This window comes from Triticum aestivum, chromosome 5D, assembly GCF_018294505.1.
Source record: "Triticum aestivum cultivar Chinese Spring chromosome 5D, IWGSC CS RefSeq v2.1, whole genome shotgun sequence".
Lineage (NCBI taxonomy): Eukaryota > Viridiplantae > Streptophyta > Magnoliopsida > Poales > Poaceae > Triticum > Triticum aestivum.
In genome coordinates, this window is record NC_057808.1 from 44,207,103 (window position 1) to 44,279,191 (window position 72,089).

The 72,089-nt window shown below is 45.8% G+C and overlaps 1 protein-coding gene and 1 pseudogene across 1 annotated transcript; both read left to right on the forward strand.

Annotated features, from left to right (window-relative positions):
* The first annotated feature begins 11,032 nt into the window (after nt 1-11,032).
* LOC123120212 (uncharacterized) lies at nt 11,033-13,498 on the forward strand. The gene is made up of 5 exons (XM_044540204.1): nt 11,033-11,362; nt 11,988-12,043; nt 12,202-12,420; nt 12,955-13,021; nt 13,129-13,498. Exons 1-5 carry the CDS (start codon nt 11,033-11,035, stop codon nt 13,366-13,368), a joined length of 912 nt encoding a protein of 303 aa, XP_044396139.1. The 3' UTR covers nt 13,369-13,498.
* A 15,127-nt stretch (nt 13,499-28,625) lies between these two features.
* LOC123124238 (putative disease resistance protein RGA4) lies at nt 28,626-32,113 on the forward strand (annotated as a pseudogene).
* Nucleotides 32,114-72,089: the final 39,976 nt, after the last annotated feature.

Sequence of the window (72,089 nt, forward strand, 5' to 3'; positions counted from 1 at the left end):
TATCCGCTTTGGGTTCGAGCTTATCAGCCTGAAACTTTTTCACATAAGCATCGCAGCCCCAAACTTTTAAGAAACGACAACTTAGGTTTCTCTAAACGGTGTCGTCTCAACGGAATTGCGTGGTGCCCCTTTTAAAGTGAATGCGGTTGTCTCTAATGCCTAATCCATAAACGATAGTGGTAATTCGATAAGAGACATCATGGTATGCACCATATCCAATAGGGTGCAGTTATGATGTTCGGACACACCATCACACTGTGGTGTTCCAGGCGGTATTAATTGTGAAACACTTTCCACACTGTCTTAATTGTGTGCCAAACTCGTAACTCAGATACTCATCTCTATGATCATATCACAGACATTTTATCCTCTTGTCACGGCGATCTTCAACTTCACTCTGAAATTACTTGAACCTTTCAATAATTCAGACTTGTGTTTCATCAAGTAAATACACTCAGCATCTACTCAAATCATCTGTGAAGTAAGAACACAACGATATCCACTGCATGCCTCAGCACCCATTGGACTGCATACATCAAAATGTATTACTTCCAATAAGTTGCTCTCTTGTTCCATCTTACTGAAAACGAGGCCTTTCAGTCATCTTGCCCACGTGGTATGATTTGCATGTCTCAAGTGATTCAAAATCAAGTGAGTCCAAACGATCCATTTGCATGGAGTTTCTTCATGCATATATACCAATAGACATGGTTCGCATGTCTCAATCTTTTCAAAAACGAGTGAGTCAAAGATCCATCTACATGGAGCTTCTTCATGCGTTCTATACCAATATGACTCAAATGGCAGTGCCACAAGAATGTGGTACTATCATTACTATTTTATATCTTTTGGCACGAACATGTGTATCACTGCGATCGAGATTCATTTTAGGTGCAAGACCATTGAAGGTATTATTCAAATAAACAGAGTAACCATTATTCTCCCTAAATGAATAACCATATTGCGATAAACATAATCCAATCATGTTTATGCTCAACGCAAACACCAATCTCGATGGTAGAGGGAGCATGCGATGCTTGATCACATCAACCTTGGAAACACTTCCAACACACATCGTCATCTCACCTTTAGCTAGTCTCCATTTATTCCGCAGCTTTTATTTCGAGTTACTAACACTTAGCAACCGAACCGGTATCTAATACCCTGGTGCTGCTAGGAGTACTAGTAAAGTACACATTCATATAATGTATATCCAATATAATTCTGTCGACCTTGCCTGCCTTCTCATCTACCAAGTATCTAGGGTAGTTCCGCTTCAGTCACCGTTTCCCTCATTACAGAAGCACTTAGTCTCGGGTTTGGGTTCAACCTTGGGTTTCTTCACTAGAGCAGCAACTGATTTGCCGTTTCATGAAGTATCCCTTCTTGCCCTTGCCCTTCTAGAAACTAGTGGTTTTACTAACCATCAACAATTGATGCTCCTTCTTGATTTCTACTTTCGCGGTGTCAAACATCGCGAGTTGCTCAAGGATCATCATATCTATCCCTGATATGTTATAGTTCATCACGAAGCTCTAATAGCTTGGTGGCAGTGACTATGGAGAACCATCACTATCTCATCTGGAAGATTAACTCCCACTCGATTCAAGCGATTGTGGTACCCAGACAATCTGAGCACATGCTCAACGGTTGAGCTTTTCTCCCTCAGTTTGCAGGCTTAAGAAACTTGTCAGAGGTCTCATACCTCTTGACGTGGGCACTAGTCTGAAATCCCAATTTCAGTCTTCGGAACATCTCATATGTTCTGCGACGTTTCAAAAACCGTCTTTGGTGCCACAATTCTAAACCGTTAGCATTACGCACTGAACTATCACGTAGTTATCAAAACGTGTATGTCAGATGTTCCGCAACATCTACAGACGACGCTGAGGTTCAGCACACCGAGTGGTGCATTAAGGACATAAGCCTTCTGTGCAGCAATGAGGACAATCCTCAGTTTACGGACCCAGTCCGCATAATTGCTACTATCAACTTTCAACTAAATTTTCTCTAGGAACATATCTTAAACAGTAGAACTAAAGCGCAAGCTATGACATAATTTGCAAAGACCTTTTGACTATGTTCATGATAATGAAGTTCATCTGATTATTGAACTCCCACTCAGATAGACATCCCTCTAGTCATCTAAGTGATACATGATCCGAGTCAAACTAGGCCGTGTCCGATCATCACGTGAGACGAACTAGTCATCATCGGTGAACATCTCCATGTTGATCGCATCTACTATACGACTCATGTTCGACCTTTCGGTCTCTTGTGTTCTGAGGCCATGTCTGTACATGCTAGGCTCGTCAAGTCAACCTAAGTGTTTCGCATGTGTTCCGAGGCCATGTCTGTACATGCTAGGCTCGTCAACACCCGTTGTATTCGAACGTTAGAATCTATCACACCCGATCATCACGTGGTGCTTCGAAACAACGAACCTTCGCAACGGTGCACAGTTAGGGGGAACACGTCTCTTGAAATTTCAGTGAGGGATCATCTTACTTACTACCGTCGTTCTAAGCAAATAAGATGCAAAACATGATAAACATCACATGCAATCAAATAGTGACATGATATGGCCAATATCATTTTGCTCCTTTGATCTCCATCTTCGGGGCACCATGATCATCTTCGTCACCGGCATGACACCATGATCTCCATCATCATGATCTCCATCATTGTGTCTTTATGAAGTTGTCACGCCAACGATTACTTCTACTTCTATGGCTAACGCGCTTAGCAATAAAGTAAAGTAATTTACACGGCGTTATTCAATGACACGCAGGTCATACAAAAAAGAAAACTCCTATGGCTCCTGCCGGTTGTCATACTCATCGACATGCAAGTCGTGATCCCTATTACAAGAATATGATCAATCTCATACATCACATATATCATTCATCATATCTTCTGGCCATATCACATCACATAGCACATGCTGCAAAAACAAGTTAGACGTCCTCTAATTGTTGTTGCAAGTTTTTACGTGGCTTGTATAGGTTTCTAGCAAGAACGTTTCTTACCTACGTAAAACCACAACGTGATATGCCAATTTCTATTTACCCTTCATAAGGACCCTTTTCATCGAATCCGTTCCGACTAAAGTGGGAGAGACAGACACCCGCTAGCCACCTTATGCAACTAGTGCATGTCAGTCGGTGGAACCTGTCTCACGTAAGCGTACGTGTAAGGTCGGTCCGGGCCGCTTCATCCCACAATGCCGCCGAAACAAGATAAGACTAGTAGCGGCAAGAAGAATTGGCAACATCTACGCCCACAACTACTTTGTGTTCTACTCGTGCATAGAAACTACGCATAGACCTAGCTCATGATACCACTGTTGGGGAACGTAGCAGAAATTCAAAATTTTCTACGCATCACCAAGATCAATCTATGGAGTAATCTAGCAACGAGGGGAAGGGGAGTGCATCTACATACCCTTGTAGATCGCGATGCGGAAGCGTTGCAAGAACGCGGATGAAGGAGTCGTACTCGTAGCGATTCAGATCGCGGTTGATTCCGATCTAAGCACCGAAGAACGGTGCCTCCGCGTTCAACACACGTGCAGCCCGGTGACGTCTCCCACGCCTTGATCCAGCAAGGAGAGAGGGAGAGGTTGGGGAAGACTCCGTCCAGCAGCAGCACGACGGCGTGGTGGTGATGGAGGAGCGTGGCAATCCTGCAGGGCTTCGCCAAGCACCGCGGGAGAGGAGGAGGGAAGAGGGGAAGGGCTGCGCCAAGAGAAGAAGAACTTCGTGCGTTGGGCTGCCCCTTTGCCTCCACTATATATAGGGGAGAGGGAGGGCTGCGCCCCCACCTAGGGTTCCCTCCCTAGGGGTGGCGGCAGCCCCAATCCCCATCTGGGGTGGCGGCCAAGTGGGGGGAGAGGGAGGCGCACCAGGCATGGGCCTTTAGGGCCCATCTGCCCTAGGGTTTGCCCCCTCTTCTCTCTAGGCGCATGGGCCTTGGTGGGGAGGCGCCCCAGCCCACCTAGGGGCTGGTCCCTTCTCACACTTGGCCCATGTATGCCTCCGGGGCCCGTGGCCCCTCCCGGTGGACCCCCGGACCCCTCCGGTGGTCCCGGTACACTACCGGTGATGCCCGGAACACTTCCGGTGGCCAAAACCATACTTCCTATATATAAATCTTTACCTCCGGACCATTCCGGAACTCCTCGTGACGTCCGGGATCTCATCCGGGACTCCGAACAACATTCGGTAACCACGTACATTTATTCCCTATAACCCTAGCGTCATCGAACCTTAAGCGTGTAGACCCTACGGGTTCGGGAACCATGCAGACATGACCGAGACGTTCTCCGGTCAATAACCAACAGCGGGATCTGGATACCCATGTTGGCTCCCACATGTTCCACGTTGATCTCATCGGATGAACCACGATGTCGGGGATTCAATCAATCCCGTATTCAATTCCCTTTGTCTATCGGTATGCTACTTGCCCGAGATTCGATCGTCGGTATCCCGATACCTTGTTCAATCTCGTTACCGGCAAGTCTCTTTACTCGTTCCGTAACTCACATCATCCCGTGATCAAATCCTTGGTCACATTGTGCACATTATGATGATGTCCTGCCGAGTGGGCCAAGAGATACCTCTCCGTTTACACGGAGTGACAAATCCCAGTCTCGATTCGTGCCAACCCAACAGACACTTTCGGAGATACCTGTAGTGCACCTTTATAGCCACCCAGTTACGTTGTGACGTTTGGTACACCCAAAGCATTCCTACGGCATCTGGGAGTTGCACAATCTCATGGTCTAAGGAAATGATACTTGACATTAGAAAAGCTCTGAGCAAACGAACTACACGATCTTGTGCTAGGCTTAGGATTAGGTCTTGTCCATCACATCATTCTAATGATGTGATCCCGTTATCAACGACATCCAATGTCCATGGTCAGGAAACCGTAACCATCTATTGATCAACGAGCCAGTCAACTAGAGGCTTACTAGGGACATGGTGTTGTCTATGTATCCACACATGTATCTGAGTTTCCTATCAACACAATTCTAGCATGGATAATAAACGATTATCATGAACAAGGAAATATAATAATAACCTATTTATTATTGCCTCTAGGGCATATTTCCAACAATATTGCCATGCAACTTACCACCGTTCCGTTTATTATGGCATGCTTCATTGTCATATTGCTTTGCATGATCATGTAGTTGATATCGTATTTGTGGCAAAGCCACCGCTCATAATTTTTTATACATGTCACTCTTGATTCGTTGCATATCCCGGTACTCCGCCGGAGGCATTCACATAGAGTCATATTTTTTCCTAAGTATTGAGTTGTAATTCTTGAGTTGTAATAAAATAAAAGTGTGATGATCATCATTATTAGAGCATTGTCCCATGTGAGGAAAGGATGATGGAGACTATGATTCCCCCATAAGTCGGGATGAGACTCCGGACGAAAGAAAAAAAAGAAAAGAAAAAGGCCAAAAAAGAAAAAGAAAAAGGCCCAAATAAAAAAATGAGAGAAAAATAGAGAAGGGACAATGTTACTATCCTTTTACCACACTTGTGCTCCAAAGTAGCAGCATGATCTTCATGATAGAGAGCCTCTTATTTTGTCACTTTCATATACTAGTGGGAATTTTACATTATAGAACTTGGCTTGTATATTCCAATGATGGGCTTCCTCAAAATGCCCTAGGTCTTCGTGAGCAAGCGAGTTGGATGCACACCCACTTAGTTTCTTTTGTTGAGCTTTCATACACTTATAGCTCTAGTGCATCTGTTGCATGGCAATCCCTACTCACTCACATTAATATCTATTAATGGGCATCTCCATAGCCCGTAGATACGCCTAGTTGATGTGAGACTATCTTCTCCTTTTTGTCTTCTCCACAACCACCATTCTATTCCACATATAGTGCTATGTCCATGGCTCACGCTCATATATTGCGTAAAAATTGAAAAAGTTTGAGAACATTAAAAGTATGAAACAATTGCTTGGCTTTTCATTGGGGTTGTGCATGATTAAATACTTTATGTGATGAAGATAGAGCATAGCCAGACTATATGATTTTGTAGGGATAACTTTCTTTGGCCATGTTATTTTGAGAAGACATAATCGCTTAGTTAGTATGCTTGAAGTATTATTACTTTTATGTCAATATTAAACTTTTATCTTGAATCTTTCGGATCTGAATATTCATGCCACAATTGAGAGAATTACGTTGAAAATTATGCTAAGTAGCATTCCACATCGAAAATTCTGTTTTTATCATTTACCTACTCAAGGACGAGCAGGAATTAAGCTTGGGGATGCTTGATACGTCTCCAACATATCTATAATTTTGATTGTTCCATGCTATTACATATTCTATTTTGGATGTTCAATGGGCTTTATTATACACTTTTATATTATTTTTGGGACTAACCTATTAACCGGAGGCCCAGCCCAAATTGCTGTTTTTGCCTATTTCAGTGTTTCGAAGGAAAAGGATATCAAATGGAGTCCAGACGGAATGAAACCTTCGAGACGTGATTTTCGGAACAAACGTGATCCAGAGGACTCGGAGTGGGTCCATAGTTATTAGCTAGATGGCTTCTTCTTTCTTTTTGGATCTCAATACAAAGTTCTCCTCGATTCTCTTGGAGATCTATTCGATGTAATCTTCTTTTGCGGTGCGTTTGTCGAGATCCGATGAATTGTGGGTTTATGATCAAGACTATCTATGAACAATATTTGAATCTCCTCTGAATTCTTTTATGTATGCTTGGTTATCTTTGAAAGTCTCTTCGAACTATCAGTTTGGTTTGGCCTATAGGATTGATCTTTCTTGCAATGGGAGAAGTGCTTAGTTTTGGGTTCAATATTGCGGTGCTCGATCCCAGTGACAGTAGGGGAAACGACACGTATTGTATTGTTGCCATCGAGGATAAAAAGATGGGGTTTATATCATATTTCATGAGTTTATCCCTCTACATCATGTCATCTTGCTTAAAGCGTTACTCCGTTCTTATGAACTTAATACTCTAGATGCATGCTGGATAGCGGTCGATGTGTGGAGTAATAGTAGTAGATGCAGGCAGGAGTCGGTCTACTTGTCACGGACGTGATGCCTATATACATGATCATACCTAGATATTCTCATAACTATGCTCAATTCTATCAATTGCTCGACAATACTTATGCTATCTTGAGAGAAGCCACTAGTGAAACCTATGGCCCCCGGGTCTATTTTCCATCATATTAATCTCCCGTCAACAAGCTATTTCTATTATCGTTTATTTTGCTTTCTTTACTGTTAGTCTTTATCATAAAATACCAAAAATATTATCTTATTATATCTATCAGATCTCACTTTTGCAAGTGGCCATGAAAGGATTGACAACCCCTTTATCGCGTTGGTTGCAAGGTTCTTATTTGTTTGTGTAGGTGCGTGGGACTTGAGCGTGGTCTCCTACTGGATTGATACCTTGGTTCTCAAAAACTGAGGGAAATACTTACGCCACTTTACTGCATCACCCTTTCCTCTTCAAGGGAAAACCAACGCAGTGCTCAAGAGGTAGCACTACCGCTGTACTAAGCAAAATAAGATGCATAAAGGATAAACATCACATGCAATCAATATAAGTGATATGATATGGCCATCATTATCTTGTGCCTTTGATCTCCATCTCCAAAGCACCGTCATGATCACCATCGTCACTGGCGTGACACCTTGATCTCCATCGTAGCATCGTTGTCGTCTCGCCAACTATTGCTTCTACGACTATCGCTACCGCTTAGTGATAAAGTAAAAATAATTACAGGGCGATTGCATTGCATACAATAAAGCGACAACCATATGGCTCCTGCCAGTTGCCGATAACTCTGTTACAAAACATGATCATCTCATACAATAAAATTTAGCATCATGTCTTGACCATATCACATCACAACATGCCCTGCAAAAACAAGTTAGACGTCCTCTACTTTGTTGTTGCAGGTTTTACGTGGCTGCTACGGGCTTAGCAAGAACCGTTCTTACCTACGCATCAAAACCACAACGATTTTTTGTCAAGTTTGCTGTTTTAACCTTCAACAAGGACCGGGCATAGTCACACTCGATTCAACTAAAGTTGGAGAAACAGACACCCACTAGCCACCTATGTGCGAAGCACGTCAGTAGAACTAGTCTCGCGTAAGCGTACGCGTAATGTCGGTCTGAGCCGCTTCATCCAACAATACCGCCGAATCAAAGTATGACATGCTGGTGAGCAGTATGACTATTATCGCCCACAACTCTTTGTGTTCTGCTCGTGCATATAACATCAACGCATAGACCTGGCTCGGATGCCACTATGGGGGAACGCAGTAATTTCAAAAAAATTCCTACGCACACACAAGATCCATCTAGGTGATGCATAGCAACGAGAGGGGAGAGTGTTGTCTACGTACCCTCGTAGACCGAAAGCGGAAGCGTCATGACAACGCGGTTGATGTAGTCGTACGTCTTCACGATCCGATCTGAACATGTGCAGATCGCGGAGGTGTCGTACCTTCGGTGCTAGGATCGGTCGGATCGTGAAGACGTACGACTACATCAACCGCGTTGTCATAACGCTTCCACTTTCGGTCTACGAGGGTACGTAGACAACACTCTTCCCTCTCGTTGCTATGCATCACCTAGATAGATCTTGCATGATCGTAGGAATTATTTTGAAATTACTGCGTTCCCCAACACTATTGTCCCGACCTGCGGTGCACATCGCAAGCCGGGATTGTAAAGATCGTAGCAGTAGCTTAGTGCTCTGGAACTCGGCGGCGTGAGGAAGGTGTTGTTCTGGTGTGTTTATTTGGAGAGGAGTGCCCTCTCTTTTATAGGCACACGAGAAGGAGGCGAATAGGCAGCGATGGGAGGTGAAGCAAAAGAGGGAGACGAAATGAATAGGTAGCAGCCGAAAGGTGCAGCGTTCGTATTCAATCTCCACTACAGAAAACCTTTTCAGCTCCCACAACCCGCGTCGCAACAAGGCGTGGCATGGCGAGGTGGGCGGCGGAGGAGGAGCGCACGTGTATGTCTCTCTTGCTCTCATGCTCATACATGTGAGGAAACAACCTCCCTTATAAGGAGGTCCAACTCCTAATAGGTGAGCAGTATGGGACTAAACTTCACTCTCACCTCTTGCCTTGTATGAATAGGCTGAGTGGGCCTCTAGGATTCATTAGGAATTCTGAAACTGGTTATTGGGCTGGCCCAAAATAGGCCAAATTCCAGCAAGTGGATGATCAAGGCCAAATTCAACTCCAACCTGAAGCGGTTCTAAATAAAAGCTCATTCCAAGACCCCAAGGAGAAATCTGTATTCCAGTTGTTAGATGGTTGGTCAAATGGGCAAATCTGCCCACTGAAGAAGCCACTTGGAAAGACTCGGCATTTATCTAGAAGATCTCCCCAAATTTCCAGCCTTGAGCACAAGTCTGGTCTTTTCTGTGTATGTGTGTGGGGGGGGGAGGGGGTATTATCAGGCTCCTTCCTTCCCATGTTCTTCTTCAGTAGCTGTTCCCTTGCCGGCAACAGGCCCAAGCCCTTGGATCTACAACGTGCGGCCAAGATGATGAAGTGAAGCGGTACACTGAACTACTCAAGTCACCAGCTAGCAGTCGCCCGATCTTCATCTGTCGGTCAAGATCAAATCACTGGCTCGCGCCTTTTTACTGTATCTGCTCATGTTGCTATTGAGCTTCCTTTTACCTTCATGAACCCTTTTTCCCTTGTAAGGACCTCAGATCCATTTCGGAGAGGCATCGATGTAAACGGGTGTAAACCCTAGCTATCTGAGCGCTACTTCTCTGAATCTTGCATGTTATTTTATGGTAATACGTGTGTCATTCATATCATAAAAATCAAGGTACAAGTACATGACAAAACTGAAAAGACAGCAGTACATTTCTGAGCTTGACACCAATGCCCGTCACCTTCCTCCGGCACCACCACAACAATTACCGAAGAAAAGAATGACGAATCAACTCGCTCGATATGGCTCCATCGTTGATATGCAGCTTTACGGACCTACAAGGTGGCTCACCAAAAGTGAAGCCCTTGCTGTTGAACGAATCAGACCGGGGCAACACCCCGGACACGCCATCGAACTCCAGATCTGACACCAGACCACGACTAAGATGCCGAAGGAGGAAACCATACTTGCCATCCACGAACCACAAACCTAGTACACGTTCCGTCTTCCAGATATCGTCGATGCAAACCACAATCTGCATCCACTCCTGGACTACTTCCCGAGCTCCGCGCCGACGCCTCGCATGTTCTTGCTCTGAAGTGAGATAGAGCCTGTCAACACCTTGTAGCGCATGAACTGCCGAGGATTGCTAGGTTTTCTCCACCTGGTACTTGGTTTGATGAGGCACCTAGTGCCATTGCCTCTATGCTTGTAAATGATGCTACTTTGATTACCACTTAATAAACGGGTTTTGAATTTTCAAAAAAAAGCTGGGTGTCCTTTACTCCTCCGCATCTAACTCCCGGCCGCCCAGCGTAGGAGTCCATAATAGCCGCTAGAAGTAATATGTAGGAACCCTAATCCCCTCCAGCGCACCTCAGGCTATGTTCGGTTCCAAGAGATTATATCCACTAGTGGATCTCATATCTGCAGGGTTTTGGTGTCGCTACCCAACCCCCACGTGGAATTATTCCACTAGGGGGATTAATCCCTCTCACTAATCTCTGTTCGGTTAAACCCGGTCCAGCAAAAACACTTCAAAGTGTACATCAGCATAACAATAGTATACAATATCAGAGCAGCACAACAAGAATAATACAAGTCTTGTTCATTAGTGGAAGCAATCAGTTACAATTGCAAGAAGTAGGAATCAGAAGCATGCTCATTCGAAGCCAATAAAAAAGCCTGTGGTTTGTTAAAAAAAACCCAGAGAAATTACCTTTGTACAGAGTTGTAGATCAGTAGATGAAATTACAATCAGTAGACGGATCTTTTTGGGGCTTCTAGCGCTCAGACTACGAGCTGGATAATCGGAGCAGCAGAACCATGCCACCGCGGACGCCGGAACTGCAGCCGGAAGGCAGGGCCGTACCCGTACGACCAACGGAGGAAGCGGAGGGACCTCTGGGTCCTGGGACCGACGGACGTCGGAGGGAGAGGGCCGCCGTCCGCCGGATCTGGAAACCTTGGCGTCGTTCGCCGTCGCCGCCGTCAGTTAGGTCCGGGTCGCCGCAGAGCTTGCCGCTGCAACTAGATGCGGTGGCGCCGGTTGAACAGGGGAGAGGGAGGAGGGCGGGGGGGACGCCGCCGCAGTCTCATCCAGTAGCACTGCTGCTGCTGTCTCTACTTCTCCGGCACCGCCACGACACGAGAGAGGTCGGGCGAGAGAGCGTGTGACGTTTCGCGAGACAGAGAGACGGGGTTTGCTTCCATGATGTGTGACGCGTGGGTCTTTTCCCTGCAATTTCCACGGGGTTTGGGAGGGAACTAATCCCGGCCGGGTCTAACCGAAGGCTGTTATAAGCCAGACCGGGATCCGACCCCGGCCGGGGAGAAACCCACGGGGATTGGCGGGGTTTCGACCCGATCCCGGCGGGGGTGGAGATAACCGAACATAGCCTCAAGAAGCTCGATCTCCTCCGGCCGCGCCTCTTCGCCCCGCCCCCGAGTCCGGCCGCGCAGACGCCGGCGCGCCTCTTTGCCCCCGGCCCCCCCTCCCGAACGTTGGATCGCCTGCTGCCTGACGTCGGTGCCCCGCCGCCACTCACGCCCCCATGACGACGTAAACTCTATTCCTCTCATCGCGTACCTCAGATCTGCACGCACGTCCTTGAACAGACAAGCCATGAACTAGGGTTGTTTCTAGTTTTTATTTGTTATATGAATGCGACGATTTGAGCGATCTAAATACCTGCTGCGATTTCGGTGCTAATTGCAGTAACCGTCCTTAATCTGTTGTGCAATTGTTACCTCTGCTGATTTTAGCAATTGGTAACTGCAGTTGGCTGTAAAAAACATGTACAGTTGGATCTCTTTTAACTACCTCTGGTGTATTAGGTAATTGCATTGGTTGTGTATATAACATTGGAGCTGCACTCACTACTTTAGTAGGATAAGTGACTGCTGTCACTGTTAATTCAAACTGCAGCGAATTGTTTGTCGCCCTGTTATTCTAAAGATCTTTTGCAAAATTAATGGGCATATTCCTTCTACAGATCACCTTCGGTGGGGGTGTATTCCAAATCACTGGTGGAGTCTGGGACGGATTCCGTTAGGCAGGAGCCTGGGCCGTTTATTGCGCCATCGCTGGAGGAGCTGCTGCAGCAGCTATCCCTTGAGGAGCGGGTACGATTGCAGAGCCACCTACGCGAGCACGAGCGCAAAGTGAAGCGATGGAGTAAGTGCCCTACAGTACCTTCGGGCCCCTCAGAAAGGTATGTATGTCCTGTCCGCCTGAAATAGGCAGCCCTGCAGTAGAGGTTTCTGAAAATCGGAATCACTTAGCAATTCATGCATTAATTTTTTTGACCGAAAGTAGCATAAGCGTGATAAATATTTTTGGGGTGCAAAGTATCTAAAGTCTAGAATATGAACCAAATTACTCCACAGTTCCTACTTAAAGTTAAAAGTATGTTCAATCACTTAGTGCACCGATTGAGGAAATCCTAAGGGAAGTTATAAATATAGTATGCTCATGTGACTCCAATCGCTCTTATGATTTCTGCGTCCCCAAGCTTGCAGTTACAAAAAACAATCTGGTTCTTCTGTCGTGGCTGGAGAATTGCATTATGGAAAGATTTGTGTGAGATTACCCATCGGCTCCAGTTTTGTTGATCATGATGCGCCTTAATGAGAAGACTTGTTTGCATTTGATAGTAGGGCAGATCGTCTTTTATATATTATGCTCGTGCGTATGTCAAACAACTTAACATATCAAATAAATTACACACTAATTTCATATGATGCAGAAAGCACGACACCACCATCATGCCTCACGTCCGCCACGCTCTCCACTATTACAATGCCAGGCACCCGGTACGTGCCTTTCTTCTCATTCAACTAGTGATTTAACTGGTCCTGATCAATTTCATCGCAATTAAGTTGTGCTGCATGTTTCATGACATAAGATGTAATTTCTGCAGGGTGACGAGTTTGATGCTGTGAAGCCTCTGATGGAATCCAGAACTAGTTTCAGGAAACAGCTGTGGGCTCACGTCAACTTCTGGGCTCGCAGCCGCAAAAGCAACAAAATCAAGCGCTTCTTCGCTGAGGTGCACTACAACCCAGAACCTATCGTTGAAGTGTGCACTACAACCCAAAACCTATCGTTGAAGTGTGCACCATCATCGGTATGTATCTATGTCTGTAACCTCCTTTCTTAACTGGTTTATTAGTTTTGGGTAGTTATAGACATATTTGTGTGACTTTGGTATTAAAGTTTTGGGGAGTTGTACTCAGGGATGAGTTAGGTGGGATTTTGTTCCCAAAGAAAAAAATTATTGGGGGAAAGAGATTTACTGGGCTTCGACTAGAGAATATGAGTTAGGTGGTATTTCTAATCGGAAAAAAATAGCACCAACCTGAAAAACAACATTTTGTCGTTTTAACCCGCTCTAATCGGAGCCCAAAGGGCAACTCAACTCATGTGCTATGATGTCTAAAAAAAAAACTCATGTCCTACGAGCAAGACAAGCAAGAGCACGAGGAGAAGGACCAGCTCATGGAGGATAACATCTTCATCTTCAACTCCTTGGAGAGTTACCCTAAGACTGCTCTCGGCTCCGTAAGACCGTGAGCATTGCACAAGCGTTCCAACACACAAAATGGTTTAGCTACGTTACCACTCTGTATATATACATACATACTCCCTCCGTCCCATAATGTAAGACGGTTTTTGACACATTAATCCAGTCTTCTTAGAGTCTTGCTTAACGAAACCGGTAATCATTTTAGCCTCTATATATGCCACTAGTCTGCTAGCACACCTCTAGTAGGATACACGATGGACGGGTCAATAGGATCCATCCGCGGCACCTCGATCGTGTATGCCTCCTCGATCTCCTCGGAGTAAACCCACCTCTCCGGTCCGGTTGCCGAGTGGTTATCCAGCACGTGCACATGACCGGTACTCAAAGCAGACCACCGAGTGAAAACCAGCCAAGTCATCGAAGTCGGTCTGGCTGGCCTCCTGGGCGTCCGGCCGGATCCCTTGCGCACCCCGATCTGTAGACCAAATCATCGTCGACGTCGGAGTCGAAGAGCTTGTACCAGGGGCACACCCAGATATTCCCTATGAAGGGGCCTTCCGCGTCCAGCAGGTCCGCTATATGATCATCGGTGAGCCCACGGCCGGAGTCCGCGGAATGGAACTCCCATGTGCCCAGGGGCAGGAACGCTGGCGCGGGCGATGGCACGTTGGTCGTTCTGATGCCGCCCTCACCCCTGATCTTGGCAAGAACATCTCCCGCAACCCGTTCTTCGGGTCTCATATTCCTCGGCGCCGGCAAATGCTTCGCAGCTTGCGTGGTGCCGCGGCAATGCAGGGGAAAGTGTTTGCTCCTTGCGCCGCCTCGTACGCCCGACGGTGAGCTATCTCAACACATTTGGTCGATGCTGTGCGAGTGCACAGGTATCTGCAGCGAACGGATAAGAAAGAGAGGGTGTATGTATGAAGAAAAATACATACTAGGCGCGTACGTACGCGACAACGATAAACACAAGGGCGAGAGAGAGAGAGAGAGTCTTACTTGGTACATTCTGCTGGAGAGGAGCGCCTATATATGATCGGTAAGAATTGTGCCGCCACACTTGAGTAATGTCGACGGCCAAAATGCATCCTTCAAACGCAGCCTGAAATTGCTGACCACAGTTGACGTCTTGAAGCCATTGCCGAAGCTCCTGGATCCGTTGCTGCTCAATCTATAATAATGTTAGAGCGAAAAACTGTTAGCTACGGAGTAATTAATTACGATAGCATAGACACGGAACTAACAATATTGTCGAGCTAATTAAGCTACACTAAAGCTAAAACTGAAAAGTTTGAAACAAAATTGAAGTAAGAAAGAACTGAAGGTTTTTCTAGATGAAATTAAAGGATAACTCCTGAGAGAAACTTGTTGCACACGTGGACTAATAATCCAAGATGAACTTATAGCAATGTCATTCGGGAAAAAAACTTACACTAATGTCGATGGTACTGACAGCCAGATGACAGAAAAACACATGCAGAGAGAAAAACTTACACTAATGTCGAGTGTAGAAGGCACGCGGTTGCAGGCTAATGGCCATGGTGTTGCAGCCATGCAGGCTGAGTCCAGCTCTGGAGGTCTGGTTTCCTTGGGTGGCCAAGATGTGACCTGATACTCTGTCAAGCAGGAAGGCGAAAGCAAGGTCACGGTCGACGATAGAAATTTTTGAACACATACAAAAAAAACTTGATATTATTGCAATTCCTATAAGCATATGCTCCTCCCTCATAATAATTTTCAGTACCATCATGAATGAATTCAACAGTATAACTATCACATAAAGCATTCTTTTCATAATTCACAAGCATAGAAAATTTATTATTTTTCACATAAGCAAATTTTTTCTCATCAATAGTAGTGTAAGCAAACTCAACAAAATAACTATCATGAGAGTGAAAATTAAAATCATGATGACAAGGTTCATGGTTATCATTATTTTTTATAGCATACATGTCATTACCATAATCATCATAGATAGTGACTTTGTTATCATAGTCAATTGAAGCCTCATCCAAAATGATGGATTCATCACTAAATAAAGTCATGACCTCTCCAAATCCACTTGTATCATTATAATCATTATAAATAGGAGGCACGCAATCATTATAACAAATTTTCACACCAAATCTTGGGGACTAAAAATATCATCTTCATCAAACATAGCATCCCCAAGCTTATGGCTTTGCATATCATTAGCATCATGGATATTCAAAGAATTCATACTAACAACATTGCAATTATGCTCATCATTTATACCAAACATTCTATTGAATTCTTCTTCTATCAATTGAGCACAACTTTCCTTTTCATCATTTTCACGAAAGACATTATAAAGATGAACAATATGATGCAACCGCAATTCCTTTTTTTTGTAGTTTTCTTTCTATAAACCAAACTAGTGATAAAACAAGAAACTAAAAGATTCAATTGCAAGATCTAAAGATATACCTTCATGCACTCACCTTTCCGGCAACGGCGCCAGAAAAAAGCTTGATGTCTACTATGCAACTTTATTCTTGTAGACACATGTTGGGCCTCCAAGCGCAGAGTTTTGTAGGACAGTAGCAATTTTCCCTTAAGTGGATGACCTAAGGTTTATCAATCCGTGAGAGGTGTAGGATGAAGATGGTCTCTCTCAAACGACCCTACAACCAAATACAAGAAATCTCTTATGTCCCCAACACACCCAATACAATGGCAAATTGTATAGGTGCACTAATTCGGCGAAGAGATGGTGATAAAAGTGTAACATGGATGGTAGAAATATATTTTTATAATCTGCATAAATAAAAACAGTAAGGTAGCAAATAGTAAACGGACACAAAAACAGTATTGCAATCCTTCAAAATGAGGCATAGGGTCCATACTTTCACTAGTGCAGCCTCTCAACAATGCTAATATACACTACTGGAATCAGGATCTTTGCCGTCAGCCAGCTGACGACAAAGATAGTCTTTGCCATCAGCTTAAAGAAAACAGACGGCAAAGAACGAGCTGGCGGCAAAGGTCATGTTTGCCGTCGGCCATCTCTTTGTCGTCCGCTAGTTGACGGCATAGAAGCTTTGCCGTCAGCTAGCAGACGGCAAAGAGTGTGGGTGGCCCACTAGCGAGAACCACCTAACGCACACTTTCTTTGTCGTCCGCTAGCTGACGGCAAATCTTCGTTGCCGTCCGCTAGCGGACGGCAAAGAAAGTGGCCAAACTAACGTCCGTTAGTTAGGCTCTTTGCCGTCTGCTAGCAGACGGCACAGAACCATGCCCTAACTAAAATGCCAACGACGCCCGCCCGCGTCCCATATCTCTGTCCCCTCTCTCTCTCTCTCTCCGCCCGCGCCCGAGCCGCCGCCGTCCCGTGCCACCCCCGTCACCGCGCCGGCGACCCTCTCCTCCGCCCCGCGCCATCCCCGTTGCCGTGTCGCGTCGCGCCGCCCCCTGCCCGAGCCGCCGCTGCCCCACGCCACCCCCGTCGCCGCGGCGCCCCCTCCTCCACCCCGGCGGCCCCAGTGCCCCTCTCCTCCACCATCGCGGCCGGCCTGCCTCTCCGGTGTCCCCTCCTCCACCCGGCCGCCCCGGCGCTCCGGCGCCCCCTCCTCCACCCGGCCGGCCCCGCGCCCTCTCCTCCACCCTCGTGCCCCCCCCCCCCCCGCCGCTCCGGCGCCCCCGGCTCAGGTGAGACCTCTTGATTTTATTCTGTTTTCTAAGTTTTGTTTAGGTTTAGTTTAGGTTTGGTTTAGTTTAGGTTTACTTTAGTTTACTTTAGGTTTAGTTGAAGTGATTGGTAGGCCTAGTGATTGTGCTAGTACCACTCCGGAAGTAAATTTTCGTGTTCGCCCGGATCCAGTCAGCATGATTGTGGCGGCAGCCAATAGGCAGGTTCAGGCAGGGCCAGCGTGGAAGCAGTGCCAAAAGGGCCACCACTTTGCACTTGTAACCAGCAAATGATAGCCCCAGCATTTGAAAAACTTTGCTATTAGCAAAGTGACATGATGCATTTCAGTCTGACAATGAATTGTTCTTCTGTCTTCCTTCTTTCAGTGCTGGTAAACAAAAAGAGATTGTTTGGTGCTGCTTAAAGAACATCACGTCATTTTTGGGAGTACAGTATGTGATTACTTGATTAGGTTAATGAAGCATATGATGCATAGATCACTAGGGCCTTTGTTTTCTGGGCCAACAATGTTCTTTGACCTAGATTATGTAGTACTGATGTTGTCTGTCCTCCAGGACAACGATCTTCTTCCTCCGAGGAGGTCAAACAAGGTTAACCGTGTCAGTTTACGGAATCTATCCTGTGGGCATTTATGGCCCGGCTTGCCATGAGCTGTTCTCCTATGTTAGCCCTCAAGTTAAAATAGGACCTATTCTCCTATGTTAGCTGCATCTCCTGTGATCATAGTTGAGCAAATATAAGAAATCCCTAGTTTTTCCCTATTTTTATATTACTATCAACATTTTCAGTTTTCTTTCATGTCTAAAGAAATCCCTAGTTTTTAAGGGTGCCAATTTCCATTGCCAACTAACCTACCAAATGAATTAAGTGTTGTTGATGTTGTTGAGCACAAGTGCATTGCTTTTTTTCTCAATTTTCTTTCATGTCTAAAAACTTGGCTCTGTTCCAACTATGTCCATTTATCAAATTAATATGATACAGTTGATAGATATGGTTCTAGCTAGCTGTGTTTATAGATATGGTTCTAGATACTAATTGGTCTCTTCTGCTGCTTATCAGATATGGGGGGAGGCCGCCACCGCAGGCTGCGCTCTGCCACACCGGAGTACGACTTGGAAGGTTTCGAGTTCTTCACGATCATACTCGAGAATTCCTCCAAGAGACAGGTATATAAAAGGAGAGATCTCCCCTTCACCCATCTCTTTATCATAACTCTGTTGTTTGCTACATCACTTCTTGACCCACGCTACAGAGGCTGGCTGACACTTTTATGAAGATGTTGGACGGCCATCGGCCAAAGAATGTGAAGCTGCGACAGGCCGGCAGCAGGCTTCGCAGGCTGTGGGACATGGAGGTGGTGTTCAGGTACGACCACATGTACCTGTATCGTGGCTGGGAGCAGTTCATCCGTGCCTACGACCTGCGGCACGGGTACTTCCTTGTCCTCAGGTACGACGGCAACGCCACGCTCACCGTGAAGGTGTTCAACACGATTATGTGCCGCATTCGCTACCAGGACGACGACGATGCCAGTACGCTCTGCCTCCTCTTCCTCTCCATTTGGCTTTGTCTCACATTGATTGTTAAAAAAACTTTGTTGCATTTGGTCAGGCAATGGGAGCAGCAGCAGCGACTCTGGCTACAGCAAAAGTAGCAGCGAGTCCGGCTACAGCAAAAGCAGCAGCGAGGATGATCCGGAATGGAGTGGGGAAGAACAGGAGCAGAGCGGGGATGAGGAGGTGCAGCCTATTCTGTCTGACGATGACCTCGCGATGGTGGTGGCTGACGATGGCCAAGCGATGGTGGTGGCTGACGATGGCCAAGCGATGGTGGTGGCTGACAATGGGCAAGAGATGGTGGTGGATGATGATGACATAGCGATGCTGCTGCCTGAAGATGGCCTCGCGATGGTGGTGGTGCCTGAAAATGACCTCGCGATGGTGGTGGCGCCGGCGATCCCACAGCCGGGTGACATGACCATGCCAATTGTGGTAGAAGACTACATCCCACTGCTTCGCCGCTCTAAGCGCATCAGGATGATGAAGGAGAAGGAGAAGAAGGAGGAGTGAAGTATGTCAGGTATGTCAGATCTCCAAAATGATCTATACTTAGCTTTATTTCCTCCGAAATGACCTAAGTTAGCTCTATGCTAAGTTATCTCTAATATGCTTAGTTACCTAGGTTTGCTCAATAATGGCATACACTTAGCTTACTTATGTAAAAAATGTCATAATTAGCTTACTTAGGTTTGAAATGGCATAACAATCTTGGTAACCTCATATATGTCATATAGTTAGCTTATTTTCCTCGAAAATGACATAATAAGCCTAATTAGCTCCAAAATGATCAATTTTACCTAAGTTAGCTCCAAAAGGATCTAAGTTAGCTCTAAAATGCTAAATTAGCTCTAATATGCTTAGTTACCTGGGTTAGCTCAAGAAAGACCTATACTTGGCTTACTTGTGTCAAAAAGGCATAATATGCTTTGTTAACTAAAAAATGGCATAATTAGCTAGGTTAGCTCCAAAATGACCAATTTTACCTAGGTTAGCTCCAATATGATCCATTTTACCTAGGTTAGCTCCAAAATGACCTATTTACCTAGCTTAGCTCTAAAATGACCTACACACTTAGCTTTTTTTACCTAGCTTAGTTAGAAGAAGAAGAAGATAAAGAAGAGGAGAGGAGAAAAAGAAAGAGAAGATAAATTCTTCTTCTTTTTCTTCTTCCTTTTCTTCTTTTTCTTCTAGCTAGTCTTCTTCTTCTTCTTCTTCTTCTTCTAACTTTCATCTTTCCCAATTTGCAGATTTGCTTTAGATGAGGAAGCTTGCATTGATGGAGTGTACTCTTCTCCTTATGCTTCCTTTTTGTTTATGGAAACTTGTTGGAAACTTCTTTTGGATATGTATGTATATATGGATATGTTGTTGGAAACTTGTTTTGGATATGTATGTATATATGGATATGTTGTTGGAAACTTCTTGTTGGAAATCATTGTATGTTGGATATGTTGTTGGAAACTTGTATGTTTCTTATGTTGTTGGAAACTTATTGTTGGTATGCTTATTGAAATTATTTTGAAATGTGTGTGTGTGTGTGTGTCTATATATATATATATATATTTGTGAAATTATGTCAAATTGATTGAATTTAAGAAAAAACATGGGCTATACAGGCACTTTGCTGTCTGCTGGCAGACGGCAAAGAGCTTTGCCATCAGCCAGCAGACGGCAAAGCTGGCACGTGGCAGCTACTTGTGCAAGCTGGGGGGCACTTGGCTGGCCTATATGGTTTCTTTGTCGTCTGGCTGACGGCAAAGAACTTTGCATTGCCGTCTGTCAGTAGACGGCAAAGCGCTCCGTTAACCCCTTAACAGCCCTAAGCTGCTACGTGTGTCGTCCAGGTCCTTTGCCGTCTGCTACCTGACGACAAAGACCATTTTATCTTTGCCGTCCGCCAGCTGACGGCAAAGAACCCTTTGCCGTAGCCTATTCAGCCGGACCTGTTGCCGTTAGCTGGCTGACTGCAAAGGCCTTTGCCGTACGCCAGACATGCCTTTGCCGTCAGCCACGGCAGACGGGAAAGTGCCTGATTCCTGTAGTGATAATTGGATCATATAACCACCCCTCAAAGTGCGATGAAGAATCACTCCAAAGTTCTTATCTAGTGGAGAACATAAGAATAAATTGTTTGCAAGGTACGAAACCACCTCAAAGATATTCTTTCCGTTCGATCTATTCAAGAGTTCGTACTAGAATAACACAAAGCTATTCTTTCCGTTTGATCTATCCTAGAGTTCGTACTAAAATAACACCAAAGAAAATTCATATTCATAATACTCAATCCAACACAAAGAACTTCAAAGAGTGCCCCAAGATTTCTACCGAAGAAACAAAGACAAGAACGTGCATCAACCCCTATGATAGATTACCCCAATGTCACCTCAGGAATCCGCGAGTTGAGTGCCAAAACATATATCAAGTGAATCAATACGATACCCCATTGTCACCACGAGTATTCAATTGCAAGGCATATATCAAGTGTTCTCAAATCCGTAAAAGTATTCAATCCGATAACAACGAAATCTCAAAGGGAAAAACTCAATTCATCACAACAAGATAGAGAGGGAAAAACACCATATGATCTGACTATATTAACAAAGCCCACGATACATCAAGATCGTGACATCTCAAGAACACGAGAGAGAGAGAGAGAGATTAAACACATAGCTACTGGTACAAACCCTCAGCCCCAAGGATGGACTACTCCCTCCTCATCGTGGTGGCCGCCGGGATGATGAAGATGGCCACCGGAGATGATTCCCCCCTCCGGCAGGGTGCCAGAACGGGGTCTAGATTGGTTTTCGGTGGCTACAGAGCCTTGCGGCGGCGGAACTTCTGATCTAGGTTAACCCTCGATGGTTTCACTATTTATAGGATTTTTTGGCGTTGGTTTCACGCTAAGATGGGCTTCGAGGTGAGCACAACCCGCCGGGGCAAGCCAGGCCCACCAAGCGTGCCCTGGTGGGTTGTGCCCTCCTCGTGGCTCTTCTGGCCCTCCCACAAAGCTTCGGGGGTCTCTTTTGTTCCAAAAAAATCGTCAAAAAGTTTCAGCTCATTTGGAGAACTTTCATTTCTGCACAAAAAACAACACCACGGTAGTTCTGCTGAAAACAACGTCAGTCCGGGTTAGTTCCATACAAATCATACCAAAACCATATAAAATTGTTGTAAACATGGCATGAATACTTCATAAATTATAGATACGTTGGACACGTATCAGCGACCGTGTTAATGGCCCACTCCCGTGCATCCTTACCATGTAATATTGTGCCATTTGCTAATGCAGGATCTATGAAATACACACTCTTCCTTTTTCTTCTCTATGCGTTTAATCCCCTGAGAGGAATAAAATGCAGTTAGCTGTTTATCATTTACAGCCTTGTTTGGAGAAGTTGATCAAAAGCTGTTAAGTACTTACAAAATCAGACATCTAACAAGAGTGGCATCGAGCTCGTTGAAGTTGAAGAAGAGATGGTAAGTCCTCGAAACTCACACTGATGGAACCATAAGAAGTATTTTTTTTGTAATATATATTATAATATTTTACAAAAATAAAGCAAAAAACAAAGAAACATAAAAAAATAGAAAATCAGGTTGTGATGGCGTGGGCTAGCCCATGTTCCCGTCCTCTTTAGCGAGGATTCCCTCGCTCTCACAGAATGCGAGATATAGGGTCCCCCTAACAACAACGAACGCTATTTATCGAATTAAGCCATTGCGCGGGGATGTCTTGCTGAAGGTTTCTCCTTCCCGCGCGTGGTATTGGGCCAGTCCAGTCGGGCGAGGGTAGCAAGTAAAAAAACCTAAGAAAGGGAGAAGGAAGGCCCGATCCCTAGTCTCCAGGGATAGCGCGTGCATTACTAGCCACCACACCCAATTCCCATACATAGTTCGTTGCGGGAGCGCGTCCTACTCGTTCAACATTTTTTAATACTTATTAAACATTTGTTTTTCAACATTTTAATACTTTTTAACATTTTCAAATACTTGTTCAACACTTTTTCAAATTCTTGTTCAACATTTTTTAATACTTGTTCAAAAAATTCAAATAATTATTCAATATTTTTTGTTAATGTTCAAAAAAGTATATTCTAATATATATATATATATATATATATATATATATATATAGAATAGTTTAAAGTATAAACAAAAGTAAACAAAAAAAGGAAAATAGAAAACAGCGGTCAGAAAGGAAAAAACAGAAAAAGGAGGCTCGAGCTTCCCGCGCTGCTGGGCCGCGGCCCATGTCAAGCTCCCCCGACACGAGAGGCTCGCTCCCGTCTCGCTGAACGCGAGGAATAGGGGCGCCCCAATTTCTCGTCTTACGTGAGACGAGAGGGAATACCTGTTCTCGTTTTTTGCTCTATTTTATACTTTTATTTTCACTTTAAAATATTCTACATATATACATGTATGTATTACAAAAAACACTCTTCCAAAACACATTTGAAAAAAAATGTTCGCTAAGTATGAAAAAAATGTTGAATAACTATTTAAAATTGTTGAATGGGTATTATAAATACTGAACAAGTATTTAGAAACTGCTAGATAATTATTATAAAATGTTGAACGAGTATATGAAAAATGTTGAACAAGTATTTGGAAAATGTTGAATAAGTATGATAAAGATGTTGAATGAGTATTTTTAAATTGTTGAACAAGTATTTGAAAAATGTTGAATAAGTAATAAAATGTTGACCAAATATATGAAAAATATTGAATAAGTGTTCGGACAATGTTTAATGTGTATACATAAACTCTTCATCACTTATTTAATAAAAGTTTTGACATATTCAAAAACGTAGAATGAAAACGAAATCGAACATAAGAAAAAACAAAATATGGAGAAGAAAAAAGAAAACCAAATAAAAAATGGAATAGAAAAAAAAGCAAACCAAACAAAGAATGGAGAAAAAAAGAAAGAAGAAACAAAGTAAACCAAAGGAAAAGGAAATGAAAAATAAAAAAATCAAAATTCAAAAAGGAATTTAAAAGGAGGAGAAAAATAGAAATGAAAAAGAAAAACCCGGCTCAAATGGCCTCAAGTAAGGCGACCCCACGTACTTACCACTAATGAAACCTAGACGCGGTAGCTAGAGGCGCGCCTAACAATCCTGACTTCTAGGGATCGATTCACAATTAGTCGCAGCGGCTCCTAATCCCTGCGCAGGGCGGCGTGTGACAACCAAACACACACCACCTGCGCGGTTTGGGTTGGCCCAAAGCGGCGGTGAGGGGCACCTATTTCATTTCATTTTATTTTATAACAAAAGTTCAAAAAAAATGTTTAAGAATTGAAAAAAGGTTCACAACTTCCAAACAATGTTTTTAATTTTAGAAGTGTCCGCAAGTTCATTTTTTATAAATTTCTAAAAAATGTTCACGAACATAAAAATATTCATGAATTCAAAGGATGTTCACGAATTTTTAAGAATTTCCCAGGAATTTAAAAACATTTTGAATTTCAATCAATTTTCTAAATTTCGTAAAAATTCTTGAATTGAAAAAATAATTGGTAATTTAAAGACGTTCACGGGTTAAAAAAATGTTTGAAAATTTAAAACCGTTCTAATAGTTTTAGAAAAATTACGGATACAAGAAATGTCCATATTTTCAAAAAACCTCGAATTTGAAAAAAAAGATCAATGATTGAAAATCTTCACGAGTTCTAAAATATTTTTTTGATTTTCGAATAGATCGCAATCAAGAGGATGTTCAAGAATTCAGAAGATGTTATTAAAATGTTCGCCAATAAAAATACTTCTTATGGATTAAGGAAATTTTCATGAACTTGAAAATTACTTTTAAATTTCAAATTATTTTCGTGAATTTTAAAAAGTTCATGAATTCTGAAAATGATAGGGAATTTATAAAATAATCGTTTTTTTAAACTCCAATTCAAAAACTATCTTGGTTTTTCTAAATACTGGCATATTAGAAACACAAATTTCGAAAATGAAAAAATAATGAAAAGGAAAAGGTAGAAAAAACTTAAAAAGAGGAAAAGAAAAGGAATCCAGAAAAAAAACTGTGGGAAGGAAAAGCCAGAAAATGGGCCGGCCCACGTAGCAGCGCAATACAGGTGCGCGTTATTACGCGGGGAATAAGTTCCGCGAGGCTGGAGCACACCGCCGCCGCCGGTGTGTTGCCACCGGCGAAGAAGGGAGTGGGGAAGAATCAGATGGGGACGGGACGTCGGTCCGGAAGCTCCCACCTCCACTCCCTCTGCTCGACAGGTGCGTATGCTCCCCGACCCCCGCCGCTCAATCATTCCTCTGTGGGAGAGATCGACTGAATACATCTCACTGGATCTGGTTCGCTTCTACCTGTGTCGGCCTAGATCATCGATCGTTTTTATCTCAAGAAAATTTGTGTGCATATAGAAGTATAATGACCCAACTTTGCATGCCGTCCAAAATAGATGACCCAACTTTGTACTTAAAGTTAGTACAAAATTGGGTCATCTATTTTGGAACGGAGGGAGTATAATATAGCGCCGTCTTCATGTTTGCAAGCCACCGTTTTTCCCTTTACTTTTTTTGCCAGTGTCTAGTGTCGTTGACATGTCTGAACCAATTTTCAGCATTTCTTGATGTCAAAGGTAGGCAGTACTAAAGAGGGCTAATTTATTTGCATGCCTATTTTCAGCAGCAGATCAAGCACTTTCGAATCCTGCAGCCAATGGCAGGGAGGGATTGTGGATGTGGTTTCGTTCTACGTCGCTAACACGCTCGCCGACTTGGCTCAGAAGAGGTGGCCATGCCGATCGCCGTCTCAGGCCAGATCGGCAATCTTGGTGTAAAACGGTCTGGCGTGGTTGGGGAGAAGATCGAAGATGACACGAAAGCCAACAAGAGTGCTAGCATGGTGTCGGCGGCATCGGCAAGACCACTCGCGGCAAGAAGGTCTTCAACGACGAGGCCATCCAAGGCGAATCACACTAGAGTACATGAGCATCACACAAGAGTTTATGAACACAAGCATCACGCAATGAGGTTGAGCTTTTTAGGACAGCCATTGTTACCATCGACAAGCACCTTCTCAGACTTGAGTGGCAGACGGAAGCATGGTCATGCTTGTGTTCTCTTATTGCCAGCACCATCCGGGACAAAATGTTATTCTTGTGTTTGATGGCATTTAGTTTAGGGAAACCGTGGATGGAATGGAACAACCTACTAAAGGCTCTTTTTAGCCACGACGCCCCTAGCAACCAAGTCCTTGATCGTCGCAACATGAACAAGACATGATACTGTTGCTAGGGGTATGAAAGCAGTCCCTGCCATCATGCCAGCAAATTAGGACCAGAAGATGCTTGGTCATTACTTAAGAATCAGGTCAGTATATACTTCTAACTCAATTAAATAATAATGATAAACTACGCAGACAAAATCTTCAATCCTCATTGCCTTGGTTCCTCCGGCGTATTGTTTGGTGTGTTATCACGTTGTATGTATATGTCCACCTCTGTTTGATGAATACTATAGCGTACTAGCATACTGACAAATACAACTCGTGCAGTTAATTCCTCGTTGTTAGTGGATTAGTATGCCCACTGCATGAACCGGATGCACTTCCAATGCTTGTGTGCCTTGAATTTCTCTCTAACTCCACCTTCTGTTTTTGTTTCCAGTCCATTCTTTTGTGTTTAGGGTAACAAATTGCTTGTTATATACAATATGAATAAGCAGACAGGGCAGGTTCACATTGCGTGTTAGCAGTGAATGTCCACCTCAGTTTACTTCACGTACCTTGAAACTTCTCGTTAGATCTACCTATTCTTATATGTGCAATGCTTTTGTAGTTCATGATGATAAGTTGGATCGACCTAATTATATCAGCCTGACGTTACCGCAGCTTTAAATAATTAGTTTTTCTTTTGTGGGGAGCTTTAAATAATTGACTGACAGATAGTAACGGCACTTTTTCTTCTCAATATAATTTTATGTTTCTACCACATGGATTTGTAACTTAACTCAGATGATCTTCTGCATCCAGGTGGAATCAATTGCAGCCTCCAGATCTCGCTCTAGCAGTCTAGCTGACTCATACCAAGTATTGGTGCCTCTGTGCAGCATGTGGCTCTACTTAATAATAGAAGACTTGAGGAAAGGTTTGCTGCCAAGAACACGAAGATGCAAGTAATGTAGATATGCCATTTATGCTATGATTAATTTGTATATATGAAAAATACGGTGGGATAAAGCTTGTCAGCATGCATTTGTAAAACTAACATGATATATATTTCTGCGTTCGCACCAAAGTTGCTTGTAACTTTATTTTATTTTTTGAGGAAAAAATAAAAGGTGTTATTGCATTAAGAAACTTAACTGGGCATGGGAAGCCCCGCTTGTCACATCCTGCGTCTCTTAGCTTGCATTACCAAGAGTTGCATATTTCAAGTTGGCCATCCACTTGCAAGTTTACGCAGAACATACCTACATACTCTATGCAAGAACTGTTTGCTGGTAGACTGATGTATTCTACGGAGGCAGGCCACAATCATCATGGCATCACTAGGGGTCACCCAGCATTTTTTACTCTTTTCCCTTTTGTTTGATGAGTAGCAAGGATTTAATAACTATAACTGATTACATCAATAGATGCGTATGAATCTGATAGATAATACATGCCCACCCAACTAGTCCAGAAATAATTACCCATTCCTGAACAATCATATACTACTAGCTAGCAGCATCACCACTATGAATTATTTGTTAGAATCGGGGCCAAGTCATTCAGCATTTTAAACTTGTTAGCAGCATCACCCAAGTCACTCTACCTTTGTAGTCAGGGTTAAGTCATTCAGTGCGATCGAAGGGTGTCATCTAACGACTTCTAAAGTATTTCCCTTTTGTCTATATATTATAAACGAAGTTCGTCCTCTGGCGCTTCCACAAGGACAGTACTAGAGCATGAACGAAGGAAACGAAGTTCGGTTCTCTTGCGCTTCCACAGGCTGTGGTACTACAGCTGTAGAGCATGGACGGAGGAAACAAAGTTCCATCCTCTGGCGCTTCCACAAATTTCAATACTAGAGCATCACCGGAGGAAGATCAACCCATTCATTTCTAATCTCTCCAATTTAATGAAGGTAATCTCGCTGCTCTCTCTGCATGCGTGTTGTGTGTGTACTATTTCTCTAGATTTGTTTGGTTCATCGTCAGTCTTAAGTTAACGTTCGTAGTTGTATACCTGTATAACATGAAGACAATCCATGAGCTTTCTATCTCTATTTTTATCTTCTAGTAATGTTGTGCATATAGTTGTTGTGCAATTGCTAAGCAGCAGATTTCCTAACCTGCTACTTGCGACGTGATTGTAACCTTATTACAGAATAAAGATGCTGTCTTTTGTTCGTAGAAGAAGTTTTTCCTTTTTCTCAGAAAGGAAACCCTTACTTTTGCTTAGAATCAGGTTTTATATTTGCGGTGTTTGATTGGGCATGGGTAAGTACAGCCTCAATATCATCTCAACTGTAATAGAGTTAGACTACATTCCAGAATATTTTGTTTCGTAGTTGAATATTGGATCAATACCAATTCAATCGGTAGTCTCAAGTGAATTAATTTTTTTAGGTGACATTCTATTTGAAGCATGGGATTGTTGGTGGTAATAATAAAAGGAGTAATTTGTTTGCTTATTTTTTGTAGCACCAAAAGTGAGCTCATTGCAGCAGTATGGCGGTGGTCCTGGATTCTTTGGCATCCTACGTGTCTGACATGGTCATCGAGATGGCCAAAGAAGAGGTGGCCATGCTGATTGGAGTGTCTGGTGAGATAGAAAATCTGGGCATCAAGCTTAGGGACCTCAAGAACTTCCTTGCAGATGCCGATAGGAGGAACATCACTGATGAGAGCGTGCAGGGGTGGGTGGAGGAACTGAAGCATGCCATGTATGATGTTACCGACATCCTTGACTTGTGAAAGCTCAAAGTCATGGAGCAAGGTCCATCCAAGGATATGGGGTGCCTAAGCCCTCTGCTCTTCTGCATGAGGAACCCCCTCCATGCCCACGACATTGGCAGCCGCATCAAGACACTTAACCAAAAATTGGATGACATCTTCAAGAGGGGTGGTAGTTTCAATTTCATTAAGCTAGAAACCTACCAGGACCGGATGGTGACCCGTTCTCAAGCTGTTGACCGCAAGACGGATCCGTTGTTGGAGCGGTCGGGTGTGGTTGGGGAGAAGATTGAAGATGACACGAGAGCGCTTGTGAAGGTGCTCACAGAGGAAGTAGCTGATGATAGTGATAGCATCATGATTGTTGCCATCGTTGGTGTCGGTGGTATTGGTAAGACTACCCTCAGCAAGAAGGTCTTCAACGACGAGGCCATCCAAGGCAAGTTCGCCAAGAAGATATGGCTGAGCATCACACAGGTGTTCAATGAGGTTGAGTTGTCGAGGACGGCCATCACAGCTGCCAATGGAAACCTGCCTGGTTCTAGGGGTGGGTCTCAGGATAAAGTGTTGCTTGTGCCAGCTCTTGCTGACGCCGTCAGGGACAAGAAGGTTTTTCTTGTGTTGGATGACATGTGGGGAACCAATGAATGGAACAACTTGCTCATGGCTCCCTTTAGCCATGCTGCACCCAATAGTCGAATCCTTGTCACCACAAGACATGAGACTGTTGCCCGAGGCATGAAAGCCAAGCGTCCCTACCACCATGTTGGCAAATTAGGGCCTGAAGATGCATGGTCCTTGCTGAAGAAGCAGGTAATTGTGCAATTACTAGTAGTAACCTCTAATTGAAGTTAATAATAACTTAATCATCCATTGATGAACACTAGCCATGAATTAATGTACTTCGAATGCTTACTGCATTAATTCCTCTTGCATGGTGTTAAGTCTTAGTATATCCTACTTGCTAGTGATTTATCGTATTAATTTTGTGCACTTTCGACCACTGGTCCTGATTACTCCAGATTGTGTTGCTTGTTTATTTGAGTAACCAATCCATTGATTTGTGTTAGAAAAAGTAAGTAGCTAGTTAGATCTACTCATGGTTGTGCGTGCTATGCCTTTACACTTCATGATGATAAGATAGAGACATAGAAGGAGGGAGATTATGTTCTACTCCCTCTGTATTATAATATAAAACGTTTTTGACACTGTAATAGTGTCAAAAAACGTCTTATATTAAGTTACGGAGGTAGTACTTTTGTGTGCCAGTTCAATGAAAAATAAACAACCTGACGAACATTTGCCTCGACCTATTAATCAACATGGAAAGAGATAATTCACTTTAAGTAGTACATGGACTGATTCTCTCTGAGCTAGCATATCAGGAAATAAAAGAACTTCACTAGCCACTGAAATATGTAATATGCTTCTCATTAATTTTATATGCTTAAACTGCTTGCAGGTACTCGCCAGTCGCCACAGAGAAAAGTGAACCTGCAATTGATATGCTAAAGGATATTGGACTGAAAATTATAGGAAAATGTGATGGGTTACCACTTGCAATAAAAGTGATGGGAGGACTCCTATGCCAAAAGGATAAACAGCGATGTGATTGGTAGAAAGTTCTGAATGATGCTATATGGTCAGTATCTCGAATGCCAGAAGAACTAAATTATGCAATATATATTAGCTACGAGGACTTGTCCCCTTCTTTAAAACAATGCTTTCTGCACTTCTCCCTTAAGCCTAAGAAGACAATTATACATGACATACAATTCGTCGGCATGTGGATTGGTGAAAGATTTGTTCATGGAGACTCTGATAGATTGGAAGAACTAGGAATTGAGTACCATAAAGAGCTAATATTGAGGAACCTTATAGAGCCAGATACATCATATGCCGGCCGGGTCAATATATTTGCAACATGCATGATGTTGTTCGTTCATTCGCTCAATATGTGACTAGAGATGAAGCACTAGTAGCTCACCACAGAGGAACTGTTAATAATAAACTTAGTTCGCAAAGGTTTCTTAGGTTGTCCATAGAAACCAGAGGAGTGGAATCAGATGAATTTGAGTGGAGGAGTTTACATGAACAGAAATCACTTAGATCATTAATACTAGTTGGAGATTTTAAGATTCAGTCTGGTGATTCCTTGATTCCTTTTTCAAGTCTACGGACTCTACACATAGAGTATGCAAATTTTGCTGCATTTTTCAAATCTTTGTATCAGCTCAAACACTTGAGGTATTTGGCACTAAGAGAATGCAATGATATAAAGAGCTTGCCGGAGAACATTCACAAAATGAAGTTCTTGCAGCACATTAGTGTTGCTGGTTGCCAGAATCTTGTGAAACTTCCAGATACCATTGTAAAGTTACGAGGACTGAGATATCTTGAACTTTACGGCACATCTGTAAATAGTATGCCTAGGGGGTTCTCTGCTCTTACAAATTTGAGGATTCTTTGGGGTTTCCACCCACATGGATGGTGATTGGTGTAGTTTGGAAGAGCTCCAGCCTCTTTCCCAGCTTAGGGAAATTGGATTAGCAAGTCTGGAGAATGTATCTGCTGCCTCATTTGCCACAAAGGCGAGGCTGAGTGAAAAGGTCTATCTTTCCTGCATGGCCTTATACTGTAAGAGCAGACTGGGCGGTGATGGATTAGCCAAGGAAGAAGTTTCTGAGCAGGATCAAGGAACAATTATGGAGGTGTTTGATGAGCTCTGTCCTCCGCCTTATGTGCAAGATATTCGCATCCAAGGGCGTCAACTCCCAAAATGGATGATGTCGACAGCAACGACTCCCCTCAATAGCTTGAGGATACTAATAATTGAAGACCTGGCTTGTTGCACCCAACTCCCTGATGGCTTGTGTCAGCTCCCATATCTGGAGTACCTGGAGGTCAACCGTGCTCCAGCAATCAAGCGTGTCGGTCCTGAATTCTTGCAGCCCTATAGTCACCATCACCATGCTGCATTTCAGGCGCTAGCTCCATTTCCGAGACTGAACAAGATGATCTTTAGGAAAATGGTGGAATGGGAGGAGTGGGATTGCGAGGAGGAAGTGCAAGCTATGCCTGTCTTGGAGGAGCTTATAATCCATGGTTGTAAACTGAGGCGTATTCCTCTCGGCCTTGTGTCCCATGCAAGGGCTTTGAAAAAGCTAACCAGATGGTCCATTCTGAAAGCTGAATAAAACTGTTGCTTATTGATGATTTGGTGCGGCATACAAGAGTATATAAGAGGGTACAAACCGACTTGGGGTAGGGGTACAAAACTGACTTGGACTAGAAGTCGTATACCATAATGACTACTCTAACATCCCCCCGCAGTATCAACGGCAGGCTCGACGACGTTGAGACTGAAACAGATATCTTGAAACGGCTTAGTAGGCAGTGCCTTGGTGAAAATGTCAGCAAACTGAGCCGTAGAGGGAACATGAAGCACCCGAACCTGACCAAGAGCAACCTTTTCACGAACAAAATGAATATCAATCTCAATATGCTTTGTGCGTCGGTGTTGAACTGGATTGCTGGTCATGTAGACTGCTGATATGTTGTCACAGTAGACAATAGTGGCCTGCTCAATAGGCCTGTGTAGCTCGGAGAGTAACTGCCGAATCCAGATTGTATCTGCAACGGCATGTGCCACAACGCGATACTCAGCCTCGGCCGACGAACGTGAGACTGTAACCTGTCTTTTCGAAGAGCAAGAAATCAAATTGTTACCAAGAAAAACACAAAAACCGGAAGTGGACCTTCGAGTGTCAGGACAACCAGCCCAGTCTGCATCAGAGTATGCGGTAAGCGAGTTTGGAGAAGAATTATTCAGGTGGAGACCATGATTGAGAGTTTCTTTTAAATACCGAAGAATGCGTTTAACATGATTATAGTGAGGAACCCGGGGATCATGCATATAGAGACATGCTTGTTGAACAGCAAAAGAGATTTCAGGACGAGTAATGGTGAGATATTGGAGAGCACCTGTTAGGCTACGATAGAGAGTAGGATCGGAAAAGAGTTCACCGGTAGCCGAAAGTTTAAAACTAGTATCGACATGAGTGCGAGATGATTGACAGTCAAGCATACCAGCACGATTAAGAAGATCAAGAATATACTGGCGTTGGGAAAGAAAAAGGCTGGAGGAATCGCGAACAACAGCAATGCCTAAGAAATGATGAAGGAGTCGTAGGTCAGTCATAGAAAATTCAGATCTAAGAAGAGAGACAATATGATCTAAGAACTTTTGAGAGGAGGCGGTAAGAATGATATCATCTACATAGAGAAGTAAATAGGCAGTGTCAGAAGTTTGATGATACACAAAAAGAGAGGTGTCGGAGAGAGATGGAGTGAAGCCTATTGTTTGAATGAAGGAGGAGAAGCGTTGAAACCAAGCTCGTGGGGCCTGTTTAAGACCGTAGAGAGATTTCTGAAGAAGACATACATGAGTTGGAAAGGATGGATTTTCAAAACCCAGAGGTTGCTGGCAGTAGACAGTTTCTTGAAGGGAACCATGGAGGAAAGCATTTTTAACATCAAGTTGGTGAATGGGCCATGAAGAGGAGACAGCAACACTAAGAACGGTGCGAATGGTGCTAGGTTTAACAACAGGAGAGAAGGTTTCTTTGTAATCAATTCCTTGTTGCTGAGAAAAGCCACGACAAACCCACCTGACTTTATATCGTGAGAGGCTCCCATCGGAGTGGAACTTTTGGCGAAAAATCCATTTGCCAGAAACAATATTTGTATTGGAAGGACGAGGAACAAGTTGCCAGGTGTTGTTTTGAAGTAAAGCATTATATTCTTCTTGCATGGCAGCGGCCCAATTGGGATCAAGTAGAGCAGTTTTGTAATTCTTTGGAAGAGAAGTGAGAGATACCGAGGTATGAAGGTTTAGGCGGTCTTGGGGTTGATGAAATCCTGATTTGGCCCTAGTACGCATGCGATGATCATTAATCGGGGCTGCTGTAGGAATAGCACGAGGGGGTAAGGTGGGTACTGGTGAGTCCGGCGCAGCAAAGTTATTCATGGCCTGGAGAAAGGCAGCTTGATCCCAGCTCGGCGTCGCAGGTGAGGGTGGCGTCGGAAGCAGTGCCGGCGGATACGATGGTGAAGGCAGTAGGGCCGGCTGGGGAGTGTAGTAGGCATTGGCCGGCTGTGGTGGGGGTGGCGTCGGGAGCAGGGCCGGCTGAGGTGTGTAGTAGGCGCCGCCGTCGCTGGTGTAATGACCATAAGGAGCATACGTCGGGGCGGCGTGATAGGCATTGGCCGGCTGTCGGGGGTTGAGAACCCCGGGAGCACCAGTAGGCGGCCGAAGGCCGGGTTGCCAGGCACCTGAGTATGCCGGCGGAGCACCGAGGGTGGACGGAGCGGACCAGGGCATGGGCCATGCTTGAACAAGCCCCGTCCAAGGATCATGAGGAGGCCGCCATGCAACCGCAGATGGAGCACTGGTGGGTGGTGCAGGACTCGGTGCTGGTGATGTCGTAGGCGGAACCGAACGAGTCGACGGCGGCCTGTAGATAGGGTTTTTGCCGCGGTAGTTCGGACTAGGACGCCAGTCTGGGGGCGGTTGAACAGATGACGATGCGGACGGCCCGGCGACAGGAGCCGGCCTGGAAGGCGGCGCTGGTGTAGACGACAGAGGAGGACGAGCCGCAGCATGAAAGACCTTGGGGCGAGAGTCCTTGCGAGCTTGTGTTTCCGCCGCGAGTTGTAGCAAGGAACGAACTTCAGCGAAGGTAGGAGGGGGCCGTATCATCGGTATGAACGAGGCTTGCTTGTCAAAGTCTTCGCTGAGGCCGACGACGACGATATTGATTAGCTGTGAGTCGCTAACTGTATCGCCGAGTTCGCGGAGCTCATCACCAATGGTCTTAACGCGCTGGCAGAACAGGTTCACCGGGGCGTCTCATTGCACCATATTGCGAAGCTCGGTGTGGAGAGCATTTTTCCGAGCGTCGGTGTTGCTTTGGAAGAGCTGACGGAGGGAGTGCCAGATGTTGGCAGCGGTGGCGCCGTCGTGATCGAGCATGTTGAAGATCTCGGTGGTGATGCGGGTGTAAAACCACTGGACGATCGCGAGATCATCTTTCAACCATTGCGGATCGTCGGGGCGGGGAAGACAGTTGGCGGCGACATGCGAGCGCAGGTTGCAGCGGCCGAGGTGGAGATCGAAGAGATGTCTCCAATGGTAGTAGTTGTGGGCGGCGAGATCAAGAACTATGGGGATGTAGGGGCTGACGTCGGAGATTGTGTCAGCAAGAGATATTGGTGCGGCGAGGATGGGTGCAGGGTAGTTTTGTGGAGCTATGGTGAGGGCCGAGAGAGAAGCGGCCGCGGCGTTGGCAGACTTGGCGATGAGTGCGGCCCGGCGCTCGAAGTAGCCGGGCGGCGGCGGCGGCGGTGGCGTTGGCGGAGCCATACCCTAAACCCTGGGACCGGTATCTGATACCATGAAAGCTGAATAAAACTGTTGCTTATTGATAATTTGGCGCGGCATACAAGAGTATATAAGAGGGTACAAACCGACTTGGGGTAGGGGTACAAAACTGACTTAGACTAGAAGTCGTATACCATAATGACTACTCTAACACATTCAGTGCCTCCACTCTCTAGAGAACTTCGCCTCCGTACTTGAGCTCGACCTGTATGACTTACCAGAGCTGGCTAGGATCTCCAATTTTCCCAAAGTGCAAAAGCTTGCGATCAACTGCTGCCCAAAGCTTGAGTCGCTGCAGGAGATGACTGCACTCCGGAGACTCGCGCTGACAGTTCGCTACAACGAGAAACACCTTCCGTTGTACCTGCCAACTGTAAAGCCTAGTCATTTGCTTCTGGACTGCAGCCCAGAGGCACTCGCCTCCATGGCCGTGGGAAAATCTGGTGCGGAGTGGGACAAGTTCAGCCATATCCCGCATGTCGAGGCTTATGCAAATGGCGAAGGCACTGAAAAGAGATGGCACCTATTTTACACAAGAGAGCCCTACAAAATGGAGACAGATGTGGAGGCAACTCGGCAGGTATAATATCTAGTTCGATTGCTCTATCCAATATAAGTACCCTGCTCTTGTTGCTTCCATCTTTGGGTTCTTCGTTTTTATGCTAGAGCTAGTTGAAAATATGTTCCTGTGTTCAGTTTCGCTTGGCGGGGTTAATCTGAGGAGGAACATGAAGACGACACAGAAGACGCAAATGAAGATGAGAAAAGGGACGACGATGAAGAGGACGGAGGTGACGAAAGCTGAAGCTGAGGACGGAGATTTATGTGTTGCCAGGATATGCATGTCTCCACTTGCTGCCACTGCTGCTCTACTAGATTTTCTCTGTGTTGAGCCTGTATGGGTATCTCCGTCGTGAATTGTGATTTTTACATTTGTCAAAAGAGTGTAGTTTTAACCAGTAGTTAAGGGCCAAAAGTGTACAACTATCATTCAGAATGCATTCAACAATCCAGTGTGTTGTTGGCTTCTCTGTTTCCCTGTAAGTGAGATTTTCTTTTCTTTCTTTCTTCCCCTTTACATAATTTATATGCCCGTATCTGCAGGCAGCTTCATCAACCTCCTCTCTAGATGGTTCACATCAAGTGCAACCCCACGGATTCTACAAAATCTTGTAAGAAAGGTAATTAGCTTCAACTCCTAAAGTTTTGATTTGGAAATGAAGCCAAAAGTATGGTGGTGGTCCCTTTTCAGCTTGATATCTTGGTACCAAATTGCAACACACATCAATACATGACTTCCACTCAAGGACATGCAGTCATTTATTATCGGTTTTGTTTTAGAACAATCCACAATGATTGTTAACTCTTTTTTGTGTGAGTTCCAATGATTGTAACTGGACGAGCGCCAAATAGGCATCGACATAATGCCCACGCATGTTGCATCCTTGGCCCGACCCATTCCAGAATTTTCATATTTTTAGTCTTTTTATGTTTATTATTTTCCAGAAAGTCCTGCCCTTTTGTTTCCTTTTTCTTGATCTTTGTTTTTGGTTTTTACCATTTTCAAAACTTTTGGAAAAAATCATGGAATATGGTTTTTTAAAAATAAACTTCGTCAATAAGTAGTACAAACTTGTTTTGCAACATTAAATTTTTTTGCATACGAGATTTTTTTCAAATCTACACTATGTTTTGTATGTACCATGAGAAAAGTTTTTCATTTCCCTCAATAACCTCCCCCCCCCCCCCGCGTTTTTTTTAAACCGGCATTTTGATAAAATAAATACATTTTTTTGAAAAATTAAAATAAGAAGGCACAGACTTAATGGGTCTTGCCAATAGCGGCCTAGGTCCTTGATGTTTAGGTGTTTGAGGAGCCTTATTAAGAGGCCTTTTATTTGGTGCCTTCTGCGCTAGCCACGAAATAGCGGTCACGTGTCTGATAGCGTGGGCCGGCCCAGCAACACCTTGCTCGTTCACTCAGTTTCATAGTTGACTGGTCGACCTTTAATTTTTGGAAGAAACAATATATCATTTTTGGATATTTTATGATTTGAACAAAATTCAACCGTTCGAAAAATGTCATATATTTGAAGAAATATTGCGGATTTGGATAAATTTCATGAATTTCGAAAAAAATTGGGATTTCAAAAAAGTTCACAAAATTCAAAAAACAAATCATGATCGAGTTTGAAAATTTTACTGACTTTAAAAAAGTTCAGGAGTTCAAAAAGATGTTCGTGGATTTGAAAAATGTTCAAAAAATTATTAGGATTTTCAAAAGAACTTCACAAGATTGAATTAAAGTTCATAAAAATTAAAATGAAAAAAACAACAACAGTAAGACATGTAAGGAGAAAAAAAAACTGACATAAACCAAACAGAATTGTGAAAAACAAAACCTTGAGAAACGAGGCCAAAAAAACACGGAGGAGACCATCTAGAAGGTTCCAAAGCCTGTGCTGGGAGATACACGTTTTGGGCCGGCTAGTTACGCTAGCGGGGGGAATCGGACGTAGGCGCTAGTTATCAATAAGTCTGTAACAGGCGCCATAAGCGTTGAGTGGGATTCGACCTTAAAGAAGATGTGCTGCTATGTAGCGGTCGTAGCAAGCCGAGCTATGTCTCGTTTATAGCGACACGGTAGCTTCTCTCGCATCGACCGCTATAGTAACAGGTTGCTTGCCAATATGTCATCATCGAGTTCGTGTTATACTACATGGGCGCGAGCGACTTGAATAGTGGGGTTTCTTTCTTTTTCACCTGTTTTATTCGGTTTTCTTTCATTTTTTTCTTCTCTGATTTTTTAGTTTTTTCTTTTCAGTTTTCTTTGTTTCTTTCACTGTCTTATCGGGTTTTCATTTTTTCTTTGTTTCTTTGGTTTCCATTCTATGTTTTTTCATATATGTCAAGAATATTTTTCTAATGCACGTTTAACATTTTCCAATACAAATTTTTTTTAACACATAGTTATCATTTTTCAGTACATATTTTTAAAATATTTTTAAATGCTTGATTAACATTTTTCAAATACAACATTAATATATTTTGATACACGGTCAACATTTTTCCTATACACAGTATTAACCATTTTAAATGCTTTCTTAACATTTTTCAAATACAGGATTAGCATTTGTTGAATAGATGGTCAACATTTTTCCTATGCACACTTTTAAAAATTTAGAATGCTTGATTAACAATTCAAGATTAATTTCTTTTAATGCATGGTCAACAATTTTATATACACATTTGAAAAAATTCAAATGCTTGATTGGCATTTTTGAAATACTTGTTTAATTTTTTTTCAAATGCTTGATTAACAATTTTTAAATACACGATCAACTTTTTCCACACACACATTGTATATTTTTGGTATACCTTTTTCTTACACATGTGAAACATTTTCTCTATACATATTCAATATTTTCAAATGCTTGGTTAAATAAAATTCAAATGTTTTTGTAATATTTTTACTTAGAATAATTTTCAAACACTTGCTTAACATTTTGAAGTGTAAACGAAAGTCAAAGTAAATAAAGGAATTCAAAAAGCATTGAAAAAACATGGAAACGAGGCTGTGGCCTCCCGCGTGGCTCGGCCGGCCCGTTTGGCGCCCTCCTGACGCGATGCTTCGCCCCGTAGTGAGCTCTAGTACGTTACCGCCCAATAAAATTTTAAAGAGCCGACTTAGTGTGGCCCATGAAATATTGTTGCACTTTTCTTATTTAAATCTAGAAATAATATTTCTCTAATTTATTTATGAAATGTTTTTAAGGCTATTTTTGGATGTTTTTACAAAAGTTGCTCACAAAGAATATTCTTATAATTACAAAGTTTTCACCCACTTTAAAAAAATATTCATGTAACTACAAATATGTCCATCAAGTTTTAATAACGCATAATTTTCACAAGTGTTAATCTTTTGAAAATTCTCATCTATGTTTAAAAAAGTGTTCACATCTTTAAAAAATGCCCATTTTACTATTAAAGGGTTCATACTTAAAAAAACTATTTTAAGGTGGTCACCATTTTAGGAATGAAATGTTCATGTCTTTATTAAAAGTGTTCATTTATTTTTTTAATGTTCAGGTATTTATGAAAAAATTATACCTGTGCAAGAAAAGAAAATATGGACAGAGAAGGAAAAAAGAAACATTGAACAAAACGAAAAAAAAACATCAGGTTTCGGCGGACGTTGCTAGTAGGTATGACGTGTGTCTCCTTCTCGTCTCACCTACTGCTGCTAGCTTCAGCTTTTGGCTCGATCAGCGGCTGGAACGTGCAGCATGGACCGGTACTACGTACAATACGAATCACTAGCCCTTCTTCTTCTTCTTCTTCTTCTTCTTCTTCTTCTTCTTCTTCTTCTTCTTCTTCGCACAACACACATGGAGAAGGCACCCTTACTGTAGGCACCACTGGAATGCTTTGCTACGTATCCATAGGTTTTTGGTATTTTGTTACTACTCCCACCGTTTCTAAATATGAATCTTTTTAGAGATTTCAGTATGGACTGCATACGAATGTATATGGACATAGTTTAGAGTATAGATTCGCTCATTTTACTCCGTATGTATTGAAATCTTTAAAAAGATTTGTATTTTTTCGGAAAAACTTCCTATCTATTCATCTTCAATCATGGCAGTACAACGAACACCAGAAATAAAAATTATATCCGGCGACTACAAGCACCGAAGCGAGCCGAATGCTCGCAGCTGTCATCGCCCCTCCATCGCCGGAGCCGGGCACAACTTGTTGTAGTAGACAGTCGGGAAGTCGTCGTGCTAAGGCCCCATAGGACCAGCACCCCAGAACAGCAACCGCCGCCGATGAAAAATAACGTAGATCGAAAGGATCCAAACCGAAGACACACGAACGTAGACGAATAACGACGAGATCTGAGCAAATCCACCAAAGATAGATCTGCCAGAGGCACACCTCCACACGCCCACCAACGGTGCTAGACGCACCGCTGGAACGGGGGCTAGGCGGGGAGACCTTTACTCCATCTTCAGGGAGCCGCCGCCATCTCGCCTTCCTGAGTAGGACAAAAACCCTAACAAGATTAAAAAAATGACTAAAAACGGAGCCTCCCATCGGCCCTTGCCAGGATCCATCGTGCCTCCATGGCCCTAGGGTCACCGGAGACAAGGCGGACTGCGCCGGTGCCGGCGAGAGGCACAAACCCTAACTTTCTTTCTACATGGTAACAATTTTCACCTCGATCCCCACCGCTTCCGCCCTGCGCATCCGCGGCACCTCCCTATAGCCGTCGCCGCGCCTTCCTAACCCTAGGCCGCCGCTGCTCCTCTCTCCTGCAGCCGCCGCCGCCCCTCCCAAACCCTAAGCCGCTGCCGGTCCCCTCTCGTGTAGCCATCGCCGCTCCTCCCCAAACCCTAAGCCGCCGCTACTACCCTCTCATGTAGCCGCCGCAGCCCCTCCTCAGATCCTCACAGCCACCCAAACCCTAACGCCGCCGCTATAACGCCCGGATAATCATGCTACAGTAATCCCACGCTAATCATGCCACGTCACTTTGGTTACTGTTGCTAACCTCGCAATGATTCGAAAACGTTTCAAAATTTAAATTCAAAATAAGTCAAAACATTAAAGTTTTCAGAAGTGGAAACAAAAATGCTAGGGCGGTGCCGAATATTACAAAAATAATTATAGTAAAGAAAACACAAATTTATAAAATTCTTAAGTGCTCTAAAATTAAATAAAACAGAAAAGGAAAATAAACAAAAGAAATAAAAACAGAAAACAAGCAAATACAAAAATAAAATAAAAAGGGAACCCCCCGCTGGGCCCTTTGGCCCAGCTGGCCATCCACGCGGGCCCCCAGCCGCCTGAATGGGCCGGCCCACCCCGCGCCCCCCACTCCCCTTATCCACTCAACCGACACCCCGTCGTCCCTCCCCACGTTCCCCACTCCTCTCCTCTCCTCCCCGCTGGATCTGGATCGGGAGGAGGCCGATCCCCTCGCCCCTCCACCACCGACGCCGCCTGGACCACGCCGGACCCCGCCGCTCGCCGGACCTCCCTCACCGGCCTGCCCCCACTACGCACGTCGTCCCCGCCTTCCACCCCGAGCCCCGCTGCCCCAAACCCCGCGCCCCCCGTGAGGACCCCCTCCTTCTCCTCTTCCCCACGCCCCGCCAGTGCGTGCCCGCACGCGCCCGCCGTGGCCGCGTCCGGCCACTGCACTCCGCCCCGCCTCTGCAGTCCCGTCGCCTGCGCCGCACCCCCTGTCCCGCGCGCACACGCGCGGTCGCCGCGCCCCGCGCGCGCTCGCCGCGCTCACCGCGCGCCCGCACCTCGCCGAGACCCCACGCCTGCGCTCACCTCGCCCCCTGCACCGCCCCACGCTCCGCCGCGCACCCGCCCCCATCCCGTGCTCGCCCGCGACCGCCGTCGCCTCTGCCACTTTGCCCCGCGGCCACTTCCTCCGCCCGCACGCCGCTCGCCGCTCGCCCCGCCTCCGCCCGCCGTGGCCCTCGTGCCCCGCTGTGGCAACCCCCGCCATGGCCACGGCCCCGCCCTGCCCTGGGCAGGCTACGGGCGCCCGTCGCCCACGCCCACGCTTGTGCGCCCGCGCCCGCCTGTGGCCCCTGGGCCACTGGCAGGTGGGGCCCCGCGCCCCTGAGCCACTGCCCCTGGGCCCGAACCCGCTATGGGCCATAGACAGGTGGGCCCCGCGCCCAGAACGTAATTAAAAAAAGGAATTAAAAAGAATAATAATATATAAAGAAATAAATAAAGAAAATAAAATAAAATTAATTAATTAATTAGTTAATTAACCATGTTTAAATTAATCTAATTTAATTAATTAGTTTAATTAATAGTTAATTAATTAGTTAACCCTAATTACCCTAATCAGTCTATGACATGTCGGACCCACGTGTCAGATGACTGCTGACGTCAGCATGATGTCATGCTGATGTCATCGCAACACTGTTTCGGATAATGTATATATTAAATAATTAAATAAATTCCAGAAATCAATAAATTCTTTTAAAATCAATATAAAATAAACCGTTGCTCAGGTGAAAATACTTTGTACATGAAAGTTGCTCAGAACGACGAGACGAACCCGGATATGCAGCCCGTTCGTCCACCACACATCCCTAGCATACCAAACAAGCAACTTTCCCCCTCCGGTTCGTCTGTCCGAAAACGCGAAACACCGGAAATACTTTCCCGGATGCTTCCCCTTCGTCGGTATCACCTACCACCGCGATTAGGGCACACCTAGCAACGCTCATTGTCATGTCATGCATCGTCATGCATATGTTTGCATTATATTTATTGTTTCTTCCCCCCTCTTCTCTCGCTAGACACCGAGACCGACGTCGCTGCTGGTGCCCCGACCGACTACGCTGTTGACGACCTCCTTCTTGCCAGAGCAACCAGGCAAGCCCCCCCTTGATCACCAGATATCGCCTATTCTTCTCTATACTGCTTGCATTAGAGTAGTGTAGCATGTTACTGCTTTTCCGTTAATCCTATCCTGATGCATAGCCTGTCATTGTTGCTACAGTTGTTACCCTTACCTGCTATCCTACTGCTTAGTATAGGATGCTAGTGTTCCATCAGTGGCCCTACACTCTTGTCCGTCTGCCATGCTATACTACTGGGCCGTGATCACTTCGGGAGGTGATCACGGGTATATACTTATATACTTATATACATGACACATGTGGTGACTAAAGTCGGGTCGGCTCGTTGAGTACCCGCAAGTGATTCTGATGAGGGGGCTGAAAGGACAGGTGGCTCCATCCCGGTAGAGGTGGGCCTGGGTTCCTGACGGCCCCCGACTGTTACTTTGTGGCGGAGCGACAGGGCAGGTTGAGACCACCTAGGAGAGAGGTGGGCCTGGCCCTGGTCGGCCGTTCGCGGATACTTAACACGCTTAACGAGATCTTGGTATTTGATCTGAGTCTGGCCATTTGGTCTATACGCACTAACCAGCTACGCGGGAACAGTTATGGGCACTCGACGTCGTGGTATCAGCCGAAGCTCTTCTTGACGTCAGCGACGGAGCGGCGCGCGCCGGATTGGACTGGAACGCCTGCTAGGGCTAGGTCTGCTTCCGGCCGCGTACGCAACGTGCAGGTGTGCAATGGGCGATGGGCCCAGACCCCTGCGCGCATAGGATTTAGACCGGCGTGCTGACCTCTCTGTTGAGCCTAGGTGGGGCTGCGACGTGTTGATCTTCCGAGGCCGGGCATGACCCAGAAAGTGTGTCCGGCCAAATGGGATCGAGCGTGTTGGGTTATGTGGTGCACCCCTGCAGGGAAGTTTATCTATTCGAATAGCCGTGTCCCTCGGTAAAAGGACGACCCGGAGTTGTACCTTGACCTTATGACAACTAGAACTGGATACTTAATAAAACACACCCTTCCAAGTGCCAGATACAACCCGGTGATCGCTCTCTAACAGGGCGACGAGGAGGGGATCGCCGGGTAGGATTATGCTATACGATGCTACTTGGTGAACTTACCATCTACTCTCTCCTACATGCTGCAAGATGGAGGTGGCCAGAAGCGTAGTCTTCGACAGGATTAGCTATCCCCCTCTTATTCTGGCATTCTGCAGTTCAGTCCACCGATATGGCCCTTTACACATATACCCATGCATATGTAGTGTAGCTCCTTGCTTGCGAGTACTTTGGATGAGTACTCACGGTTGCTTTTCTCCCTCTTTTCCCCCTTTCCATTCTACCTGGTTGTCGCAACCAGATGCTGGAGTCCAGGAGCTAGAGATCCCGAGGATGATTCTACATGGAGTTCGGCTTCGAGGAGTAGTTAGGAGGTCCCAGGCAGGAGGCCTTGCCTTTTCGATCGTTGTTACTTTTGTGCTAGCCTTCTTAAGGCAAACTTGTTTAACTTATGTCTGTACTCAGATATTGTTGCTTCCGCTGACTCGTCTATGATCGAGCACTTGTATTCGAGCCCTCGAGGCCCCTGGCTTGTATTATGATGCTTGTATGACTTTTTTATGTTTTAGATTGTGTTGTGATATCTTCCCGTGAGTCCCTGATCTTGATCGTACAAGTTTGCGTGCATGATTAGTGTACGGTCAAATCGGGGGCGTCACAAGTTGGTATCAGAGCCGACTGCCTGTAGGAATCCCCCTTCCATACTCCTTGGCCGAAGTCGAGTCTAGTCATTGAAAAACTTTTACTAACATGGCTGTGGTGCTTACGGGCCCACGTCGCCATTGGGTAGTATTAGGATCTTTTACTCCTTGTCTATACTCTGGGACTCTGATATGTCTTCTATTCGGGTTAAGTATATTTTGCTAAATCTAACATTAGGATCTCGTTATCACTTTCACCCGGAGAGCCCCTTATTACTGATGATCGTCTGCTGCACGTGAAGACCCTGAAGATGCTCTCCGCTGTTAACCCGAGAACTTGTGTTCATCGCTTTTGCAATTCCCTTTCATCGATAAACTCCTATAGATAACCACGTATACTCGCCATTCATACAATGTTTCCCAGTTGATCTTGTTATTACAAGATACCCCGAAATTCCCTCTGTTGTTCCGAGAATCCTTTGAGCTTACTGCCTTGCTGTTCTTTGTCACCTGAATACCCCTACGGATAATTCTCGCACTTACCGAGTATCCGCTCATCCCTAGTTGATTCAAGTATTTCACAAAAGTGTTCAGAATACCATTCGATCTTCCGAAAATCCTCAGGAGCCTATTGCTCTTGAAATTCTTGCTTATTAGCATTATGATTAATCCCATAAGTCTCGAAATCTTATTGGCACCCTTTGTCATTATCTTTTTGAGTCCATTGATTCAATATGTTGCGAATGCTCGCAATCCTCAATCAGATCCTAGAATTCATCCTTCCGGCTCAGACATCATTTTTAACATGAGCTGGATCTCGACCAATCAAATCGTCGTCGTTTGTACCCCTAAGGCTATTCAGCTTATCCATCCCTAATCAGAGCATTGCTTCTGAGCCCTTGTCTTGGAATTCATAATTCTTTTGCAAATGAGCTCTGAAGTAGTCAGTTGTTTCTATCATCTGATCTCCTTACATGCTTTTTCTTCTGGTTGAGTACCGATGCTCACACCAGATCCCTTATGGACCATCAGAACCTTGTTGGATTTTATCCGACGACGTCCTTCATATTCAATAACTTTGTGAGTCTTTTCTCGGATACATAATGCCTTTGGTAAATTGTATCCTATGCTTTGTCAACAATGCTCTCCTTTCGAGCTTGTGTTATTTACTCCTGAAGTTTGAGGTATATGTTTCTAAGATGCCCCGATGGATTGAACCTATACCTTCCCTAAAAACCGTATGAACCCGAAGGTTTTCACAAGCCATACCCTTCTGGTATTTTACCAGATAATTTTCTACCATACAATTTCATCGAATGCGAGAAGTGAATGAAAGGTTATGCATTGGAGAAGTGGGAGTCGACCTTGAACTTTGTGTTCATGCCCATGGACACGATGTAGATCTTGTCATTAAAAGCTTCTCTTAAATTAATTATTCCCTTGGTATAAGTTCATCTTATATCTGTGATCTGGCCTTTTGCAATCGTGGTTCCGACCATGTTCTCCTTTAAATACAATTTCTCGTACAAGTTGAGCACTTGTCTTCGGCAGAGCAATACCCCAGTCCAACCTCTACTTTGATCTACCGTCGAGCATTACACTCTGGTATCTCAAGAATACCACGGAACTACATAACTTCTTATGAGTTCTTCGTCAACTATTATTCTCGCCAATTCCAATTTCCCTCGGGTTCTAAGTTATTAGTCACTCGAGAACACCGTTAAGTGAATCGATTCCGCACTCCGATTCAATAACTCTAAGTAATTTTCGTTGCTTATGATTTAATAACCCTTCAAGTCATTCCTAGCCCAATCGGCTATATCATTATCATGCAACTTTTTAACTGTGCTATCTGGTCCTTCTTTCCGAAGCATGATTTTCGACGATGAGCTACGCTTACGCCGACTTTCCTCGTCATATCATTTCGCCTTGAACAACAAGCTTGATTCCGAGTTTGTGTCGTACCGAGGGTTCCAATAACCTTTCGCTTCATCATTCCTTTGACTTGATGTCATCGCCGAGCGATTGCATCTTCATGGAATCTCTCGACAAATGTGTCATGATCATCATGAGCATTCTGAGTCCTTCCAGAATATCAATTGAATTCATGATGAGAAAGACCATCCTTTCCCTCGATGATTTGTGTTATCATCGGCCACTTTACTGCCTTCCCTCCAACACAAACTTGTTCGTGTTTTGTGTTATACCTTGAGATCCTTGCTATCCAGCATTTGTTCCTCTTTACTTTGGAGTATTACCAAATTTTATATCAAGAATGTCGTGAGAACTTCACCACCTCTTTAGAATTCTTGATATAGTAATACATCTTGCCGTCTACATTCAGTTCTTGGTCCCCATGTTGATTTTAACCGAAGTACCCACAAATGAACTGTGATGTGTAAAATTCAAAACTTCCAGCAACCCTATTGCTTGTAAGTTAATGAACGATAGTTCATTCCTTGTGTATTGGTTATCGAATCACCATTCTAACCTTGATCATGCTACCTAAGCCCATATTCGGGTGCACCTTTCAACCAATGTTTAATTGTGTATGTTTTCCTCGAGCATACATCATTAAGTCATTCGATCTAGCTAATGTTATCTCCTTGTTCACATAGTTGTGGAAATCCATCTTTTGGAAATCTCAATGGATTGTCGCTGAGTCAATCAGTCACCTCCTCACCTCTCCTTGATTTAATGATGAACCCTTGTTCGGAACTCGCTTCCATAGTTCATCTCCCGAGAATCTTCGATGTCGTTTCGACAATTTGTGTTGCACCTTTCTTCTCAGGCATCCTGAGTCTGAGTTATCCTGACACCAATCAGATCTGAATCTCGGTCAAATATGATGGTTGGAACATATTTCCAAGAGTTATAACATTGGTCTATTTATGACCCGATAAGGTGATGTCATGCCTAACCCACCTGGCCGGAGGACCTATTGTTATAAGTTTTCCCTTTTTAGCAAGGTTAGCTATTCTTCCATGAGGAAATTGTAAGACTTACTCTATAAGTTGTTCCTGATGGATCCTTTGTGTATCCATAGCCTGATCTTACCTAATGACCATGTCAATGCTATCTCGAAGCATGTCTGTGTTACTCCGATCTTCAATAAAAACATTTGAAGCACAATGCTAAATTTTCGTTATCAATTATTCAAACACCGTTCTTTGGGTAATGTCATGAACTTCCTCTTCCCTAACCTAAATGGTTCTCTTCTAACCATTGTCCTTGGGAAGGATATACCCCCTGAAATATGTGTTTAAACACATTTTCCTTTCCATTGTTCTGTTTAATCTGATAATCATATTTTCCTTTCCATTGGTTGGCTTAACGTTTCTGGTGATCATTATGATCTAAGCAGTATTAATTCCCTGCTTGTGCAAACACCTCGGTGTACAACTCTGTCAGTAAGACCCTGTTACTATTGTTGGTGACATTCCGGTAACCACCGATGGACGAGAACTTTGCCTATTGGTCCGCCTCGTTTCAACGAGCAGGAAAATGGTTCTCTTCGTCCCTCGCCCTTGGTACCGACGATGTTGCTGACATATAACTGACAGGCTACCCTCTGACATGCCTTGCTATCATGATCGTGCAAGATGTCACCGCCCTTCCTACTTTAACCACATGGTGGGCCCATAACACACAGTTCCACAGGATCAAAACCTGACTCTCCTGTGCACCCCCTGTTCCCTAATTTATTCATCGCGCGTGGCCTCGTATGTAATTCACGAACCACTGTCCTACTGATCTATTCTGGTATCAGACGCAATACTTACTCTCGCTGCTTGAACCCCTTTCACACTTTGTTTCAGGCAACGAACGATTCACCTGCTCGAAACTTCTCATGGTACCTACTTACCTTGCTCTCGATATTGTCTTAAGTTTCCATTCAAGAGTTACTTTCCGCCACCATCCCCGATGTTATCAACCAGATAGTCAACCTTTCTGAGGTCCGTTTTTCCGAAGTTACCCCTTGTCCTTCATATGTACAATGAAAATCCCGAAGAAAGGATGACGACTTGATCATGGTGACTTGAAGCAGAGTAATGAAAACATCAATGAAAGGGATCAACCTCTTCGAAAGGGGCAGCCAAGACCGACAAGACTCGTTAGGTTTTCGCTACCAGCAATTTTCCCCTTACTCCACCGCTTAAATCTCGGGACGAGATTTCTTGTAGTGGAGGAGATTTGTAACGCCCGGATAATCATGCTACAGTAATCCCACGCTAATCATGCCACGTCACTTTGGTTACTGTTGCTAACCTCGCAATGATTCAAAAACGTTTCAAAATTTAAATTCAAAATAAGTCAAACAATTAAAGTTTTCAGAAGTGGAAACAAAAATGCTCGGGCGGTGCCGAATATTACAAAAATAATTATAGTAAAGAAAACACAAATTTATAAAATTCCTAAGTGCTCTAAAATTAAATAAAACAGAAAAGGAAAATAAACAAAAGAAATAAAAACAGAAAACAAGCAAATACAAAATAAAATAAAAAGGGAACCCCCCCCGCTGGGCCCTTTGGCCCAGCTGGCCATCCACGCGGGCCCCTAGCCGCCCGAATGGGCCGGCCCACCCCACGCCCCCCACTCCCCTTATCCACTCCACCGACACCCCGTTATCCCCCCCACGTTCCCCACTCCTCTCCTCTCCTCCCCGCTGGATCTGGATCGGGAGGAGGCTGATCCCCTCGCCCCTCCACCACCGACGCCGCCTGGACCACGCCGGACCCCGCCGCTCGCCGGACCTCCTCACCGGCCTGCCCCCACTACGCACGTCGTCCCCGCCTTCCACCCCGAGCCCCGCTGCCTCAGACCCCGCGGCCCCCCCGTGAGGACCCCCCTCCTTCTCCTCTTCCCCACGCCCCACCAGTGCGTGCCCGCACGCGCCCGCCGTGGCCGCGTCCGGCCACTGCACTCCGCCCCGCCTCTGCAGTCCCGTCGCCTGCCCCGCACCCCCTGTCCAGCGCGCACACGCCGCGGTCGCCGCGCCCCGCGCGCGCTCGGCCGCGCTCACCGCCGCGCCCGCACCTCGCCGAGACCCTACGCCTGCGCTCACCTCGCCCCCTGCACCGCCCCACGCTCCGCCGGGCCGCACCCGCCCTCCATCCCGTGCTTGCCCGCGACCGCCGTCGCCTCTGCCACTTTGCCCCGCGGCCACTTCCTCCGCCCCGCACGGCGCTCGCCGCTCGCCCCGCCTCCGCCCGCCGTGGCCCTCGTGCCCCGCTGCGGCAACCCCCCCGCCATGGCCACGGCCCCGCCCTGCCCCGGGCAGGCTACGGGCGCCCGTCGCCCACGCCCACGCTCGTGCGCTCGCGCCCGCGCGCCCGCCTGTGGCCCCTGGGCCACTGCCAGGTGTGGCCCCGCGCCCCTGAGCCACTGCCCCTGGGCCCGAACCCCCAATGGGCCACAGACAGGTGGGCCCCGCGCCCAGAACGTAATTGAAAAAACAAAAAAGGGAATTAAAAAGAATAATATCATATAAATAAATAAATAAATAAAGAAAATAAAAATAAAATAAAATAATTAGTTAATTAATTAGTTAATTAACCCTGTTTAGATTAATCTAATTTAATTAATTAGTTTAATTAATAGTTAATTAATTAGTTAACCCTAATTACCCTAATCAGTCTATGACATGTGGGACCCACGTGTCAGATGACTGCTGACGTCAGCATGATGTCATGCTGATGTCATCGCAACACTGTTTCGGATAATGTATATATTAAATAATTAAATAAATTCCAGAAATTAATAAATTCTTTTAAAATCAATATAAAATAAACCGTTGCTCAGATGAAAATACTTTGTACATGAAAGTTGCTCAGAACGACGAGACGAATCCGGATACGCAGCCCGTTCGTCCACCACACATCCCTAGCATAGCAAACAGGAAACTTTCCCCCTCCGGTTCGTTTGTCCAAAAACGCGAAACACCGGAAATACTTTCCCGGATGCTTCCCCTTCGTCGGTATCACCTACCACCGCGATTAGGGCACACCTAGCAACGCTCATTGTCATGTCATGCATCGTCATGCATATGTTTGCATTATATTTATTGTTTCTTCCCCCTCTTCTCTCGCTAGACACCGAGACCGACGCCGCTGCTGGTGCCCCGACCGACTACGCTGTTGACGACTCCTTCTTGCCAGAGCAACCAGGCAAGCCCCCCCTTGATCACCAGATATCGCCTATTCTTCTCTATACTTCTTGCATTAGAGTAGTGTAGCATGTTACTACTTTCCGTTAATCCTATCCTGATGCATAGCCTGTCATTGTTGCTACAGTTGTTACCCTTACCTGCTATCCTACTGCTTAGTACAGGATGCTAGTGTTCCATCAGTGGCCCTACACTCTTGTCCGTCTGCCATGCTATACTACTGGGCCGTGATCACTTCGGGAGGTGATCACGGGTATATACTTATATACTCTATACATGACACATGTGGTGACTAAAGTCGGGTCGGCTCGTTGAGTACCCGCAAGTGATTCTGATGAGGGGGCTGAAAGGACAGGTGGCTCCATCCCGGTAGAGGTGGGCCTGGGTTCCTGACGGCCCCCGACTGTTACTTTGTGGCGGAGCGACAGGGCAGGTTGAGACCACCCAGGAGAGAGGTGGGCCTGGCCCTGGTCGGCGTTCGCGGATACTTAACACGCTTAACGAGATCTTGGTATTTGATCTGAGTCTGGCCATTTGGTCTATACGCACTAACCAACTACGCGGGAACAGTTATGGGCACTCGACATCGTGGTATCAGCCGAAGCTCTTCTTGACGTCAGCGACGGAGCGGCGCGCGCCGGATTGGACCGTAAGCCGCGCTGCTTAGGGGCTAGGTCTGCTTCCGGCCGCGTACGCAACGTGCAGGTGTGCAATGGGCGATGGGCCCAGACCCCTGCGCGCATAGGATTTAGACCGGCGTGCTGACCTCTCTGTTGAGCCTAGGTGGGGCTGCGACATGTTGATCTTCCGCGGCCGGGCATGACCCAGGAAAGTGTGTCCGGCCAAATGGGATCGAGCGTGTTGGGTTATGTGGTGCACCCCTGCAGGGAAGTTTATCTATTCGAATAGCCGTGTCCCTCGGTAAAAGGACGACCCGGAGTTGTACCTTGACCTTATGACAACTAGAACTGGATACTTAATAAAACACACCCTTCCAAGTGCCAGATACAACCCGGTGATCGCTCTCTAACAGGGCGACGAGGAGGGGATCGCCGGGTAGGATTATGCTATCCGATGCTACTTGGTGAACTTACCATCTACTCTCTCCTACATGCTGCAAGATGGAGGTGGCCAGAAGCGTAGTCTTCGACAGGATTAGCTATCCCCTCTTATTCTGGCATTCTGCAGTTCAGTCCACCGATATGGCCCTTTACACATATACCCATGCATATGTAGTGTAGCTCCTTGCTTGCGAGTACTTTGGATGAGTACTCACGGGGTCTTTTCTCCCTCTTTTCCCCCTTTCCATTCTACCTGGTTGTCGCAACCAGATGTTGGAGTCCAGGAGCTAGAGATCCCGAGGATGATTCTACATGGAGTTCGGCTTCGAGGAGTAGTTAGGAGGTCCCAGGCAGGAGGCCTTGCCTTTTCGATCGTTGTTAATTTTGTGCTAGCCTTCTTAAGGCAAACTTGTTTAACTTATGTCTGTACTCAGATATTGTTGCTTCCGCTGACTCGTCTATGATCGAGCACTTGTATTCGAGCCCTCGAGGCCCCTGGCTTGTATTATGATGCTTGTATGACTTATTTATGTTTTAGAGTTGTGTTGTGATATCTTCCTGTGAGTCCCTGATCTTGATCGTACACGTTTGCGTGCATGATTAGTGTACGGTCAAATCGGGGGCGTCACAGCCGCTCCCCACCTCCCTCCTCCCACCATGTCCCGCTCCAAGGCCGATCCCTCCGGCGCCGGCTCCTTCGCTGGTGCCATGTTCACCTCTGACCGCCTCAACGAGCGTCACATCAAAGATCACGTGCCCGTCATCCTCGACCTTGACTCGCCGTCCTACAATGCATGGCGCACCTATTTCGTGATTTTGTTCCGCTCCTACCGTCTCATCGAGCACACTGATGGGAGCGTCGACTTCCGTGACATGAAGGACGATGACGAGTGGCTTGCCGTGGACGCCTGCATCGTCAAGTGGCTCTTCCTCACCATCTCACAAGGTCTCTACAACATGGTGAACTCCCGTGGCCCCTCGGCCTACGCCATGTGGACACGGTTGTGCGACCTCTTCATCGACAATCAACTCCAACGCCGTGTTTTCCTCCAAGGGGAGTTCTTCACTATGTAGCAAAACGATCTTTCGATCGATGAGTACTGCACGTGGCTGAAGGTTCTCGCCGACGAGCTGCGCGACGTCGGCATGACCATCGATGACTCCGCCCTCCTCACCAACCTCCTTCGGGGCCTCCACCCCGACCTCGGTCAGTCCGCCGCCAACCTCTCCCTCGTCACGCCGACATACACCAAGGCCATCACATATCTTCGCATGGAGGAGAAGTGCCTTCGCCACTCTGATCGGCAGGCGACCCACGTCGGCCTCGCCGCCGGCCAAGTCACGTCTCCCGCCCCGCCCGCGCCGCGGGCTCCTGCTCCGACCCCGCCACCCGCGCCCGCCCCTTCTGGTGGCCGCAAGCAGAAGGGTTGCGGGGGTCGGCCTCGCAACTCCAAGACGGCGCGCCCTCCCGCGAACCCCACGACAGCTCCTACTCCACCATGGCTGTCGGGGTACAACCCCTGGACGGGCGTCGTGCATGCTTACTCCATGCCCGTCCCCCTGCTTCGGGTATTCTTGGACCACGGCTGGCTTCTCATCAGGCGCTGCTGACCGCGCCTACACCCGTTCCCGCGGCATACGGCAACACCGCGGCCTACGGTGGTCCTCCGGCCTACGGCGCTTATGGAGGCGCCCCTGGTAGCGTATGGGACCCGGCGCTCCTCTCTGCTCTTAATGTGCACCCTCGCCGAGCACCTACAACGGAGGCGGCGATTGGTACATGGACACCGGTGCCGCTGCTCACATGGCCTCTAACCCCGGTATCCTCTCCCGTGCCCCCTATCCTTTCTCCTCTCGCATCGTGGTCGGTGATGGCTCTTCTCTTCCCGTCACCCATCATGGTTCGTCCTACCTCCCGTTACCTTCTTCCTCTTTTAACACTCAATAATGTGCTTGTCTCACCATCCTTAATAAAAAACCTATGTTCTGTGTTAGGGAACACAGTAATTTCAAAAAAATTCCTACGCACACGCAAGATCCATCTAGGTGATGCATAGCAACGAGAGGGGAGAGTGTTGTCCACGTACCCTCGTAGACCGAAAAGGGAAGCGTTATGACAACGCGGTTGATGTACTCGTACGTCTTCACGATCCGACCGGTCCTAGCACCAAGGTACGACACCTCCGCGATCTGCACATGTTCAGCTCGGTGACGTCCCACGAACTCTAGAACCAGTTGAGGTCGAGGGAGAATTTCGTCAGCACGATGGCGTGGTGACGGTGATGATGAAGTTACCGGCGCAGGGCTTCGCCTAAGCACTGCAACGATATGACCAAGGTGGAAATCTGTGGAGGGGGGCACCGCACACGGCTAAGATAACTGTCAACTTGTGTGTCTATGGGGTGCCCCCCTCCTCGTATATAAAGGAGTGGAGGAGGGGGAGGGCCGGCCCTCTCATGGTGCGCCCAAGGGGGGAGTCCTACTCCCGGTGGGAGTAGGATTCCCCCTTCCCTAGTTGGAGTAGGAGAGGAAGGAAGGAGGAGAGAGGGAGAAGGAAAAGGGGGCCGACCCCCACCCCAATTCGGATTGGGCTTGGGGGCGCGCCCCCACCTTGGCCGCCACGTCCTTTCTCCCACTAAGGCCCAATAAGGCCCATAGACTCCCCGGGGGTTCCGGTAACCCCCCGGTACTCCGGTAAATGCCCGAACTCACCCGAAATCATTCCGATGTCAAAACATAGTATTCCAATATATCGATCTTTATGTCTCGACCATTTTGAGACTCCTCGTCATGTCCGTGATCACATCCAGGACTCTGAACAACCTTCGGTTCATCAAAACACATAAACTCATAATACCGATCGTCATCGAATGTTAAGCGTGCTGACCCTCCGGGTTCGAGAACTATGTAGACATGACCGAGACTCATCTCCGGTCAATAACCAATAGCGGAACCTGGATGCTCATATTGGTTCATACATATTCTACGAAGATCTTTATCGGTCAAACCGCATGACAACATACGTTGTTCCCTTTGTCATTGGTATGTTACTTGCCCGAGATTCGATCGTCAGTATCTCAATACCTAGTTCAATCTCATTACCGGCAAGTCTCTTTACTCGTTCAGTAATGCATCATCCCGCAACTAACTCATTAGTCACATTGCTTGCAAGGCTTATAGTGATGTGCATTACCGAGAGGGCCCAGAGATACCTCTCTGACAATCGGAGTGACAAATCCTAATCTCGATCTATGCCAACTCAACAAACACCATCGGAGACACCTGTAGAGCATCTTTATAATCACCCAGTTACGTTGTGACGTTTGATAGCACACTAATTGTTCCTCCGGGCGGGAGTTGCATAATCTCATAGTCATAGGAACATGTATAAGTCATGAAAAAAGCAATAGCAACAAACTAAACGATCATCGTGCTAAGCTAACGGATGGGTCAAGTCAATAACATCATTCTCTAATGATGTGATCCCATTAATTAACTGACAACTCATGTCTATGGCTAGGAAACTTAACCATCTTTGATTCAACGAGCTAGTCAAGTAGAGGCATACTAGTGACACTCTGTTTGTCTATGTATTCACACATGTACTAAGTTTCCGGTTAATACAATTCTAGCATGAATAATAAAATTTATCATGATATAAGGAAATATAAATAACAACTTTATTATTGCCTCTAGGGCATCTTTCCTTCAGTCTCCCACTTGCACTAGAGTCAATAATCTAGATTACACAGTAATGATTCTAACACCCATGGAGTCTTGGTGCTGATCATGTTTTGCTCGTGAGAGAGGCTTAGTCAACGGGCCTGCAACATTCAGATCTGTATGTATCTTGCAAATATCTATGTCCCCTTCTGACACTTGATGACAGATGGAATTGAAGCGTCTCTTGATGTGCTTGGTTCTCTTGTGAAATCTGGATTCCTTTGCCAAGGCAATTGCTCCAATATTGTCACAAAAGATTTTCATTGGACCCGATGCACTAGGTATGATAGCTAGATCGGATATGAACTCCTTCATCCAAACTCCTTCATTTGCTGCTTCCGAAGCAGCTATGTATTCCGCTTCAAACGTAGATCCCGCCAGGACGCTCTGCTTAGGACTGCACCAACTAACAACTCCACCGTTCAATATAAACACGTATCTGGTTTGCGACTTAGAGTCATTCGGATCAGTGTCAAATCTTGCATCGACGTAACCATTTACGACGAGCTCTTCGTCACCTCCATAAACGAGAAACATATCCTTAGTCCTTTTCAGGTATTTCAGGATGTTCTTGACCGCTGTCCAGTGATCCACTCCTGGATTACTTAGGTACCTCCCTACTATGCTTATAGCAAGGCACACATCAGGTCTGGTACACAGCATTGCATACATGATAGAACCTATGGCTAAAGCATAGGGAATGACTTTCATTTTTTTCTCTATCATCTGTAGTGGTCGGGCATTGAGTCTCACTCAACTTCACACCTTGTAACACAGGCATGAACCCTTTCTTTGACTGGTCCATTTCGAACTTCTTCAAAATCTTATCAAGGTATGTGCTTTGTGAAAGTCCAATTAAGCGTCTTGATCTATCTCTATAGATCTTGATGCCCAATATATAAGCAGCTTCACTGAGGTCTTTCATTGAAAAACTTTTATTCAAGTATCCTTTTATGCTATCCAGAAATTCTATATCATTTCCAATCAACAGTGTCATCCACATATAATATCAGAAATGCTACCGGGCTCCCACTCACTTTCTTGTAAATACAGGCTTCTCCAAAAGTCTGTATAAAACCATATGCTTTGATCACACTATCAAAATGTTTATTCCAACTCCGAGAGGCTTGCACCAGTCCATAAATGGATCGCTGGAGCTTGCACACTTATTTAGCATCCTTTGGATTGACAAAACCTTCTGGTTGCATCATATACAACTCTTCTTCTAGAAATCCATTCAGGAATGCATTTTTGACATCCATTTGCCAAATTTCATAATCATAAAATGCGGTAATTGCTAACATGATTCGGACAGACTTAGGCATAGCTAAGGGTGAGAAAGTCTCATCGTAGTCAACTCCTTGAACTTGTCGAAAACCTTTCGCAACAAGTCGAGCTTTGAAGACAGTAACATTACTGTCAGCGTTAGTCTTCTTCTTGAAGATCCATTTATTCTCGATGGCTTGCCGATCAGCGGGCAAGTCAACCAAAGTCCACACTTTGTTCTCATACATGGATCCCATCTCAGATTTCATGGCCTCAAGCCATTTCGCGGAATCTGGGCTCATCATCGCTTCCTCATAGTTCATAGGTTTGTTATGGTCTAGTAACATGACGTCCAGAACAGGATTACCGTACCACTCTGGTGCGGATCTTACTCTGGTAGACCTACGAGGTTCAACAGTAACTTGATCTGAAGTTTCATGATCACTATCATTAGCTTCCTCACTAATTGGTGTAGGAATCACTGGAACTGATTTCTGTGATGAACTACTTTCCAATTCGGGAGCAGGTACAATTACCTCATCAAGTTCTACTTTCCTCCCACTCAGTTCTTTCGAGAGAAACTCCTTCTCTAGAAAGGATCCATTCTTAGCAACGAATATCTTGCCTTCGGATATGTGATAGAAGGTGTCGTGGAAGTGTCACGGCAGATGTCCTCATGGAGGGACTTAGGGGCTGTTTGGACTGTGACTATGTTTGCCTTTTGTTGCCACATTATTTTTTTGCCAAACTTGCCATACTTGCCTAACTTGAGTTGCTCAAATTGTTAGCCACACTTTGGCTTGCCTAAGGGAATCTTGCCACACTTTTTGTGTCTATGACATGTGGGTTCACTGCTCATAAAAAAATTCTTTCCTTAGGTGTGGCTAGAACCAAACACCCACCTAACTTGGTCAAATTTGCCTAAGATGAGGTGTGGCAAAGTGTGGCAATATATGGCTGGAAACCAAACAGCCCCTTAGTCGCGGAGCCATTGCGACGAGGTTAGCTTAAAGGGGTTAAACATGACAAAGGACACGAGGAGTTTATACTGGTTTGGCCCCTTGTGGTGAAGGTAAAGGCCTAATCCAGTTTGAGGTGGTATTGCTAGGGTTTCGCTTACCAGGGAGCAAATACACTTTGCATGGCTCTCGATCTGTTGTTTCTTGCCCTAAGCCGCCGCCGGGTCGTCCCCTTATATACACGGGTTGACGCCCTGCGGCTAACAGAGTCCCGGCCGACTCATACAAACGTGTCCGGCTCGGTGACTTATCTTACATGCCTTATAATACAAGTTACATATACATGGCGGTTTATACTCATGGGCCTTAAGCCGCCTCGTGGTTTGGGCCCCTTAACAGGCCTACTTCATGAATTGCCACTGGGATAACCCGGCCCCTCCTGGGCGGGTCATATCCAATAGTCATATCCCCAACATTAGGGTCCAGGTTGATTTGAACTTGTTCATGTCAATCTTCAACACTTCGAAAAATCCTTCTTCATCTTCCTGTGAAATATTGTAACCCACCGTGACGTCATCTCTGGAAATTGTGGTAACCCGCCGTGACGTCACTTGTAATTAATACTACACACGGCCCAAATCTTAATAAAACCTTTTTCTTTACTGACCCTCCGAAAATCGAGGCGCCCGCGCCGTCACATATCCATTTTCCTGTCTCCTCGATTCCCGCGCATGCCACTTATCCCTCCATCCTGATAAATAGGGCCACGGGTTCACTTTTCATTCTCCCCCTTTGCCTTCTCTCCTTCTTATTCCTCCTCGCGACGCTCCAGTGCGCCCGAGCTCCGCCGCCGTCGACCTTCGTCCCCTTCGTTAATTCCGGCCGCTGCATCACCCTAAACGTACCAGAAACGCCGCGGTGCTCGTCCGCTGTCAATCAGTGCTGGTGAGTCTCTTTCCCCGTCATAGATCTGTGTTAGGGTTTCTTTCGTCAGTGTTCATCACCGTTCTTCCCTTTCTCCGCCCTAGATCACATTGCTTTGATATGAAAATAGCACAAATCTCGCGCGGTAACAGTTTTAGCATATATTTTTTTATATCAGACCATATCTTTCTTGCAATAGATCTCATCTGAACACCCCCGTCCTTCTGCTGCCGCCACCTTAAGTTTAGATTTTATTCCATTTTTCTGAAGAACTGCAGATCCAATCTCATAGCTTCAATCTGTGAAACTTGTTTGTTCCAACACTTAGTAAAATTTTGCTCTTGTCAGATCTTGAATACCAGTACGTGTCTTGGCGGCTTACATGTCCGGCTTATAATTACTCATATATCATTAGTCCTCTCTTAAGCCGCCATTCTGAATATATACTATACCTGTTAATCTTGTAATTCCACCAACTAACTTGAACCGGCAAAATTTTCCCTTCCTTTAGGCTTTCTCTCTTCATAATGCCGCCAGGAGACAGTCTATACATGCAATTGGGTCCCCTCCATCATGACTAAGGGCACATTTAAGGACTTTGCCAAAGTCGGGTACTTGCCCACAAAGAGTGTCATGCACTACCGTGCTCCTGAACCGGGCGAAGAAAGACCTCAGCCGGATGGCAAAGTCATTGTATTTACTGATCACATGAACCGGGGCTTCTCACCACCCGACTCTAAGTTTTTCTGAGATGTTTTGCACTTCATCCAACTCCATCCTCAAGACATCAGACCCAACTCCGTGTCAAATATCTGCAACTTTCAAGTCTTCTGCGAGGTGTACCTTCAAGAGGAGCCCTGCGTCGATCTCTTTAGAGAATATTTTTATTTGAACCGCCAGACTGAGTTCACGAACGGGCCCAGCTTGGAACTTGGCGGAATCTCGATTCAACGCAGAAGAGATGCCATCTTTCCTTATGCATGCCTGCCGAGCCACCCCAAGGATTGGAATCAAACGTGGTTTTACTGCAAAGGTACCTCTCCGGCTGACGAGAATCCACTGCCGGGTTACCGTGTTGAGTGCCTAGATTCAAAGCACAATCTTCCTGAAAAATTTACCACTACCGAACGGGCAAAAATTGCTCCTACCATTGCAAAGGTTAAAGCTCTACTGGGAAACGGGTTAACTGGCGTTGATTTAGTCAGGTGTTGGGTTTCTTGGCGGATCATACCCTTGAGTCGCCGTATCGGCTTAATGTGCACTTACACTGGTGGTGTAAAGGATCCACTGCGCCACAGCTCTACACCTTTAACTGACGAGGCAGTAAATGAAATGGTTAAGCCTCTTCTGAATGAAGATCCGGAAGATTGCGTTAAAGTGGGTCTGGCCCCTTTCTGCAAGCTTAACCCACCACCGGATGTAAGCCTCTGAACTTTCTTACCTTTACTTCATTATTCAAATACCTTTATTAACTCAACCTTTAATGACCTTTACAGGCTAATTCTGACTTTTGGAAAACGAAGTATGATCATGAAGCTGCCAAGAAGGCCAGGGCTGTCAAGAAAGCCGCCAAGAAGACCACCAAGAAGAAGAAAAAACCAAGCGCCTCTGATATGCTTAGTCTGGATGACCCCTCTGAGGCGGAGGTAGCCCTTGACTCTCTTGGCTCATTTTTCAATCACCTTATTGACACTGACTATTATCAGGATGACACGGGAGCCAGCCAAGCAGCTGAAGAAGAGGTAACTATTATTTCCTCTGACTCAGAACCTTTGCCAAGACAGAAACTTCGACAAGTAACCCGGAAAGTAAGGTTTTCACACCCCTTGTCTTATTTAGATCCTCACTTTCTTTTGAAGCAACAGCAACACGAGAATCGACGTCAAACCCGGACCAGTGGAGGTGAAGAATTGTCCTCCGGCTTACCGAACAGTCCCGCTCCTCGAAAACGTCAAAACGAGGTTCTTTTGAACTTTAAACTCTTTTCACCTGCCAGTAGGTCTGATTTGCTTACCACTTAACTCTGTTGATTTAATTGACCAGGAAATTGCTCGTTCTTCCTCTGGTGATTCATCGCAAACTGAGTTGCCGGCTTTTAAGACTGCCCCTGGGTAACAATGATTACCTTATATTCTGTAAGTCTTTATACTCTGATACTTATACTGATTTGTCACCACCTGTGCAGCGGACAAGAGAAGCCTAGCAAGAAAACAAAGATTTCTAAGCCAGCTGAAGATCCTAAAGTTATTGAACCGGAACAGCAAGTCTCTGCACCTGATGCTTCTGAGAAACAACCAGATGACCCTGCCCCTGATGTTTCACCTGAAATTCCGGATCTCTGCGTTGATGACACCAATATTAATTCTTCGAACCCTGCACCATCAAGGCCACTTAAGCCGTCGGAGACTCATACTGATGATGTTCTGATCACTGGCATCGGCTTTACAGCACCGGGAAATCCAATAGCTTTGGCCAAGCATACTGCCAAGCAAGAGGTTATTGAAAGGCGGAAGACGAGGTTTGACGTCTCTCATTATGCACAATTGAGCAGCAGTGAGATACTCTCTGGCTACCTCAGCCAAGTACACTCCAGCCTCGATCTTGAAGTTGATATGGTGAAGCAAATGCACCAAAAGTATGAGGTATGACTTCCACCTTTGAATAATTATGTACCTCCTGCCAGCCCCCAAGTCTACTGGTTATGATAAAATGGAATAGGCTGTAGACTTAGAATAATCCATAAGCTTCTGTCATAGAATCCCTCCAAGGCCGGTTTATCATAGTTAAAAGTAAACCAGATGTTTAAGCAATTTAGCATTGCATCCGTAGTCCCCAAGGGCCGGTTTAATCAGCATGAATGAGCCTGTCCTATTTACCATTGTTTAAGAAAGAAGAGCTTATCTGTGTAGCCCCCATGAGTCGGCTGTGATTACTTACATCACAACCGGCTCATCAATAAGAAGATAGAAGCGATATGCATTAGTCCCCAAGTGCCAAGTAGTCTTGCTTGCAAAGTGCTTGGGACTTTATTCATAAGAGCCTTTTACATAAAGAAATTCTTTGACAGATATTAGCCCCCAAGTGCCAAGTGTTGTTGCTTGCAAAAGACTTCGGATTTATTTTCTTGTAACCCTGATATAAATGTGTTGACAACTCTGTGCTTCCTATAGGCTGCTACTGCTGAACTGGAGTCACAGTTAAATGATGCAAAGACCCGGCTGGCGACTCAGAAAACTGAGACCCGAAAAGCTGAGTCAAAATTCCAGTTTAGCGTAGCTGAATCGGAAAAGTTGAAGACCAGTTTTGAGGCGGAGAAAAGCAGTTGGGCTGAAGAAAAGACTGCTTTAACGGAGCGGGCTGAGAAAGCAGAGGCGGCTCTTCAAGTGGTGACCACTGAGCTCACCGTCTTAAAACACCGTGTATCTCAGATGGTTTCTGCTATCTTTGGTGAGTCACCTTGCTAGTCATCAAAAGCGAGTCCTTGTCGTGACAATATAAACCGCCATTTAACCAATCTGTGATGTATCCAGGCCCCACGAGCAGCAACCTGAACCAAGACATGCTTCTAAAGCTGAAGGCGGTCTATACCCTTGTCGAGCAGCTGTATACTGGAGCTCAGCGTACACTGGCTACAATCTCTCTGACTAATCAAGCACCAACACTGTTGATAGATATCTTGAATAAACTTTCCGTGCTACCAGCCAGAATTGATGAAATGAAGCGGTCGTCTGCAAGAGCCGGTGCTGTGACGGCTTTAAGCCGGGCCAAGGCATGGGTACCAGAACTTGACCCGTCTGAGGTAGCCACTGGCTACCCAAGCTTGAAAGAAGATGGTACGCCGTTTGATCAGAAGGACTTCTCTGCCTGCGTGAAAGAGATACGTCCAATGGCGACTATGATTGCCAATGACTCGGACCTTTCAAAGTACCATCCGACTTATAACAAGGAGAATCAGAAGATGCCAACCCCAGCATATAGAGTGATAGACTTAATCCCCCCAATCCGTAAGCACACTTTTGCACCTAAAGTTGAGCCGTCTGATCTTATAGATGACGAAGCTGAATTTCAAGCTTTATCTGGCATCGATTGGTCATCACCAAATTTTTAGATGGCGGAGGAAGACGAAGAACCAGAAAGGGATGACCTAGAAGCCTCCAGTCAGCAAGGTCAAGAAGATTGAACCGCCGGGCGGTTTAACTATGTGATCCTTGAAAAAACACTTTATCCCATTTGGCTCATGGAGTCATGTAATAGGGTAGTAAAAACTTGAATATGTCGTTCCATCATGCACGTTTCGGCTTTTTGCGCAAAACTGCTGACCTCCATTGTGAGTTAACATCACCGTATGCTTATGATAACATTTGAATTTTGCCAATCTGATCGATTATTGTCATGCACACAAAGAAAGTACAAATGCCCTGGCGGCTTACCGCCGGGCGGGTCATGATACCCTATTGAAGCCACTAAGGATGAATAGTCCATAACTAGGGCCGGTCTGACAATTGTTAAATAAGATGTCATACCTGTAGTATATGCTTAGACTGCCAGCTTATCAACTTCTTACAGTTAAAGGTGTTTAGAGCTGTAATTGTAAACATAAGAGTATGATACTCTGGCGACTTAGAGTTTGCCATCCTGGAGGGTTATAGAGACCCAAAAGATGCTTCAAATATGAGCCATAAGTAGGGCAGCTTGGCCCGATGCAAAAACCAGATGGCAAAAAATCATACAAAGAAAGGAAAACAAAAAATTCGAGGCTGCTGACGGCCGCCAAGCCAAAGTGTCTTCTTTGATGAAACTAGCCTGAGCCACTGGAAGGTAAGTGCTTTCCGTGAGCCTGACTCACAGTACCCAATCGACATTTGAACCCAGATACAGTCAGGTCTTGCTTAAAGACTTATCAGGAGTACGCGGGGTCAGAGTAACATCATACATCACGGACCGATTTATCCAAGTTTCAAGGAAGGCAGCTTATGAAGCCTGGATCTATCCTGACTATCTGTAAGCCGTGCTCTCGCATGAAAAGCCGCCATTTGAACCTTAACAAGTTCAGATCTTGGTCGAATACGCCATAAAGACTTATTGTTAAGAGTTTGACGGGACAATCGGGATTACCCGATGGAGTTGAAGCAGCTGGTATACAGGTAGGATGACCCGGAAAGGTTATGTTCTCTTTGGTCAAATACGCCTATGTTTGAACAAACCTGGTCAAGTGGGTAGTAACGCTATGTTCTCTTTGGTCGAATATGCCTATGTTTGAACAGGAAGCCCCCAAGTGACATACTGACAAGTCATGCTTGTCGAGGACCTATGTTTGAGCCGTGCTGTGCATCCAACTCTCTTTGGTCCCTGAAGTTTGGGCGTCGAGCCTCTTAAACGAATATGATGATAAAGACTCGGCTTTGAGGAAGTGAAACAACAGAGGCGCTGGATTATCAGGGATGCCGGCTTTATTATACTGCTTATAATATATACATCGAGTAACTATGTACATCATGAGAGCCGGTGGCTCAAGTATAGTAAGGCCGAAGATGAGCAATATTCCACGGCCGACGGGTCTCCTCCTCCGACTTACGTGAGTCCTTGTGGTCCCGAACGTCGATAAGATAATATGACCCATTATGCAGATTCTTGCTGACCACAAAAGGTCCTTCCCAAGGCGGGGATAGCTTATGCATATCTGTCTGATCCTGAATGAGCCGGAGCATTAAGTCGCCTTCTTGAAAGGTTCTGGTTTTGACCCGGCGGCTGTGATAACCACATAGGTCTTGCTGATAAATCGCTGAACGAGTCGCCGCGAGATCACGCTCCTCATCCAACAGGTCCAGTGCATCTTGACGTGCCTTTTCGTTATCAGCTTCAACGTAAGGCGCCACCCGGGGTGAATCGTGACGAATGTCACTAGGGAGAACCGCCTCTGCTCCATAAACCATGAAGAAAGGTGTGTAACCCGTAGATCTGTTGGGGGTTGTATTAATGCTCCATAACACTGAGGGTAACTCCTCCACCCAACAACCCGGCGTTCTTTGCAAAGGAACCATAAGCCAGGGCTTGATACCTCGCAAAATCTCTTGGTTAACTCGTTCCGCTTGACCATTGGACTGAGGGTGAACCACAGAGGAGACATCAAGTCGAATATGCTCCCGTTGACAGAATTCTCTCATAGCGCCATTAGAGAGATTAGTGCCATTATCTGTTATAATAAGATTACCTTCTTGATGAATTGAACCGCCGTTGCTGCATCACACTTACTAACCGACTTTGCTTCAACCCACTTAGTGAACATATCAACTGCCACCAAAAGGTGGGTCTTCTTATCCTTAGACCTCTTGAAAGGCCAAACCATATCAAGCCCCCAAGTCGCAAACGGCCAAGTAATTGGAATCATCCTCAACTCTTGAGCCTAAACATGAGCGCGTCGTGAAAACTTCTGACAACCATCACATTTACTGACCAAATCCTTCGCGTCAGCATGAGCCGTCAACCAATAAACACTGTGGCAGAAAGCCTTGGCAACGAGAGATTTAGAGCCGGCATGATGACCACAATCTCCTTCATGAATCTCTCGCAAAATCTCACAGCCTTCTTCAGGAGAAACGCAACGTTGAAATGCCCCTATGACACTGCGATGATGCAACTCGGCATGAACAATCGACATTGACTTAGACCGTCGGGTTATCTGCCTGGCTAAGATCTCATCCTCAGGTAATTCGCCCCGGGTCATGTAAGCCAAATATGGTACTGTCCAACCAGGAATAGCATGAAGAGCCGCCACCAATTGTGCTTCTGGGTCAGGAACATCAAGATCCTCCTCTGTAGGTATCTTGACAAAAGGGTTGAACAGAATATCCAGGAATGTGTTAGGCGGCACCGGCTTACGCTGAGACCCTAACCGACTTAAAGTGTCGGACACCTCATTCTTCGTGCGATCAATATGCTCAACTTGATAACCCTTGAAATGACCCGCAATGGCATCAACCTCTCGATGATAAGCCGCCATGAGCGGATCCTTAGAATCCCAAGTACTAGAAACCTGCTGAGCCACGAGATCTGAATCGCCGAAGCATCTCACCCGGCTCAACTTCATCTCCTTAGCCATTCGAAGACCGTGGAGCAAGGCTTCATACTCAACTGCATTGTTAGTACAAGGGAACATTAACCGGAGAACATAAGAAAATTTATCACCTCGTGGGGAAGTTAGTACAACTCCAGCCCCCGAGCCTTCCAACTGCCTGGATCCGTCAAAGTGAATAGTCCAATACGTGTTATCTGGCTTTTCCTCAGGCATCTCCAACTCTGTCCAATCATTGATTAAATCCAAGAGTGCTTGTGACTTGATGGTCGTACGAGGCACATACTTCAAACCATGAGGTCCAAGCTCAATGGACCATTTAGCAATCCGGCCTGTGGCTTCCTTGTTTTGGATGATGTCTCCTCAAGGAGCAGAGCTAACCACAGTAACGGGATGACCCTGAAAATATTGCTTAAGCTTCCGGCTTGCCATGAAAACCCCACACACAAGCTTCTACCAGTGTGGATATCTCTGTTTGGACTCAATAAGCACCTCACTAATGTAGTAAACTGGCCGTTGAACCGGGTATTCTTTGCCTGCTTCTTTCCTTTCCACCACAATAGCCACACTGACGGCCCGGCTATTAGCAGCCACATATAATAACAGAGGCTCTTTGTCGATAGGGGTAGCAAGAACGGGCGGCTCAGCCAACTGTTTCTTCAGATCCTCAAACGCTTGATGAGCAGCATCACTCCAAACAAAATGATATGTCTTCTTCATCATCTGATAAAGAGGAATAGTTTTCTCACCTAACCGGCTTATGAACTGGCTTAGGGCTGCAATACGACCCGCCAGACGCTAAACATCATTAACACATGCCGGCTTAGCCAACAAAGTAATGGTTTTGATCTTCTCCGGGTTAGCTTCAATGCCTCTGTTAGAAACCGGAAAACCCAAAAGCTTGCCTGCTGGTACTCCAAAAACACACTTGGCCGGGTTAAGCATCATCTTGTAGACCTAGAGATTGTCAAATGTCTCCTTCAAATCATCAATCAAGGTCAAATCATCATCTTCCTGGACTTCACCACAATGTCATCTACATAAGCATGAACATTACGACCAATCTGATTGTGAAGGCAATTTTGCACACACCGCTGGTAAGTTGCCTAGGCACTCTTGAGCCCAAAGGGCATAGACACATAGCAGAAGGCTCCAAACGGAGTAATGAAAGCTATATTCTCCTGGTCCTTAACTTCCATCTTGATCTGATGATAACCAGAATAAGCATCCAAAAAACTCAAACGCTCACAACCCGCCGTAGCATCAATGATTTGATCAATACGAGGGAGAGAAAACGGATCAGCTGGACAAGCCTTGTTTAAGTCCGTGTAATCCACACACATTCGCCAAGTGCCATTTTTCTTAAGCACCAATACCGGGTTAGCCAACCACTCAGGATGAAAAACTTCAACGATAAACCCGGCTGCTAAGAGCCGGGCCACCTCTTCACCAATGGCCTTCCGCCTCTCCTCGTTAAAACGATGGAGGAATTGCTTGACCGGCTTAAATTTTGGAACAATATTAAGAGTGTACTCAGCAAGTTCCCTCGGTACACCCGGCATGTCTGAAGGTTTCCATGCAAAGATGTCCCGCTTCTCACGGATGAACTCGATGAGCGCGCTTTCCTATTTCGGATCCAGATTGGCACTGATGCTGAACTGCTTAGATGAATCGCCAGGAACAAAATCAACCAACTTGGTGTCATCTGCCGATTTAAACTTTAACAAAGGATCATGCTCTGTGGTTGGCTTCTTTAAGGACGTCATGTCCGCCGGGTCAACATTATCTTTGTAAAATTTCAGCTCCTCTGTTGCACAAACCGATTCAGCATAGGCAGCATCACCCTCTTCACACTCCAAGGCCACCTTGCGACTCCCATGTACCGTGATGGTGCCCTTGTAACCCGGCATTTTAAGCTGTAAATAAACATTACAGGGCCTTGCCATGAATTTAGCATAAGCTGGCCGCCCAAACAGAGCATGGTAACGGCTTTTGATCTTAACCAGCTCGAAGGTCAGAGTCTCAGATCTGGAATCATGCTCATCTCCAAAGGAAACTTCCAAAGATATCTTACCCACTAGATATGCTGACTTACCCGGCACCACAACATGGAATACAGTGTTTGATGGTTTAAGATTTTTGTCAGTCAGCCCCATGCGACGGAAGGTTTCATAATAGAATATTAATGCTGCTATCTCCATCCATGAGTACCTTAGTAAACTTATAGCCTCCCACCTGAGGCACCAGCACCAGTGCCAGGTGACCCGGATTATCAACCCGGGGCGGATAATCCTCACGACTCCACACAATAGGCTGCTCTGACCACCGTAAATAACGTGGCACCGCGCGGTCAACAGCATTCACGGCTCTCTTGTGAAGCTTCTGATCCCGCTTACACAAACTGGTGGTGAAGATGTGGTATTGCCCACTATTCAGTTGCTTCGGGTTGCTCTGATAACCAGACTGTTGCTGCTGCTGATTCCCCTGATTATTCTGGTGGTTGTAATTACGTTGGTTGATGTGGCCTTGAAACCTGAAATTTGAACCGCCGCCTCCACGACCCGGACCATGAGAGCCGGACCCTGAACCGCCATTCGGGCCATGGTTGTTATGGATGGATTCCCTAAAGCTTCTCGTTATGCTGCAATCTTTCCACAGATGAGTAGCCGGCTTCTGATCCGTTCCGTGTTTTGGACATGGCTGATTTAATATTGCATCTAGGTCAAATCTTGTCCCTTGAGCCGGCGGTCCCTTCCGACGCTGGTTATAATTACGTGCACCGGTGTTAGCCACAAAATCATTAGCCTTGCGCCTACCGTTGCCGCCCTGATTGGTAGGGTTGTACTGCTGTCCCTTCATGCTGCTACTCTTCTTTCCCTTTCCCGATCTTTCATCCTTAGAGTCGGGGTCCTTTACCATCAGAGTCGGCATACTTAACAACAGTCGCCATAAGCTCCCCCATGTCATTGCAATGACGCTTAAGCTGCCCAAGCTTCTGCTTGAGTGGAATAAAACCGCAATTCTTCTCCAACATTAGAACCGTTGAGCCGACGTTGATGTTATCTGAAGAATGTATGATAGTCGAGACCCGGCGTACCCAGCTGGTCGTTGACTCGCCCTCAGCTTGAACACAAGAAAGCAAATCCACGATCGACATAGGCTGCTTGCATGTATCCTTGAAATTCTGGATAAACCGGACTTTCAGCTCTGCCCATGACCCAATGGAGTTAGCCGGCAGCCCCTTCAACCAGGTACGAGCCGTCACTTCTAGCGTCATGGTGAAGTACTTAGCGTATGCAGCCTCACTAACATCCAGCATCTCCATAGCCATCTCATAACTCTCCACCCAAGCCTCGGGGGGCTGATCTGTTGTGTAATTGGGCACCTTGCGAGGGCCTTTGAAGTCCTTGGGCAAACGCTCGTTCCGTAGAGCCGCTGTTAGACATGGCACACCGAAAGCTCTAGAAGTTACTCCCGCCTCGACTGAAGCCGTCGGGTAAATCGGCGCGTGCTAGTGGGCCGCCAGCTCGGCCTCCCGGCGCGCTCTGCCCTGGTCCACCAAATCATGTGCATTGGCACCATTGCACCCCGGGTCTTGATCATGAGGTTGGTTACGACGCCGATCAGTACTCGAAACTCCTGGGGAGTTAATGTGCCTACTATAGCTCCGGCTTGGACGAGGGGTCGAATGAATTCGGTCACGACTATAGGAATAAGCCTGCTGCTGTACCAAAGCCGTTTGAAGAAGCTCCCTAGCCCTTCTGGTATCAATCACCGTCGGTGTCTCGCCCTCGACCGGCAGAGCCGCCAATCGCGTTGCTGCCGCAATCATGTTGTCTAGAGGGGTGGAGTAATGACCCAGCAGCGTCACTACATGCTGAGATGGGGTGTTATTCATATGCGGAGAACCTGCTATGCGCGGCTGACCCGACACCCCAGCCCCTGGCGCCTCAAGCGTCTGGTTTATCACCGGCGGGTTACTAGCCCCCGCTCCAGGTGTGTTGAAGAGGTTCCTTGACTCATAAATTGAGGGCAGACGACTCTGGCGTTTTCTCCTCAAGACTTTGTTTGAAGCGTTCTGATCCACCATAAACCGGTACGAATCTGCTTGAATCCGCTGTGCCTGGGCGTTTAAGACGGCCCGCTCTGCAGCCATCCTAGTGTTTTCCGCTGCCAATTCTGCCTTAGCTTGTGCTATCTCATCACGCAACTTAGCCACATCCACCTTATGTTGTTCCTGGTTGTCCGGGGTTACCTCCACCCCCATCAGAGTCGCCAGATCGTCCAACAGATCCATCAAAACTTGGGCCAGCGGGCGCGCTGAACCGCCAGCACCCGCTGCCGTCACCGCCGCTGCGCTGGAAGTCATGGCCGTGGCGGCTGTGAGCCGAGAACCGGCTGCGTGCCAGCCATGAAAATCGCCACCTTGTTTGGCGGCTCATAGGGGTCCGGAATACTGTCGCCATCGGAGCATCCCCCAAGCCGTCCATCTTGTAGTTGATACATTGAGTCGGTCTCGCCTGTGGACGACTCACCATCAGAGTAGATGGCCGTCTCACCGCCAGACATAGAGCCTTCAAACTCAGCCCCATGGATACATCCAACAAAGGCATGCTTCACTGCGGGTTTAACCCGGGCGGGTCGTGCACGCTAAGCCGTCTCGATGATATCGGTGCAGATGTCCGGCTCAGGGCCCGGTTCGCCGATCTTGCCGATGAAGATGTGGATTCCACCGAAGGAGACCCGGTACCCGTACTTAATTGAGCTAGCCTCAAGATCCCAGCCTGCGTCGTCGATGTAGAGCTTGCCGCGACGACTCTTGGTCAACCGGCCCACAGCGTATCCCTTGATCCCTTCAAAAGCTGCCCTTCAAGAACTCAAAACCACCGTGCGCAGGCCCCATGGTGGGCGCCAACTGTTGTTGAAGTGTCACGGCAGATGTCCTCAAGAAGGGACTTAGTTGCGGAGGCATTGCGACAAGGTTAGCTTAAAGGGGGTAAACGGGACAAAGGACACGGGGAGTTTATACTGGTTCGGCCCCTTGCGGTGAAGGTAAAGGCCTAATCCAGTTTGAGGTGGTATTGCTAGTGTTTCGATTACCAGGGAGCAAATACGCTTTGCCTGGCTCTCGATCTGTTGTTTCTTGCCCTAAGCCGCCGCCGGGTCGTCCCCTTATATACACGGGTTGACGCCCTGCGGCCTACAGAGTCCCAGCCGGCTCGGTGACTTATCTTACATGCCTTATAATACAAGTTACATATACATGACGGTTTATACTCATGGGCCATAAGCCGCCTCATGGTTTGGGCCCCTTAACAGGCCTACTTCATGAACCACCACTGGGATAACCTGGCCCCTCCTGGGCGGGTCATATCCAATAGTCATATCCCCAACAGAAGGTGTACCCAACAGTCTCCTTTGGGTATCCTATGAAGACACATTTCTCCGATTTGGGTTCGAGCTTATCAGGTTGAAGCTTTTTCACATAAGCATCGCAGCCCCAAACTTTAAGAAATGACAACTTGGGTTTCTTGCCAAACCAAAGTTCATAAGGTGTCGTCTCAACGGATTTAGATGGTGCCCTATTTAACATGAATGCAGCCATCTCTAAAGCATAACCCCAAAACGATAGCGGTAAATCAGTAAGAGACATCATAGATCACACCATATCTAATAAAGTGCAGTTACGACATTCTGACACACCATTACGCTGTGGTGTTCCGGGTGGCGTGAGTTGCGAAACTATTCCGCATTGTTTCAAATGAAGACCAAACTCGTAACTCAAATATTCTCCTCCACGATCAGATGCAAAAACTTTATTTTCTTGTTATGATGATTTTCCACTTCACTCTGAAATTCTTTGAACTTTTCAAATGTTTCAGACTTATGTTTCATCAAGTAGATATACCCATATCTGCTTAAATCATCTTTGAAGGTCAGAAAATAAAGATACCCGCCGCGAGCCTCAATATTCATTGGACCGCATACATTAGTATGTATTATTTCCAATAAATCTGTTGCTCGCTCCATTGTTCCGGAGAACGGAGTTTCAGTCATCTTGCCCATGAGGCATGGTTCGCAAGTATCAAGTGATTCTAAAAGCCCATCAGCATGGAGTTTCTTCATGCGCTTTACACCAATATGACCTAAATGGCAGTGCCGCAAATAAGTTGGACTATCATTATTGAACTTATATCTTTTGGCTTCAATACTCATATAAATAGAACAACCATTATTCTCTGATTTAAATGAATAACCGTCTCACATCAAACAAGATCCAGATATAATGTTCATGCTCAACGCTAGCACCAAATAAAAATTATCCAGGTCTAAAAGTAAGCCCGAAGGTAGATGTAGAGGTAGCATGCCGACCGCGATCACATCGACTTTGGAACCATTTCCCACGCGCATCGTCACCTCGTCCTTAGCCAATCTTCGCTTAATCCGTAGCCCCTGTTTCGAGTTGCAAATATGAGCAACAGAACCAGTATCAAATACCCAGGCACTACTTCGAGCATTAGTTA

Excerpts from the sequence above, each read along its gene's own strand:
- LOC123120212 (XM_044540204.1), top strand. The coding sequence starts at position 11,033 with ATGCCACCGCGGACGCCGGAACTGCAGCCGGAAGGCAGGGCCGTACCC. Across the intron at positions 12,044-12,201 it reads AACTACCTCTGGTGTATTAG|ATCACCTTCGGTGGGGGTGT; the intron begins GTAATTGCATTG and ends TTCCTTCTACAG. Across the intron at positions 13,022-13,128 it reads ATTACAATGCCAGGCACCCG|GGTGACGAGTTTGATGCTGT; the intron begins GTACGTGCCTTT and ends TAATTTCTGCAG.